A 72089-nucleotide genomic window follows, 5' to 3' on the forward strand; every position below is an offset into this window, starting at 1 on the left:
AACACTTACCTCAGTATGAAAGCTTGGGGCATATCATGTATTTACATGTATGATTGCTTTTAACTCAAACTTTATTACTATGTCTTGGTGAACCTCTAATTCCAGTCCATTGACTCCTGCTTGCTATTCCCTATGTGGGTGGTCTCGCTCTCACTCATCAGTTTGCAGGACTTTTCAGACCTTTTAAAAATGGAATTCACAGAAAGACACAAATTATCTCTTCCTGCCCATGCTAGGCTCTTAGGGAAAGGGAAAATAATTGTGTCTCTTACTGTTGTTATTATTGTAGTCACTACATCCAATAATCTTTTGGGAAGTTTAGCTCTTCAAACACTGAGCAATCTATTACCCCCGTATATTAACTCTCCTTGGTAGCCAAGAGGTATGGTGACAAATTGCAGTGAAACTGTAGAAGTACAAAATATCCAGCAAGTAACCTCTTTACAGACTAGGTTAAACAAAGGACTAATAAAACTTTGTTTAACCGTCCATTATTGAAAGACTTTTTGGTAGACAGCCATCCCTGGTTGGCCTCTTGACTATAAAAAGTAGTATAGAAATGTTCCTTATGGCATCAGTTCACATCAGCTTGTGATGCCAATCTGTACATCAAATAAAAATGCTCCTTTATTGCACTATTTTGCATTTTAAATTGTTTAAGCTTTTAGCACATTCTACTTCTTTTTGCAGTTGCACCCTCTGCCTTTAGTTCAACCAAAATATCAGGTATATTGGTTGGTGTTTCATATATATGTGCAGCCTGGTCCCACAGTGGTGAAATGGAGATCTTTCCTTGGTCCTATATAGGGCTTAGAGGGTTTTGGCCAAGCAGCCTCTTGTTGCCATGCCTGTGTTTCTAATCCTTCACTGACTTGAGTTTGGGAGGTTTCTCCCTGTAATACACTGGTAGTCCCCAGAGGTAAATATTCCATTCTATTTCTTACACCAAGGGCAGACTCAGCCTAAGGTTGAGTCGCTGTCTTATGGAAATATAAAGCAATCTCCCAGACGAGCACTGATCACAAGGTTGTTCTTACGCAAATCTAAACAGGACAGCGTGAAAATGCTTAAAGCAACATCCTATTTAGGGCAATATGTTACAAACTTGTTAGTCTGTGAAATCAGTTTTTGCAGGAGGAGTACACCTTACAGCTTCCAAAGCCAGATCACTACCTGCCTGTTTCTCAGTCTGTGATCCATGTCTCTCCTACCTAAATTTTAATTCCGTTCCCCTTATTTTCCACATATTATGCTGTACAATAGAGCAAAGGCTTTCTTGCTTTCTCTTGCACACTGCAGCCCATGCATTTATATCTCCTTCTCAAGTTGGATGTGTCTAAATGTAACCTTTTGCCTATAGGTAAAAGCAAGAGTTTTTTAGGATTTGGCACCATGTTTTGCATTTCTAGCATGACTGGTAGCTCTTTCTTACAATTGTGCTTTGAGGCCTCTACAGAAATTAGTAGACTCATCCCTGACTCTAAGGGCTTACAAATTAAATGCAGTAACCAGACAGCCTCATCTTGCTCAAGCTAGTCTTGCTTGAAGTCACCTGGAAAAGCAGTGAGTTTGAGGGCCAGGGCGATGCCCCGTATCTCTACAACCATAGTGACCATTGTTGTACACGGGGGCATGATGCTGCTGACTGGTGAGAACTTTCAGTTGCATGTCTGCTTCCAGAATAACACCACATTTGAAAAAAAAAGAGAAAACAGTAGCTGTTTATCCTGGGTAAGCTTGTGTAACAGGTTTTCATAGGATGTTTTTAGTGTTTGAAGTCTTTTTTTTTTCATTAAACTGTTTCAGTATCGAGAAAAAAACATTTCTCTTACTCAGCTTCATTAGTTATAGAAAATCACTGGATTAAAGTAGAGAGCAGATTAGCAAAAATAAACTGTAGTATATCTTGGGCATATGGTGCCGTGTATGAATGGGTTTTAACTACTTAACTGTGTATAACAAAGAGCAGAAGGAGAGATTTGTCTTAGCGTGCAATAATTATAATTTGCAGTAGCTGCATAGCTTAACAGTGGGAAAGCACAAATCCATGGCCTGGTATTCACCTCAGCTGCAGAGCAAATATAAACAGAAGTAATAAATAAAAGAGGCCACAATGCCAGGGTGATTGCTAGGGAGCATCATACTTCAGGGTCTGGGCACAGACAAAGCAATACAGCCAGATTTGAATTCAAATGACTCTGCAGTTTCTAGCTTCCCACTTTTTTTTTTTTGCATAATATCTGTCATTCCCCCTGGTACTTCAACCTGCAAAAGTCAGATTTATGCCTTTTCTAAATAGACCCAGCTCACACTGATATGAACTTCATCCCAAGACAGAAGTCAGTGCAAACACTGTCCCAGTGTGGTGCTCCACCTCTCAGTTCTCAGGAAAACTGTGCTTTTCCATTTGGGTGCTGAGAGGTTTCTGAAAACCAAACAGTGGTGATGACATCATTTCCATGTCTCAAAAAAACTGCTTATAAAGGGATATAAAGAATTGCAAAGCCAATCAAATTGAATTTATAATGTAAATTCAGAAATACCTGGAGAATTACCTGGTCTTTATCTGGGCTCCTTAGTACATTTGCTAGCACGGATTAACCAATAATGTTACACCACATAGCTTGAACATGCATGTCCTTCCCTTTTTTGGGGGGTTGCTTTCCTCTGAGGTTTCCACAATGTGTTTCACATCCACTGTGAATAACATTCTTGGACCTCTGCCCCAGATTAATCAAACATAAATCATTGCCCCATGCAAAAAGAAATCTTTGCCAAAAATTGTGGTGGTCCAGAGAAGAAAAGAGGGCGGGGTTTTTTCCCTCTGTGAACTTTTAACTAATTTTTTTCCCTTTTTCTTTTGATGGGAAATTTAGTGCATTGAAGAATTCAGTGACAAGGCGCTGATCATCTTGCGATTTCAGTTATTATTACAAAAAATTAAATCCCCAGCTGCTCAGGAGAATATTCTTACTTTCTCCTAGATTAGTTTTATAGTGGTGAGGCCTGCGAAACTTGCAGCTTTGTGTTTAGCTTGTCAATAACTCAGCATTGCTTCTATTGCAGAGTTCCCTGAAGAGAAGAGGCAGCAGAGAAATGCACAAAGAAAAAAAGGCATTTCCCCAGGTATGGTTTTCATGAACATGCGATTTTAAGAAAAATCACGTGATAAAACTCAAAATTTCTTTTTACGGGTGTTGACAGGGCCATCAGGCACATTAACTAGAGTGCAATTAGGCCTTAATCTACTGAGACCTCCCAGAGATAATGTAGAAGCAATTTAGGACACAAGCGTGATCTCTAAACCATGCAGTTTCTCGGGCTCGTTGTGCTTGTATCCATAGATTCAGGCTGCAGGTTTTCTACAAGAAAAGAAAATCACCTTGCCTCACAAAGTAATTGGATCACAGCTTAGGGACTAACTAAATTTATATGCCCTGCCAAAGATTTTGTGCTAATGAGCATCTTGGCCGGGAATGCAGTTCACACACTGCAACGACACCTCACGAGCTCTCGTGTCGCAGCCCGAGGCTTGATCTCTCTGGTGTCAGGGGGCAGCACATGAACTTGTGCTCCCCCAAGCTAGGACACAACACAGAGCCTAAGCTACCCACTCAGCCTCACTTTGCACACCCATTTTATTGAAATCCTGAGGCTGATCCTTCTCAGGAAAGTGGTCTGCCCAGTTTCCTCTGCTTTTTGTGCTGACTGTAGGAGTTAAAGCTTTTCCCAGCACCCCTATGGTTACTGTTTATATACGGAGAGATGGGGATAGTGTTTCTTCTTGCTGGGAAAGGAGCCAAGAGTGACATTGTGTCTTCCTTAGAGCAAGGTTCCACCTCCCCTGCTGTCCCTCGGCAGGCTGAGTGTACACAGCCGAGACCTGCGGGCTGTCTCTGAGTCAATGGAGTCTTCAAATCCATTGATTTGTAATAATAACCATAATAAATAATTACAATAGGTTGCACTTGAGTGGGTAGGACGGGCAGCTGAATGGACAGAGATGGGGCTTATGGTGACAGGAGGCTGCAGGTTGCTTTCCTGGGACACAGCAGACCGAGCTTCCCCACCCAGCTGATAGAAGCACGTCTTAATCAGACCTTAAAATGGAGCACTGGGCAGCATTTCCTGCAGCACCTGCAATGGCAAATTATTTAAGTCATCACTCAGGTCAGAGAGTTTATTTTTCTGCAAGTCTGTAAAATAGATGGATGAAATACATATATATATGCCCACACACATGCAGATTACAGATGAATCTACATGAAGGCATGGTTGTGTCCACTGGGGTTTGTGGGCGGCACTGTCCTTCCTTTACTCATTCCTGGAAATACAGAGTGGTGCAGAGGGAATGGATTCCTTGTGCTTGCTTCCTCCGCCCAAATCCAGGCATTAAAAGCAGCTCTAGTTTGCCGTGGAAAGCCTTAAAAAAATGACTCCACAAAATTAGCCAAGTAGCCATGGGTCAGCTCTGCAGCATTTACAACATGGGGAAGTGGTCCTGGAAACCACCTGGGAGAAAAAAAACCAACCACCTTGATGCTGGATACGCACATTCTAAGGATGGATTTGGGCTTGAAAATGAAAACCATTGCAACAGCACTGTGCAAGGTAGCCATTTTCTTCAGCAATTCTTTAGGGTAGGGAAGTCTGAGAAACAATCCTATATATTGACATGGCCCAGCCTTTAGGTGCATGTCCTGACTATCTCCCAACTCTCAGGTGTTACTCAGAGCTCTCTCCAAACCCAGGTACCCAGTTAGAGGTTATGTACTGGTTGAGACCAGAGTGCACCATGGCAAGTGCCCAACCTGGTCAAACAGCTGCTGGGTCCTGGGGCATGGCCTAAAAGGATAGGTACAGACACAGCCTGGGAGGTTCAAAATGCTGCTCTTCAGGAACAGCCACTCTAAGTACCTAACATAAGTTCAGGTATCCATTACATGTTTTGTGAGAAGCAACCACAAACTTAGGTTCTGTGCATCCTCATGCTCACACATACGTACAGCATAGGGCAAGGCTGGTGTTTTTACTTACTGAGCACTTATCATGAAAATTAGCTGGAACATCACACCCACTGCAGGGCACACCAAGTGAAAAATACCTGTGAAATCGATTGTCTTGAAGTCATGTAAAAGCAGAATTCATAGTAGCGCTTACCCACCTCTAGCAGTACTGAAGGAAAAAAGTTTTTATTCAGCAGAATTGCAAAACGGAGCTTCTTGGAAAGTACCAGGCACCAGCCAAAACACAAAGAAAAGTGGTTCTCCAGCGCAAGGTAGGAGTGCTGGCACTCAGCCAGATGCTTGGGTGCTGGTCATACTGCCCTGTCGTCAGACTTGCAACCCCAAAACCGCTTACCCATCTTCTGCCTGGCAGCTCCTTTGAGCCGGTGGTGGTGGTAGAGGAGATGGCGTTGGTCTCTATCTATCTTTGTGTCTCCTTGCCAGAAAAGAAATATCATATTTGGGAATTTTTGATCAGCTCTTCATTCTCATCACATCATTTACATTGCAGAATCACTTTACATTCTTTTCTTTAAGTTTCATTTCTTTATCTCCATGTTCTACGTTTGTCTAAATTAGACTGCAGGCTCTGCAGGGAGGGATCTGGGTTTTTTCTTTTTGTTTTTTTTTTTTTATCCCCATTAACATCCCTCCTAGGTGCCATGCAGAGCTATGGTGCTATTGCATGCAAATAATCACTATCAGTAGTCATTAATTCCCATTTATCCTTAACAGTCTCTTAAAGCCCATGACAAGCACCATGACTGACAGAACATTTTTGCACTGTCATTCTTTCTTTTCTTTCTATACTGTCTGCCCTACGTATGGTTTTTAGGAAAGCATCCACATACTGGGTGTGTAATACAGTCAGGCTGCCATAGCCCGTATTTAACCCCTAAGATCTGAGCCTCTTGTTCCTCCAAAAAGACAGAAAGACTATTCTTCTCTTCCCTCTCCCCCTCCCCCCCCCCCACTTTCTTTTCATTTTTTATTTCACTAATAATGAACTATTCTTATTTTTGGTGATTTGGCCTCTCCTTAGTTTGCCTAATATGTCAAAACTCTACTTGCCTGTGTGGGTGTCTCGCTTTCTTGCTGTTTCTGCTTTGTTTTAACTGATCAAGAAATCACTGATATTTCTGTACACAAAGTTTCAGAGGGACAGATGCATGAAGGTTGGAGTCCTACCCTTCTGGCATGCTTAGATCTGGCTGATAAATCTCTCCTGACCATTCTTTTCCTTTGGAAAAAAAGCTGTCCAGGGAATGGGATTTTCAGTAGTCATGTTCCCTGGCAGAGAAGCAGGGAAGATCTCAAGCTTTCTCACCTTTCCAGATGGGATCCATATTTAGTAGGCGAGATTAACCTCCATCAGCTCTGTTGTTTTGTATGAGGCTTGTGTTTGTTTGATGAAAAAAATCTCGTTTGTTTCAGCTCTTGCAAAAAACAAAACCGACAAATGTGGTCCTTTTTTTTTTTTTTCAATAGATGAAACCTAGCAATAAAGTAATGCTGTTATAAGAAGTTAACAGTGGTTTTGTCCTGCCCTAATAACATGCCAATTCTGCAGATGCATTGAGTCGTGCAGTGATGCTGAGCAAAAACATTGGGGCTCTGAGTCCAAACCCTTTCCCTTTTCTTCAAAGCTTCAAAATGCTGAGTCCCAAATGCAACTGGGTGACTGTTGTTTATACTGTTTAAATGCAGTGGGTGTCAGGCTGGACCCCTCCCTGACCCCAGGGAGGAGCTGGCCCCTAATGCTCCCAGCTGGGGGAGAGGTCTGCGGGCAGGCTGGCCCTTCCCCGTGGGCAGTGGTCCAGCCAGGGAGCTGCAAGCTGCCAGCTAGTACCACTGATGGCTGGGTGTTTGCAGCCAGAGAAGCATGGGGAAGAATGCTGGATTACAAAGATAGAATAAGGAAAATGTCAGATATCATTATTGCCAAGCTATAAATAAACCAGAGTAATCACCCCACCTGTGAGCTCTGACATGCAGCACTGGTCTGACTGTAACTTTCCTTGTGATCTTTGTATTTCCTTAAAAGAAAAACCTACAGCTGGGGATAAACTGATTCTCAGTGATAGGAAAAACAGAGCCCATGTGTTGTGCAACCCTGACCAAAGATGATGCTTTAATCATACAGCCTTATCCAACCAGAGCAACCAAGATTCAGAGTGACTCCAGTGGAGGCTGCATGGTGTTTTGCCAAGTTTTAATCTGATACTTAATTTGCAGTTTCAAGTCATAAAGAGAAAAGCAATTTGCAAATGTATGTGTGAAAAAGAGGTATATGTATGTGAGCAGACAATAAAGAGCAAAGAATGCCCATCTTCTAGAGGCTCTGCTTCTAATTGATTATATGCACCGTGATGATATTCATAGAAAACTCACATTTCTGGTGGCAGAAACAAGGCGACCAGAATTTTAGTCAGTCAGCTGATCAACTGATTGCAGTTGTGTTTGACTCCTGAAACCCATATATGAACAGACACTTTGAATATTGTTTACCTCAATCATGTTATTAACGTTTAAGATACTTATTTTACTATTTAGTATGTTAAAGTCCCACCCTGTGCCAAGCAGAATCAGTAAGAAAGCTGATGGAGTTCAGAAGTATACAACTGATTTCTTTTGTGGCTGTTTAGTTATTAATAGCTGAAATTAAAATATAAGTATATATCTAAGTAGAATGGAGCAAAGTAAATCTAGGTAACATAAAAGACACTGTCCCAATGTGCTTTAGAAATCGAATCATTGCCTCAGATTGCTGAGCCATAATTAGTTTTGTAAATTTTTAATTTTTTTTTTTTTTAATAGCCTGATCTGGGTGAACAATTAAAGTTGGTCATGTTTTCTTCTGGATTTGTTTGCCATTATTAGGAATTATAACAAAACAGTGCTTGTGAAAGATAGCAGTGCTCCAGAGACTGAAATGAAGTTTCCATAGATACTTGCACATATGTCCACATGGCCTACCAACAATGATAAAATCTGCTGTCTCAAGAGATCATCTTTCAAAGCCTGCCTTCCATTATACTGCTAATGCTGATAAATGTGTCTGTCTCTTACAGGCCAAGTGGCTGTATCTCCATGACAATTCACAAAAGTGATTCATGCAAAGAAATTGTTCATCGGCTTAGAATTTGCTTAACCTTGTCTCTTATTTCAGCACAATACACACTGGAGTTTTCATTTGAGTTGAGATGCAGTACTTTGAAATGCCCAGCACACACAAAAAGATCAAACTCTCATTTAATACCCTGGTGCTTCCTGAAAAGTGCAAGTTTTCACATGGGATGGATTTGGATGTTACCATGGTTTAATGATTTTTTTCTTTTCTTTTTCACATGTTTTCACCAATCTCCCTTATGAACAGTTGTCCATACCAGAAACAGTGATCACAATCTCGTCTATCATAATAACAGCAGCAGAGACAACAATGTGCTTCCTATTTGGAAAGCGAGTTAGACATTCTGGCTATTTCATAGCATTATGAGATCAGAGTAATTAAAGTCTTCACTTTGCAAGACATCCATGAAGCTTAGCAAACTTTTTTTAATGCTTTCTAGCTGGAGGAGACTGAGATTTGGGATTAGGATGAGCAAATTCATCTGAGCAGTCTTTGTTTTGTGATGCTAAAAGGGAGCAAATGTATCGTTAACCATAAATGAAACAGAAAGTGTCAACAAATCATAGAGCCTTTCATTTGGGTCATTTTTTCTAGGGGAAGGTGTCCCTGTCCATGGCAGGGGAGTTGGACCTAAATGGTCTTTAAGGTCCTTTCCAACTCAAACCATTCTGTGATTCTGATTGTATAAATCTGTGATTTTTTTCCACAAAATTTGCTCAGTATTTGAGAAAAACTAAACATTGTGCTAGCACTCTTGCATCACTGAACAGTTGCACAGGCACACTTGATTTTTTTTTTTTCCATCTTTAACTCTGATCAAGCTGCTTTGCCATTTTAACCAGGGCCAAGAGACGTGTCTCAGTTGTTGTGGTTTGCGCAGTTCTGTCTGTGTATTGTTTGCATACCTAACAAATACAGCTCAGAGGGTGGGGAGGTGAAGACTTTGCAAAATAAGCTACTCTATTATAATATAATCTTGGGGGGGGCTTGACTATTCTTGGCAGGAGGACAGTGCTGATTTGAAGTGCCAGCTCCAGTTTGCCAAAGAGGAGGCAGCACTGATGCGTAAGAAGATGGCCAAACTGGGGAAGGAGAAGGATGAACTGGAGCAAGAGCTCCAGAAGTATAAGTCCATCTATGGAGATGTGGACAGTCCTCTGCCTACTGGGGAGGCAGGGGGCCCACCCAGCACCAGGGAGGCCGAGCTGAAGCTTCGTTTGAAGCTGGTGGAGGAGGAAGCCAACATACTGGGCAGGAAAATAGTGGAACTGGAGGTGGAGAACAGGGGGATTAAAGCTGAGATGGAGGATATGAGGTGCCAGTATGAAAAAGAGTGCCTCAGCAGGGACCACATTTCAAGCATTCCTACCTCGCCCTATGGTGACTCCGTGGAATCAGCCACGGAGCTGCGCCGGCACCTGCAGTTTGTTGAAGAGGAAGCAGAGCTGCTGAGGCGGTCAATCTCTGAAATTGAGGATCACAACAAGCAGCTAACGAACGAGCTGAACAAATTCAAGTTCGAGCCAGGCCAGGAGCCGGGCTGGTTGGATGACACGGCATCCAAGTGTGGTGGGACTTTGCAAGAGGAGCTGAAGTCAGCCAGGTTGCAAATCAATGAGCTGAGCGGGAAAGTGATGAAGCTCCAGTATGAGAACAGGGTCCTGATGTCCAATGTCCAGCGTTATGATCTTGCGTCACACCTTGGCCTGCGCACTTCCAGCCCCAGGGACAGTGACGCTGATAGCGATGCTGGGAAGAAGGAGAGTGACAGTGAAGAGGGTCGCCCACCCCAGCCGAGGAGAGAGGGGCCCATTGGGGGTGAGAGTGACTCTGAAGAAGTTTATGAGAAGACATCAGGTTTTGGGAGCGGGAAGCCATCAGAAGTCAGTGACCTGTGCTCCACGGAGCTCATGAGAGTGAAAGAGGACACCGAGTCTTTAATTAACATCAAACGTGAGGCTGAGCGGCTGGAAAGGACCGTGGACCGCCTTATCACTGATACAGACAGCTTGATTTATGACGCGAAGGTGCATGTAACCAGCAGCCCATCCACCGAGCAGGATTTCAGAAGTGGTGAGGAAAGGGGAGAAGATAAGCACGAACCAGAGCTTCTGGACACCGTCAACTCCAGGATGAAAGCTTTTCGGAAGGAGCTGCAGACCTTCCTGGAGAAGGTTGATCACATTGGAGAGGGCCTTAAGGAGCAGATGGAGGACCTCTCACCTCTTCCCCATCTCACAGAGTCTTCCAGTTTTCTATCCACAATGACATCCATGTCCCGAGACTCTCCCATTGGTAACCTGGGGAAGGAGTTAATCACTGACTTCCAGGTAGGTTGGCCCCTTGTTTGTCTTCTTCCTGTTTATCGTTTCTCTTTCTTTCTGGCATTGCTACCTTAGAGCTAATTTTCCTCACAGCTGCTTTGTTATGATTTCAGACCTGCAATGTATTTAAGTGTGTAAAGTTAAACAAACACTTTATAGGCTTTTTTCTTTTGTTTGCACAACTTTGATTCAGAGGCGGTTCCTCATGGCAAAAAGGCTAATCCACTGGTACTATAGAGATCTGTCTTCTTTTTGTCTGTAACAGCAGTGTTTTCCCGTGAAAGAGGAGATTAATTAAAAAAAAAAAAATAAATAAATCTGATGAATGTAAATTAGCAGCCTTGCTAAGAAATGTGAGGAGGTCTTTACCATGCTTTCTCATAAAAGGGTCAGGCGTGTTCTCAAAAGCCTTGCCAAAAGAACCCAACCAAATGCAGTTTTCTAAGTGACGTGTTTTGAAAAGCCTGCTTACAGCTCACTCCCCTAACCGAGCAGCGAGTGAGAAGCTCTGTAGCCAGCGAAGGACTGCCTTGCCTAAAGCGTTGCCCATGGGCGCATGTCTAAACTGCCACAACTGCCACACTGGATATGGCTTTTCTGCACAGCACAAGTAAGGAAGGAAGAGCCTTGTGTCCCGTATCCTTCATGACTTGTATGCTTGCTGTTGGTTTGACTCATGCATCCTCATTGCATGCGCCTCATAACCAGTGTTTGCATTCTTTTTTCCTCTCTTTCTCTTTTTTGCTTTTCAGATGTTTCAGCCCATCATTTTGCTCATCCTCATTTTGGTTTTGTTCTCTTCACTTTCTTATGCCACTGTATTTAAGTTGGTTTTTCTGTTCACGCTTTTCTTTGTCTTGTAGTTTTTCAGTCGTCTACCTTACCCATTTTTGTTTTCTTTATTCCCTTCTGTCCTTTTGTTTTTTTGTTATAAACCGCCCATGCACCTAACAGTCCAAACTGAGGGATCACATGGAGTGGCAGCTCAAACAAGACCGTGGAGAGGAGCAAGAGATTCACCACCAGCGAGCCACCACCGACCCACACCGCAGAGCTGATGGAGACATTAAACTCTACAGGCCAGGAGACAAGGGCTGTTTCAGTCTAGAGGTCAGCAAAGCAGCCCGTCTTACTCACTGCCTCCTGCTGCCTTAGGCAGGAGATGAGTAACAGAAGGCAGGGGTTGGGGGAGTAAATTGGACCAAACAGAGCACCCATGTTGTGGCATTTGTGATTGACCTCTTTTCCCCCTTGCAGTTTCAGATAAGCAAATTGGTCCTCACTTTGGACTTATCACCCTGCTCCCAGTAGCTTTGCTAAGTGGGAAAATATGGCTCATGGACCCACTAAATTGAGTATAGAAATGAAAGATCCCTGGAAGAGGTTGTATTCCCTGATGTGAAATCATGCTTCCAGGTTTCACTTTGTTGGATATTTCAAATCTGGACAGCCTATAGATAGAGATCGCTTTACATTTTGCCTGGCAGTAGTCTGCACAGGAGAAGGTTTGATGCTGGTGTTCATGGTGATTCTCGACAAGGAACACAGCACCCTGCAGCTTCCAAAAAAACTTCCTTAAAGCAGAATTCTCCATTGTTTGGGTTGTTGAGTACTTTTCCATTCATCAAAAACATCAATCAGTTTTTATTTAAATCTTCATCCATGCAGAGGCCATATCCGCCTCAGTAAACATCTCCTTAGCTGCTTTCTCATAAACATAGGTTATCCAGACACTACAACCAGTCCTGAAGAAAATAATTTCTAATCTGTCTCCGTAAAGGCAAGCTTGGAGCATTGGAAAACCTTTCTGCTGGCCACTGGGAAGCCAAATCCACCTTGAAACTGGGGTGGTTAGAGTAGCTTCTACTGTAGGATGAGTTTTAATGTGTTTATTACTCTAAAAAGTGCGTGCACAGTCCTTAGTATATCTGAATCCCCTAAATGAGTCTGGGAAAAGGAGAATGCTGGCTGGGACAGCTGGATTTGTAAGCGATAACAACCACTAGAAAGCAGGGTAGGAACAAAAAGCTTCAGGCGGCTGGTAGCCAAGCAGCATGATGCTGTGTTGAATATCAAAGGGAGAGTGGCCCTTCATCTTAACACAGGTAACTCTGCTGGTTTTGTTTTGCTTGTTTTTAATTATCCTAACAGTGCGGAGTTTTGGTAGTATTAGAGTAATTTATTTGTTCAGCTGCTTCTCTTCCAACTTTTCACTTTTACTTAATAAACCTCAGGAGGGATATCTGACAATCCCAGGACACTGTAAGTCTCTCACTGAAAGGTAAAGTCTTTCTTTCTCAGCTGTGAAATGGGCAATGAGTTAGAGAAACCTCGCCGTTCAGCATGGATCCTTTTGCAATTACATCGGTCAATAGTTATGGTAGATTAGGTTAGAAAATGCCCACAGAAAATGTTTACAGTATTTAAGAGTATAAATTCTGCCATCTTTATTAATTCCGCTTTACCTTAGATCAGCCTTGTTATTATATTAAGTCCCGTAGGTATGAGTCCTCTCTTCAGATTAGGGATTTGGGTAATTTTAGCACATCTTTTTTTCCTCTCCCAGCATGGGATGATGGTGTGTAAACTGTGTACAGCAAACTGCATTTAAACAGAGGGTGGATAGTTTCACACGATAGCCTGACAAGGAACAAACCAGTAATTATAATCAAAGGTAGATACTAGCCAGCTTAGATTCAGATGTGCTCAAAAGTTGAGCAAGCCTGCAGCTCAAATGGCCTCACCTGAGAAAATGCTGAAAACTAAGGTCTTTGCTTCAGTCAGGTCTACTTAAGCAACAAAAAATATTATACTGTTCTACACTGAAACTTCCAGTGGGTGGGCAGCCAACTGAAATCTTAGAATCTGTAATAGTCAAACCCAAGTGAAGCAGAAGATTCATCCAGATAATTTTGTATTATATCATTTTTACTCTTTTTTGATGTCATACACCCCACTAGAAAAACCTACCATTTTTTGTGCCAGATGAATGGGCAGGAAAAAAATATTACTCAAATACCAAAGGCGTTGTTTTAATTACCACAGAAAATTCAGGTGGAGACTCAAACTTTTCAATGCCCAGAGCAGAGATGGCCACCCATAAGCTGTTATCTGCTTTACCTAGAAGTGAAAATATATGCACTGGCTACTGGATAACATTGATTGATGATCTTCTTACTGCATATGGACTTTCAGCATGAGAACAACGTATTTCATTTCAGGGAGGCTAATGTTTTCTTTTTAAGCAAGCAAACCCATTTTTCTAAATTTTTTTTTTCAAGCTGAATTTTAAATGAAAAGTTTCCCAAGCAATGCTGAGCAGCTTCCATTTAGCCATTTCTCCCATTTCTAAAAATGAGCACTGTGGGAGCCTAATTGTTTGATTAAATACAAAAAATGCAGATTGACTTGTGCTTGAAACTACCCAGTAGCCTAACTGTAAACATCTGCCTTTGTTTGGGCTTTGCACTGCAGTTGTTAGTGCAACAGTATCATTAGAATGTATTTGCATGTTAAAGAGGTGGGTTAGAGTCACAGTCCAAGGGATATTATATCTCAAAATTGCCTTAAGAGCAGGGCTTTGTTTTCTTGCTGAAACAAGCATTCAGCTGCTGTTGCTGGAGGTTGGAGCCCATCGGAGTGGATGTTGGATCCATTATTCATGATTTTTGCAGAGCCAGGTTATGGTGGGAGGGAGAAATCATTCTTTACCATCCAAAGAAAAAGCAAGTGAACAAGTGAGAATTGCCCTGACTAAAAGACACAGAGGAACTAAAAAAGGGAACACAATGCTTCATGGAACAAATGCCCAGCACAAATCAAAGGATTACTATGGCAACATATTGGAACTAGTGGGAAAAATGGTAAATAATTTTTCATCTGGTGAATTTTACCTATTTTACTAGCGGAATATCCATAAACAAAAGGCAGCCTACTTAAGCAGGCTCCTCCTGTTTATTCAGAAACAAGAAGGCATTCTGGAGAAGAAAAATTTTACTCTTTCATGTTCATATATGACCAAATATAGTCTGTTTGATATATTTGATATATATATTTGATACCTCATGCTCCGAAATGGAGCTGTATCTCCTAGTTCTGTTTGCTCCTTCAAAGGACATCAGTTCTGCCCTTACTTGAGTAAGTACATATCACCAAAGGCAAAAGCACTTATCTTTGCATTTCAGATTTAGATTATTTTTATACACGGCTTTTAAAGACTTACACATTTGTTTCTTTTTTAAAGACTTTCACCTTTTCTAGAAAAGTGCCACAAAACCTCTGACACTCCAGGTTATGGAAAAACAACCACTGAAGTGAATTCACTTACAAGGAACAAGTTGTCACAAGAGAATTAAAGTAAAAGCAGATAGAATCATAGAATGGTTTGGGTTGGAAAGGACCTTAAAGGTCATATAGTTCCGACCACCCTGCCTCAGGCCAGGACACCTTCCACTAGACCAGGTTGCTGAAAGCCCCACCCAATCTGGCCTTGAAAACTTCCAGGGATGGAGCATCCTCACTGAGGTTTAGGGCTACCCCAATTCTTCCGATACAAACAGGAAAGAAGGAACTTAAATGATGTCTGGTGTTGAAAATCTGACAGATAAGTCTGTTCTACATGTTTTGATTGCTAATAAGCAAATATTCAGTGTATTTTTGAATTTTAGGTTTCAATTGTCATATTTCTCTCCAACAGTTAGCTACACTAATATAAATTATAAGGTACTTAAAATCAAGGTGAAATTAAATAGGCTAGAGAAGGTGAGAGCATGTCTTAAAAAGCAAGTCTTCCACAAGGTCTAGTAATAAAGTAGTAATAAAGAGCTCACACTGAAGAATAATTTATTCTAGGCCATTCTTGTTCTGTTTATCCATTTTCCTTAGTTATCATGCCCGTAGGAATTATAAAACATCTCTATTACTCTAAGTTAATACCCGAATTAAGTGTGGACCAGCAAGTTAGGTAAGTCACTTTGCCACCTGCTTTGAATCAATACTTCTGTATGGATCCATTTTGGATATACGGGGAGAATTTCGGTCTGTATTTTGAATGTTCTATTTTTAGCTGGGTTTGGAATATCTGTGTTCCTTCTGTGCAATTTTCATAATTCCTTGTGAGAGCTTTTCAGCTGGATGGCTTTTGCAGCAGCTCCCAGCCATGTGCTGAGAATTTGCACATCCTTTTCTCTTGCCCTGATTTAAAATTTTGTTTTCACAGAAAGAAAGCAGTGAACGTTTTGTACATTGTGACTCTCCTTTCTTTTTGGGACAGAAAACCCCAAAACAAAACAAACAATAAATAAAAAAGAAAAAAACCAAACAAACAAACAAAAAAAAAAAACCCTCAGCAAATGAGGACACATAGAAAGTTGTATGTCTTAGTGTCCGCCGTTCCTCCAATGCAAAGTTGTGGGAAGAAGAAAGACAAACTGGTGCTGACAGTATTCCTTCCCACCAAGATTAGGGGCAGCAAGAATAATTTACTTTGATGAATTGTATTCTTTCTTGCTATGCAAGATTCTCTAAAGGTTGACAATATAATGGCTTAAAAGACCCTTTATGATGTAAATCTGGATATCGCAGTCCTAACTGAACTCGGTGAGACTTTGTGTACTATCCATACAATGAGGTGGATTTTTAAAGACTTAGAGCAAAGTGTTCTCTCTCCATATAAGCACAGACAAATAACTACACAACTGCCTCTTGTAGCAAATGGAATAAATGTAATTTATTTTCAAGGGGTGAGGAGGAGGGTACATCTTGAGAAGCAGCCTCTGAGAATTCAGTTAGATGTGTATTGCATATAAAAAGTAATACAAAATGCACTGGAAGTTCCTTTCTGAGCTGGTTGATTGTATGTATGCAATCTTCAGCCATCACATGTGAAAAAGTAGCAGTTTTTAAACTGCATGGTCAAATGTAAGGTCCAAATATCAAAGCATATAACATAGCATTAGGGAAGCAGCATAGGATGTTTCTCTTTTGGCTTCCTTGGAATTACATAAAAATGCTGGAGAGCATCTTTCTACCCTGCCTCCTTAGGGTATGCTCCTCCTTCAGTTGCTCCTGAAAAAAAAAAAAGAACAAAAAGAAAGATTCCATGAAATTTGATGTTCACAGTTGTTGCATATAAATTGATTGAGTTTGCAGGCAAATTGAGGTTGTAATTAGCTATGGTAAAATGGAGAAAAGGGATGAGTGAAACCCAGCTGTACCTCATGGTGCATGGCAATCACGCAAAAACAAGTTGTGGCAGAAATGTGGGATTGTGTGAGCTGGAACGTAACCTGAAAAGCTGTCAACACGCTGAGAGGGGCGGAAAGGGGTCAGTGCAATAAGGGTGCAATGGTGAAGCCCCCAATGCGTGGATGACTTTTCTCTGCATCCTCTTGAGGTAAAGACATCGGCATGGATTAGCTTGTTCTGGAGTGGTAACAGGTGGGAGAAGAGGATTCAGCAGAAGGATTTGGCACCGCCTGTCTAAGAGGACAGGAATGGAAGTGGATCTGGAAACGCACTTATTGGGATACATGGGAAACTCTCAGTCAGTGTCAAGCTGTGAATGAAGTGTAGCTGTTTCTGTGGTGCTGTGACGGAATAGCACTAGGTCTTAGTTCCAGTTATATTGTGTTGGTATTTCTTGTGGTTTTGTGTCTGTTTCTGTGGTGTGGTGGCCATCTCAGGCTATTTTCTGTTCTTCGTGTAGAGTGTTTGTTAATGAGAACAAAGGAAACAAAGAATGGAAGTTAACAGGTTACCAATTTTTGTGTCCATTTTGTAGCAGTGTTGTTTTCCAAACCAAACCAAAACTACAGTTGTGCCACAGACTAAACCCTGCTGATTATATGATTATATGCGATAGGAGCCTGATTTCCACATGTAAACATACAGACATCCATCAGTGCAATATCAGATACCTGAACTGCATACACAAATATCACATGATGCATTTCTACATATTCTTCATTCACGATCCAGACATTGAGCAGCAAACTATTAGGTGCTTATGCAAGCTTATCTCCCTTGATTTGAGTGGTATGAATCTCAATGCTACTGGTAGAAATGACATTACATGACACTATATATTTTGAAGAGTCTTCAGGTTGCACTGGAAGGAAAAAGTTGTGCAGCTCTGCATTCATGCGTTAAGTGCTTTTCAACATGTTTACCACTTCTGAAAATATATTGTCCTTAAAGAGGCAAAGCAATTGTAAGAAGATTTGCACTGTTTAGTGTACATGTGATAGTCTATCTGCCTTTATTATGTATTTAATCTTTTCTTAGTACTTCCAACAGTTACCACATAATCCCAGCACCCAAGTTTCCTGAAATTTAGCTTTTCATGGATTACATGTTTATCGAAAATTTATATGAGTTTTAGTAATTTTCTTGCTCTAATTTTGCAGACATAAGGTGCTGTCAATATTCACATAACTATGCGATTCCAATTAATTCTAGTCTGAGTTAGAACAAATGATCTTTTAGCAAATTGTTGCTCATTGGAAAACTCAAGTGTGAAATGAATAGAGAAAATACAAACCTTACCTTCTTGGTAAATTTTGCTGCTCTGATTTAGTTTCCAGTTTCAGGAATCCCAAGACCAACAATATTTCTACCTATGTAAATGAGTAATCATATGGCTGCAAGGAGAGGCATACTAAGATCAGTGATTATTGCGACTGAATTTTGGCCTTGTGTAATACAAAATGTCTGCAGACACATTAAGGTGTAAGATAAAATTGGTAAGGCAGATAACATTCTCTTGGTCACTTCATGCGTACCTTTCAGAGGGCTGGAAGTATCTTTTCCTCAGATACAAAACATACTTGCACAAGTCAATAAGTGAATCAAGTCAAGAAGGAACTGATAAGGCCCAGAAAGCGTATGTAAGGGTGAATTTTATTTTCCAGCCAAGTCTCTTCCGGTGGGTGGTTTATGGGATGCTTCCATCTTCTTTTTTCCCTAGAGGAGCAGAGAAGCCTCTGCTCCAGTGACAAATACTTTTTGAATAACCAGAAGTGTCCCAGCAAGGGCTGCCACATCCTGATCAGCAGCAGCAGCTGGCTTTGCTCTCAGGAAGTGGGAAAAGTGCCTGGGGAGAGGAGACGGGTGCCAGGGCTGATGTCAGAGGGAAAATGGCAATGCAGCCCCTGAGAGTGGTCCCACGACCTGCGTTACATCCTTGCAGCTGCTGAGGTTGGAGCGCGCTGGACATCGGCCAGCAGAGAATTTGGGATTATGCTTTGAAGCCTGAACTGATCCCTGCTTTAAACGTGTCTTTACTCTGGGAAGTAGGAGTTTGGTGCTGTAGTGTTTTCTGTGGTCACATATGTGAATGTGAGAGACAGAAAAGAAAGAGTTCTGATCAGGAATGTAAGTGTCACCAGATTAATTAACATAGTATAAATAATGAGGTCTGACTCTGCCTTCTTGGGTCTTTATTTTTGAATTAAGTAACTTTCAGAAGTAAAGTGGATGGGGTGCCAAACCTAAAGATAACATAAAATTGGAAGTATTAAGATTAGAATGGTGTTGGACATGAAAGGGGAGATACTTAAGCATTCTGGTCAGATCTCAGGCTCACACAGCTTATCCCTGTGACATTCGTGGAGTAATTGTTTTGAGTAGAAATCACGCAATGCAGTTGGCTTGTGCAGAGAGCTGTTACGTATCTGAAGAAAAGGACCTTATATGCTTAGTCGGTATATAAATTTTATCCCATTAACTGCCTAATCAGAAATGTTGCAAATGAATAAATAATTCGGTCCAACATGTGTATTAGATGCATCTTCTGCAGAGATGTTAAAATTTTTATAGCTTTGATTATCATAAATAAACATGCCACCAAATATGTAATCCTGTAAATAGGAACTCATCTGGCAAATGTCATTGACGGTGCACTCTCTACTACTCGAGTGCAAACCCAGAGCAGAGGCCTGAAGGGAATATCCAGCATATAACATCAGCATCCCAGCTTTAGTTTTCGGAAGAAGCCACACAGGAAATTCCCACACATATTTAGGGCATTGCTATTTATTTGCACACTGTGCTTTGGTTTTAACTATTGATAACCGTGAGTCGTGCAGATGTTTGTCCTGCAGTTCTTTTCTTTTTTCCTTTTTTTTCCCACCACGGAGATACATTTTCTGCTAAACTTATCCCTTTGTCCTGCTGATCAGCTCAGGGATTCCCATGTTTTACCTGTACAGAATGTATCGATACAGGAGCTTCAGGCTCAGCTTGAGCAGGAGACAAGACTTCACCGAGAAGAGCAAGAAAAGTTTACAGAAAGGATCATCCAGGTAAATACGAAACCCACTGGCTGGGAGAGACATGTGACCATGACATGTGTCATGGACCTTGTTGTCAGGACCATGGGAACTTGTGTCCTGATGGCCACGCCTGCTTGACCTCCTCTGAGTAAATGAAGAATCTGGAAGTTGGGGAAATGTAAACTCAAGCCTGTTTTGCAACTTTGAATCTGGCTTCTCTGCTTGGTGGAGAGAAGTTTTGTCCTCCCCTGAGTGGGGCAAGTCGAGGTAGAGACATGAAATACTGCATGAGGAATTATATCAGCCCCTTCAGCTCTCTGTGAGCTGGGGAAGGGTGTGTTTGATCTCTGGGAGCACAGTTTGGCTCTATGCCTTATTCTGACCCCTCCTAGCGCAAAGAAAATACAACACTTCTCTGAAGTTGGAGGAGTCCTTACAAACTCAACTGAGACACAAATCAGGACTTTTTGGTATTTCTCAGTACCCCGTGCTCCTAACCCTCTTATTCATAACTGGTGAATAAATCCTATTTTGTTACATGGGCTCCCCCTGCTCTTTTGAAGGCTGGAACAGATTAGTCAATAGTTTTGAGATCTCTAACTCCTAGAGCGAAAAAAAATCTGCTGCTTATTCTTGCAGGCTGTTTGGCTCTTAACTGCAGTTTTCTTTTTAAATATACTTCATGGAGTAAATTCAGCACAATTGTTGCATAGTCTAGAGCATTTTTCCTTGTGCCAGCTTATCTCATTATGCCCAAGTGGTGTCTCTCCATTTTTTCACAAGTAGCTTTAATTTCCAGTTGATCTCCATAGGAGCTTTCTCGTGGAGGCTTTTGAAAGCAACCAGTAAATTGATTTCCTTCCTGGTTGCTTTTGCCATGAAAGCTTTTTGGAAGCTATGCCTGCCTCTTCAAGTTCTTTTCTTTTGTAATAACTATCCACTGAAAAAGCATAATACTCTGTGAAGGTACCTCCACCAGGGTCTTCTGCAAGAATTTGTGACTGTGGGGACTTAGATCACAACAGTTTGTAAAAACTGTGAAAAACACAGCAAAATCAAAGCTAGCTATTCATGTTGACAACTAGTAGAAACAGAAGAATAAAAGCATCTTCTGGATTCTTCATTTTTTCCAGATTATGCCCATCCTGTTGATATTTTCCTTTTTTATAATCTTCCAGGATTTCTGGTGGAAATGACTCAGATATTTGCTGTATTTAACCGTAACTTCATTTGGTGGAAGAATCTGCATCAACACAGAATTTGTTTCTCTATGTAAAGACTGAGTTTAAAATAAGCCCCTGTTTTACTATTTCATGTTTAGCAATGTTTAATGATACCAAATTGATGTGTACAATTTCCAGGAGTGTTACTAAGAGTTGCGTGTATGGGTTTTTTGGGCCATTATAGCTAATTTTGTTCCAGACTACTTTAAAGCTGCATTTTAAACCCATGTAAACTAGCAACCACTGTAAATAATTTTTATTTAATCAGACTTTTTAAGGCATAGTAGCATAGATGTTGAAAATTTGCATCATGCCAGAGCACACCATTTAAAGGGCAGAAAAGTCCTTAGTAAACCATCTAGTATGGACCAGCAGCCTGTGTCAGAAGCATCTGAATGTTACCATGAAAATCAAGCATATATTTCTTAGCAGTATTAATTTCTAAGGGGTCCATGCTCCTGAAGAAGAATCTCTGATGTATTCTTCATTCCTGTGTGAATGTTGTCTGTTTCAGGGTATGTTCTTATGGTTTAAGTCGTTGTGGTCATTAGTGTATTGTGGCTTTCATAGATTCCATCTATGGAGCTGGTCAGCAAAGGGAGAGGCTGTTGTTCCACAGAATGGAAAATAACAGAAACTGGCATCTGTAAGCAGTGGCTCTGTACATATTTTCCATTTACCTTTCTTGACCAATGTGAACCACAGCTTGGTTGAAATGAAAACACTATCTATCTCACCCATGCAGAATGTGAGATGTTGTACAGCTAACTTGTACAAGTACTGTTGGGCACAGGTCATGCCATAGTTTGATTTTGACATATTGAGGGAGAAATCGCATTTAAAAAATAATGTTTCAGGTGGCTTTGTGTTGAAACAGATGTAATTCCAAAGAATGAGCTTTTCTTGGTGCTTCTGGTACTGAAACTGAGACATGCCCATGGCAGGCAGGTTGGAACTAGATGATCTTAAGGTCCTTTCCAACCCTAACTATTCTATGATTCTATGGTTCTATGTTGAAAGCCGAGCTGCATCCTTTTTCTGTCTCTTCAGTTCCTGTGTGTGTCCCTGATCTAGTCATATCAGAATGAGAAACTGTTTACTGTGAGTTGTTCAGATGCCTCCAAGTAAGAACTATTGAGAAGTGAGGGACCAGTAGTCACATCTGAGATGCTGGAGGTCGTTCCTTCAGAAGCATTGCCTTTCCAGAAGCAGAGGGAGACAGCCACAGAGAAGAGAATGAGTCTGTGGCTGGGGAGGGAAGAGGCAAGGATAATATTCCAATTTGTCTGAAGGGCAGCTGTGGGCCCACCTTGTAGGAATGGCTGAAAAACCATTTATTAGGTGTGATATGTGCAGCAATGTGGGATGATGGCTGTGCTGGAAACATAGTGCAGGAATACAATCAAGAGAGGGAGGAAAATATGAGTGGTGTAAAATGTTTAAGCAACAGGAGAGGTCTTGTGCATCTTTAAAGTACATGTCCGCTTCCACAGCTGGCTAATTGCATATGGTTGTCTAAGTGAAGCTTTTCGGCTTTCCTCAACAGTTATAATTGCTGAGGAACTTATTGAGCCAAACTCAATAGTTACTCACTACTGATGAAAATTAGAGATTTCAGTTTGTCTCACCCAACAAATTACAAGTCCTGGAAACTGCCCCAGGACACCACCCCATTGACATGGTGTCTGTTGTTCCATTTAAGCTGGAGGAGGAGCATATGCAGACCCTGCGGAGGAAAGACTTGGAAGTGCAGAGCTTGACTTTGCAGAACAAACTGGAAGAGAAGACTTGGAGCCAGGAGAAAAGCCTGCTGCAGCAAGAACTCAGGCATTTCAAGCAGGACACCTTTCTTCTGTATGTCAAACTGAAATGGCTGCTGAAACACTGGCGGCAAGGCAAGCGGATGGAGGAGGAAGGGGAGGACATATTAGAGGTAACTGTCCCTTATTAACCCAAGGAAGTTGTAAGCAGCGGGGTATTAGAATGCGCTTCTTTAAGTGTAGATTTTAAATACGATGTGGTAACAGCAACTTTATAAATACATATAGATTTAAAGGGGATTCAAATTAAACATGAAACCTTTTCTTAAGTTGGCTTTTGCTAAAGTATATTCTGCATATGACTCCTGAAGAATTTTATGAAAGAAAATAACTGTTAGCGAGCTGGTAGAGTCAAATCTGCTTAGATGGGTTGAGTTCTGTCATTTTCTCATCATGTGCACAGTGTGTTCCTTACAAAGCCTTCAGCAATACAGATGGAGGGAAGCTCTGTTTTCATGTTGGCAAGAGAATTATACAGCTTTTTGTGGGAACTTACAGTGATTCATTCTTGTTTGTTCCTCTTCTCCGTACACAAGTCTCTCACCGTCAGCAGCAGTGCACCAGTAGTCATCATGGTGATTTTCCAAGTAGTGACTAAATTAAGATCAGGAATTTCAAAAGTACATAACAACCTGGAATCCCCAAGCTGACACATCTCAGCAGGAGTGTGATTGCCAGCAGACACGCACTGTGAAGAAAGGTGCTGCTAAATTGTGTTGAGTTGCACATCCAGAATTACCATTTCTTTGGAAATCTTACCTAAAAAAAAAAAAGTTAAAAAAAGTGTTTGCCCATTCTGACACTTTATACAAAATTATTGAGAATAATGAATAGATTTATTTTGCAGGTTCATGCAATCCTGAAACCATTTGTTAAGGCAACTAAGTAGTTTTTCTCAGTATTTCTGATTCTTGTGTGCCTAGTGTTTTTCAGTGTTAGCTTCATTTGGCAGTACAAGTAACCTTTCAGGTCTGGTAGGAGTATACTTAAGTTGAATACTCCAATGTTTTGTATTCTTAGATAAAGCGTGGATGAACTTCTTTACCTTCATCTGCTGTGGTAATATGAGTCAGAAACAAGAGATGAGTGGCTATGTACTTTTTAGTACATAGTAGTGGCTTCTACTTTACTTCAACAGTATTAATTTGCTTCTGTGTAAACTAGCTCATCTTCTAATATCAAAATCACTTTCATTTTTTTCACTGTTTGGATTTTTTGACTGGTTAATTTATAATCAATCCACCTCCAGTCATTCTTGGAGTCATGTGTTTTGCTAATGCATTAGAGAGAATAAAGTGCTAGATTTGGATACTTCCTGATCTCCATATCTTCATCAGACAATACACCAGTGCATTGTATGGTTTTTCTTAATGGGTGATGAATTATATGCACTGTGCTACATTACACCCATCTTCTCAGCTGCATAGACCTCATATTTTGCAGACCTGCATGGCGTTGGTTCACATACACAAGATGTCATATATCACCCAAAGATCATTTTCTGAAGCCTACAGGATAGAAGTCAATATATCCCACTGCAGACATGCAGGGGAAGATAGTCCCTTCCCTTAGCCCTTCAATAAATTTCTGTCCCCGAGGTAGATGGCAAAATAACATTGATGTGTCCCATCTCTTACATTTTAGATCGAGCACCCTGAGGCCGTCCCAGGCTTTGGCATTCAGCCTGAGCAGAAGGTGGATTGCACAGAGCGAGAGGAGGAGGAAGAGGATGTTGTGTTTGCACTGACAGATTTCTCCCAGCGTTCCACCACAGAGAACATTGATCATGGACCACAGCTGCAGACTGCAGAGTTACTACAGCAGCAGAAGCAGGTACTATACCATTTGTATATCATAGCCTGGGAATGGAAACTGGATTTTCCAAGGGAATTCATTTTCTTCTGCTGTGTTAAATCACCTAGAATCATACTTGTGAAAATACTTCTAGCTACACAGCAATTACAGTGGATTTCATCCATTATATTTATATTTAATCAGGAACCACGAGATGACTGTTCTTCTGTTCGCAGATACTATCAGTGAAAAATCCTACTTCCTCTCATGGCTGTTTGCCCAGAAACATCTATCAGTATGTGACGGTTTGGAGAACTTACATGCTCCCCTTGCCTGAGCACGTCTCTTTTATTCTGCTGTCAAGATTTTAGCAAGAGCTGATTTTCTTTTCTTTAAATCATTTAAAGAACTATCACATGTATTTAATGTTTCCCTTACAGATGATAGGAAAACAGTGCAAAAGTTCCTTCCTGACACTGGGCTTGTTTTTAAATGCCTAAAAGCAAATCATGCTAACTTTTCCCTGACATCTTCTGTGCCCTGACTGTGTCTGTCAAAGCACTGCCATATATCCTAGTTTTTTCCTTTGTGCATTTAATATACCAGCAGTCGTAACAATAATAATAGCAAACGCTCAAAGGGGACACACTTAAAGCTTCCAACAGTTCTTCAGGAGCATCTTCTGATGATAGTTTTAAAATGGAAAACATTCAGATGAGAGCATCCTGTCACATACTATCATTTGCGATCATAAGTAGAATGGAGCAAGAATTCTCTGTAAAACACAAGTTCAGTGAAAAAGGACTTGAAGCTTTATGCCTTATGCCCCATCTCTATCTGGGCCCTTGACTTGTGAGCCCACTCCACAGCAAGAGCTCTCAGACAAATGCGTACACTCTATGACCACAATACTTTGCTTGCAGCCTGCTTCTCTAGTTCAAGATGTAACTTTAGTTAGAATTTCTGTTTGAATAAAATAGTAGAGATCTGTGGTCTTTATGCTGCTTCACATTCTGCTTTAAGTTTATATAATCTTTTGCTTTCCTTTTTCATAGTGCTAGCTGACAACTCCATTCTCGAGCATTTATTTTCTGTGAAGTGTGCTGCCAAGGTAGTATTCATTTGATCAGTTTGGCATTTGGAAAGGTTCTACCTTGCCAGTCACCCAGACCCATCATTGTCATCCTCTCAGCAAGCTCTTCTCTGTCAGAGACTGAAGGCAGCCATGGAATAGATGCTTATGAGCATGTCGTTTAATGGCATTCCATCTGTAGACTGATTTAATCCAGAATAAGTAAAATAAATATAAACCAACATGCTATCTCAGTACAAACTCTGTCATGTACGAACTTTCCATATAGATCTCTTAAAATGACCAAGAACATTCTAATAAACTATGTCATCTTTAAAATAATGAGTGCTTAGACTTAATCTCAGTTAAGGTGGCAGAAATGGGAAGTAGGATTGCTTATAATTCATTTTTATATAAATTGCATAATGTTCTAATGCAGCAGTTCCAGCTAATCTTGCTTAAACAAACGATCTGTAGGAACAGACCACATCTCAGTACCCCTCTTGATAACGAATAGTGCATGATATCCAAAGGGACTTGTGACGGTAAAATGGGTTTCATCTTTCCCAACCAGGAAAAAAAGTGTTATTTCAACACTGCAAGAATGAGTGAGTTTGCTAAATATTTCTCATTTTAAGCACTATTATTTGTTTTGCCCGCTCACGCTAGTGAATCTTCTAACAAGTGCTGTGTTTATTGACAAGTATGTAAGAAGGGTTTTCAGTGCTACGGGGGTCTGTCAATAGGAAGAAAGGCCTATGATTATTCTCTGGCATAGTAGTAGGAAGCCCTAGTGTAGGTTAATACTGACGCTGTCATAGATACAGAGCATTGGAAGGGTCTTCGGAAGCACTGTGACAGAGGAGTAGCTGCCTGCACACCTGTGCTCTTGAGGCTCTGCCATAGCCTCGCTCTGCCCTCACACGTCTTAATATCAGTTGGGTCTGAATTTTCCATCTCACTGTGGTGGATGGCTTGGCCCTGCAAACCTCCTGCGTGCAGGACCTTCACTGTGCTCATCAACCTCACAGACCCTGGTCCTTGCTCTAAAAACCTTACAGACTTTCACCCATAAACATCACTTCCACTGAAGTTGTACATGATCCCAAAACACATTAACTAAACAAAAAATAGAGCAAGAAAACACTTCGCCTGTGTTGTCCCAGCTTTAAAAGCTCTGAGAGTATCAGCAGACCCAGAGCACATCCTTCCTCTGAAGGGTCAGATCTCAGCAGCACTCACTTCCCAGTATACCACTGACTAATCAGGCTGTACTGAAAAACCCTCAGGGTTTTGGGGGTCTTCTGCAGGTTCCTTAAGCCCACAGCTGAAAAAAAGCACTATTTGTATGGGGAATTTGGAGTAAGTGGTGAAACTGGAAGTCTCCAAGGTTTGCACCTACCCAAGAGAGCCCTAAGTTGCCAGTTCTGCCTGACAATCTCCAAGGTGAAATGCATCAGCACTGGTTTCGCATTAGGAAGGAAATTTTGCAATAGCCTAGGAGTGTCTGAGATAACTAGGTCAGAAAAAAGAAAGGGCTTACAGTAACTTGAAGTAACCCATATTTATTTTTAACATTTAATGTTAATATTTAATGGCTTGTGCTTTCAGCCTGCACTCTTGCTGCTGACTTTCTCACCCTGCTTGGAAAGTGGAATTGTTTTGAGAAAAAAACGGTAAAGCCTGAGGCCTTAATCTCAACAAGCAGCCTTTAATTTTACATTATTATGATTTGAGGTACTCGATGGAAAGTACACATCTCCCTTGTCTGGAATTTTTATGTGGCCAATGTGTGGTGCGATGAAGGCATAGCAGTGGGGAAAGGGCAGAAAAAAGTAGGTTGATGAGAGGCAGAGTAGATGGGGACTCTTAGAAGGGCCAATTCATCTTTCTCTTCATAGTGTTGACCCTTGGCTTCTAGCTGAGGCATGCTGCAGAAAGGCTCAGGAGCCAAGCAGGAAGTCTGGTCATGGGCAGGAGATAAGAGGCTAGTTGGGCTGATGGCACAGTAGGGAAGGGCTTCCTGTAAGTCAGTATTTCTATGTGTGTAGTAAGAGATCAGGGAGAATAGCCTGTGGAAAAAGGAACAGCTTGTGTTAAGTTGAGTAGAAAGGTTAGATACCTGTTGGATGGTGTAAGATGAAAGTGAGTAAGGAGAGAGTTTACACGTCTATGGTCCAATGGAAAAAACATAAAAAAACTATACACTCATGGAACAATGAAAACCCCCAATTAGAAGTTTTTTTGCTCATACAGTATTTGTTTTCAATACTTAGCTATTTGGAAAGCCCAAAGCAATAGTAATTAAGACCTAAATACACTAAAATGATTTGCACCAAGATACAGCTTCACTTTTGCCTAGATCTGTGATTAGACAGAGGAAATGCACAGTTCTTGTTCCTGTTTAGACTCTTGACCTTGTGGTTTTAATTGACTCTCTACTAAACTGCTTGCAATCCCAGACTGTGGCTAAATTCTTAAGTGAAATTCTCAGAGAAAAAAGAATGATGATTAAAAGCAGAACCAAGCTTCAAACAACTGCCCTGGTCCCAAACTTTTCTGGAGCTGGAGGTTTCCATCTGTGGGCTGACTCATCTTAGTAAGACTCCAAAGTCCTGGAATTTAATTGAGGTTTACTACATTAAGTTTTTATTTATTGTTAGCTGTTGTTTCCTTTATCTATAAATCCTGAGCTGTGGATACAAGAAGACTTCAAACTGCTTTTGTAATTCTCCTGTCTTAGATCAGTTGTGAATCTGTCACATTCCTCCATGCTGTAAATTTCGGTAACTGGTAAGATACTAAAGAGTCAGCTCATTGCATGAGAGACTGTCCAGGGCATCACAGCCATGCCCTGTTTCTTTTGCCTGTACAACATCCCTGGGAGGAAGGGGAAGACCATAACAATCCTTGTTATGTATCTACAAGACTTATGCAGAAGCTGTTTGGCAGTTTTACAAGCAGGAATCTAAAGCATGTCTAGAGGTAAATGTCATATTTCAGAGCACATTGTCTCAAAAGCACTTTGTCTGTTCTCCAAAAACGGTTTGGCAACACAGAAAAAATAATCTCACAGATCTCTCCAGCTTCACACTGTAAATACAAAGTAATGAAAAACAGATTTCTCTGCAGGAATTAAAAGTATGTAACCAAAATTGGATTTATATTGGCAAGTTAATTAAAATCCCAGCAAGCCCAGGGGGCACCTGGGGTACTTGTCTCAGAAGAGTGACATTTATATAATGCCTCTAGAAATAAGACATGCCCTCACCCCAGTAGGCTACAAACCTGCAGTGAGTCTCTTTTGGCTCCTCTATGCACTAGTCCATCACTTCTTTCTTTGCAAATTTAATTTTTATAGGACTCTAAAGCTATCAAATGTATGCATGGGAATGTGGGATGTAGTTCGCTTTAGTGTTATTTGGTTTTATTTTTCTTCTGCCTCATTTCCCTCATGAAGCCTTTAGACTACTTTGCCAGAGAAAGGTTTATGCAGCATATCAGAAAACACAGAATGTGGCTCCTGAATGAAAGCACTTCATAGACATTTAGGGTTAGGGTTTTCAAAGAGGATGAGGCCAGATTTTAATGTGCTCAATACGCAGCAGCTCCTATTGTGACACTAAAGACAAATCTTCAAAAGAGCTCTTATTCTGATTACTACACAAGAGGCTTGAGATGTTTGGAGAATTTAGCCTTAATTGGGTATCAGCACAAAAATTCATGGTGGAAACATAAAATCTCATTGCATATTGAAAAGTAGGTGATCTTACATGCATGATAGAGACTGCTGCTGTATAGTAGGAAAATGCTAATTGGCATTAAATGTTAATGCAATTAATTCTGCTTCTGTGGGTGCATTTCTTATAAAACCCCATGTTGTACACCATCACATTTCATTAGTCCAAACAGATTATAGGTCAGCCAGTGAGCACCTGCAGTCATTTTCTACACCTAGCTATTTGATGAATCAAATAGCTTGGAAAAAGTAGACCACATTTGTTTGTTTTTTAAAGAAAAAAGGCACCATGTTGTGTCTGATTAGTGATTATGAAAGTGAGTAAGGTGGGTTCAGTGGTGCCAAAAATCTGATGAGCATATGAAATCAGATTAGTTGTCTGCATAAAATTTTATATGTATTGTCATTGAAAAAAAGCACATGAAAATTACTTAGATTTTTGCATACATCTGTTTACTTGACTTGTCTACAAAGAAGTCCCCAGGTAGTCCATTCTTGGCTCCTGGCTAGCACTAGAGCACAGACATTTCAGTGTGACCATGACATTCTCAACAAGACGGGGATGGGGATGCACTCTTTGATCCCATCTGCAAGAGGGAAGGTGGCCTACCTGACATTCGTGCCTTTGGTACCAAACAAAGTGCTGCTGCAAAGCTAACCTGTGTGCAGCTGCCTGGGGCTGAGCAGAAATGTGAAGTACAGACTAGTGAAACACCTTAGCAGGGATACCCAGCTCAAAACCTCACTTTTTTTTTCCCGAAGTAATTTTATCTGACTATACAAAAACTTTGAAAATTAATCCTTTTTCTTTATACGTAGTTTACAAATATTTGATGCTTGATGCTGAGCAATGACTGTATGTATAAGATATCCAGCTACCAAACGAACCCCAGGAATGATACTCTAGCTTTGATTTACAGTATTAAAATAGAAGTTATTACAGATGTCCTCAATCCAAAAAGATGCTTAGTGCCTTTTTCAGGGTGACTTAAGGATCTTTGGCTTTCAGAGGTGCTTCAGGACTAGAGCTAAAAAGAAGTAGAGTCATAGAATCACAGAATCATAGGATCATTTAGGTTGGAAAAGACCCTTAAGATCACCAAGTCTAACCATAAAGCTAGCACTGCTAAGTCCACCTCTAAACCATGTCCCTAAGCACCACATCTGCACATCTTTTTAATACCTCCAGGAATGATGACTCAATCGCTTCCCTGGGCAGCCTGTAGCCACAGAAGGCATTGCTATTCTTAGTTTTCTCCTGCAAAAGTTAGCCCAGGCACTTTCTTTTCCATGCAGTAGTTGTGTAGGCATTTTTCATCCTAAAAATGAAACTGGAGGCTACAGCCATCCAATGACAGGATTTCGTTTGCTGTGTTTCTGCAGGCAAGTGAAAGTCGGAAGCTCCTGAACGCTCTGAAGGGTCTGCTGGATGACTTCCGCTCAGAGCTGCGGGACGAGGAGCGTGAACGCCAGGGGCTCCAGCAGCAGTACGCCCTGCACAAGGCAGCCTGGGAGGTGGAAATGACTGAACTGAAGTGTCACCTTGAAGAGGTAACGTCCCTTTTGTCTCACACCAGTAAAGAATGGCTGAGGTTCTTAATGAAACAGGAAATCTGTGGCAGTAGGAAAGGGACTACATTTATTCATTTTATCCCGGTGCCTGAAAGCCCTGCTGAAGCCTGAGAAACCTTTGCCTCTTGAGTTGTCTCTTGGATTCCAGTTGTCCCAGTATGAGGGCTCACGTAGTAGGTACTGTGTAGCATAGGTGAGGACAAAGGAACTGAACCTCTTCTTGCTGAACACTTCTCAGAAGTGTTGGCTGGTAATGTATCAGCTGCGTAAAGAGACATGCTGGTGTCTGAATTTATTGTCATTTATAGTAGAGAAAAATGTCTTGAAGTTTGCATGCTCACAATTAGCTCATCACTGTGCCTTGGCACATAACAACTGTGGTATTTGATGCATAAGAGAGAAAGAGTGGTTTAATAATACTGAAGTGATAAATCAATATGTTAATATTAAACCAGCTATTCAAAGCTACTGGTTAGTGATGGATGGTACCCCACTGAAGAGAGAGCTCTAGCTACCTGCCATGGAACATCATTAAAAGTAAGCGTATAAAATGTGATGCCAGGTGCTTCGGTGTCATGTACGGCTGTTCACAGAAGATGTACTGTTTCTGAAGCGATATGAAAACAAGTCAGCAAAAAACCCACAAGGATTAATTTCCAAAACTGATGGCATAAAAGCTCTAATTTTCCACACTGAAGAGGGGAGGGGTGGGAGAATTAGTGCATTCAGGTCTTGAGAAAAAGATTTGCAATTGTAGAGCCTCTCTGCAGAAGACAAATACAATAAAAATGTTCACTGCCAAGAGTGGTACATTTAGGAGATTTACTGAACGTCATAGACTCACTCTGATGCACAGAGCTGAGACGCGAGCTCTGCTTTTCCTGCCCAGGTACTGTAGGCTGCTTTCCCAGAATGAAGAAAGAAGCTTTCATTTTAGCAGTTTTCTCTGAACAGATTCAGTTTCTCAGTTCAGCTGCTGCTTAGTGCACACACATTTCCAGACAACAGATCACTTGAAAAAGGAAACAACATCAACTCCCACTTTTGCTCCTCCCAGAATAAAACCTCAGTGGCAGATTTACCTTAAACTTGAGATAGCAACAAAGAACAAAACTTAGGGAAAGTTAGTCTGACAATAAACTGCCAATCTAGACTTTCATGCTTTGCCTTTTCATCGGCAATAAACTCCCAGACTGCCACTTTGGCTGGTGTTTCGCACTAGGAAGGTGCTGCCATTCCAGCTCAGGGAGAAGAAAGATTTGTACCCTTCCTTCTGGGGGATTTATCAAGTTCTTTGCTGCCTCCAGTGCTCCACTGGTAATAATATATAACATATGGTAATTACTAAGCCATAGGTGTTAATTTTTACATTTTTTCAAGCAAATGAAAAGAAAGAAACTGGTCAATATTTAAGACACAAAACTGTCTTCTTTAGCCCATTCCCCACAACATTTCTGTTTCACAGTAAAAACAGGTCCCTAATGCAGTAGCAAAAAGATAACGCATCAGTCATCAGAATGTCAATTAGGATAGGGCAAACAGTGTAAGTGTCCCGCTGAGATCTGGTGTATGTGCTCACAATTACAAGGAGGCAATTAAAAAACTGAATATAAAAGTAACATAATAAGCCTGAAATGGAAATGATATAAGCATACATTTAACTCAAACTAACGATAAAGATTCAAAATATGGCGTGTTTTCACTATAGATTCAATTTCAGAATCAAAATGGGAGGAGCTAGTGAACAATGTGTAAAATATCAGCATTAGATATAGTCATGTTAACATATTTTGCTATTCTGTGCCCAACACATGGCATAGCAATGGCTTTAACTAAATAGCCAAGTCTGTTAGGTTGGTGTGGGTAGCAGGACCTCTCATGATATCATTTTGTGATTTCGGTTGGTAATGATGAAGTTGTGGGCTGTACAACACTCCCACCATAGGTTTCGTATAGACCTGCCAGCCCTGACAAGCCCACAGAGAATCAAGGCTTTTCTAGTCCCCACTGTTGTCCTCACCACTGCTGTTTTCCACTTCTTTTGTGAAGCAGTAGGTCAATTAACAAGAGTATTTTCCTCAAGAGAGTCAAGTCCTAATTCGTAGTCACTGGCAATGGTTTTGCATTTTGATGCTTCAACTCTCTGTGTAGGAAAGAAAGAAAAAAAGAAAAGAAAACACTTTTGATACAAAAGCACTGTATCTCAAAGGTGCCAATGTACTATTGCTTGCTGCTTTAGAGCTTTAGCACTGTATATATCATTAAAAAGAAGTCTTGGCTGTCAGAAATGCATATACATCTTATGTGGCAGAAGGATCCTTAGGCATTGTGTTTAAGATAAGAAATAATGAAGTTGCTCCCAAGTATGGGATTGTGATAATGCTGAGCCAATAAGGAGTCCCTGTAATTCTCAGCCTCCAGCTGGGTAAGTGAAAAATCCCAGTTTTCTGGGAACTGGGAACTAAGAAAAGCTTGGAAGAAGGAGGGAGTTAGTATGAGGGGCCAAACTCTGCGTATGCTTTGAGAATTTGCATGTAAGGACATGGGCCCTCACTGGGACTCTGACCAATGGTCCAGCTGCAGGATGCCTGGGGGAAATATAAGCTGTGGTGTACTTGGAGAGACATCTGGCGACCCTTAGCAGTTAGCAGGTTTAGGAAAGTCACATCTAGACTTTCATGCTAAGGAGCCACCAATGCACCTTTTCTTCATGACTGGAGCTGTTTTGTCAAAACAGAGGCAGAAGGACTCCTTGCCAGGAACATTGTTCTGACTTCCATAGGCACCAAGAACTGTCTTATGAGTCTAAAAACACTGCCTCTGACTGAAGAAGGTTTTAGGTCCCATATCACTGAACACCAGGAAATTATTCTGAAGGTGCCTTTGTTTTGAAGTCATCTTCATAGTCAGAGACTTCCTGTATTCTTCTCAAGTGGTGCAAGAGCCAGGTCACTGGCCTGGGTGAGCCCATGATCTGGCACAGGATGACTTACTGTGTTTTGGGAGCTTGGCATTGCACTCTAATGCCAGCCATACATTCTTGGGATACTGGTCTCCCGGAGTACTTTCTTTCTCCCCACTGCCTCTCAGTTTTCCTGCCCTTCACAGGCTCCACTGCCTGTCTTGTTTGCTAGCAGAAAGGCTGAGAATTTGCCCAGTGGTGGTGGAGAAATCAGTGATATAAGGGGAGAGAGAGAATGAGCCTTGCGGAGGTTCAACATTTTCCTAATTTTTTGAGATTAAAAAAATTGGAAGAAGGAATTTGCTTTATAGGATAATCATACAAACTGTATTTACTGCAGCTGAACATTTGTTTACTTTATAGGTGGCTTTTAGCATTTTCATGCTTCATAGCAGCTCAACAATCTATCATAGGCATTGGTGGGTCTTTGCAACTTAGCATGCTACTCATAGCTACTGCTAAGGCAGCAGAATTGTAAAGTTGAGTCTGCACACCAGCAAAGTTTGATTTGCCCCAGACACTCCAGCAACCTCCCGTAAGAGCTCCTCTTGCAAGATGAGAAGTCTGCAGGGCATAAAAGGTCATCAAAAGATGACTTAAATATATCCTAAAGGAGAAGTCCTAAATAGCCTTCTTTCAGACTCAGGTGTAAAGAAACTGCATGGGATTTACTTCATTAGTCCCTTGTTATTTTCTCTGCTCTCAGCTCTAAAATGACACTCCTGAAATTCATTATTATTTAGTGTCACAGCTATTTAGTTAACCCAGCAGGAACTTGTAAGAGTAACCCAGCAGGAACTTGTAAGAGTGACCCAGCATGGGGGGGGTGTCACAGAATAGTAAAATTAAAGCAAACTAACCTAAAAGAATGGGTGCCAACATTGCTGACCTTGGCTCCAGCACCAACGTTGACTCCCACAGCACCATGACATGGAGTTGGTGACTTCTGGATGGACAGAGGAAGGATATAGCAAGGGGCAAGAGGCCATTACCTGAAGTTAGCGGCGAGTTTGGAAACTGGAAGTGATTCATATTGCTGAACTAACATGTGGGCAGTCAGCATGCTGGCGTAGTGGGTAGGAAAGCAGCAAAGCTTTCTGGCTTTTTGAGGAGCCACGCTGCCCAGGAGGGTGTCTCCCATCATGGATCTGCAGCACAGAGGTGTCTGTCCTGGGATGTTCTGCATTCCTGCCCCAGAGCACCTCCAGTCTGCTACCAAGCCATGCAGTTGTGTGCAGGACAGCTTCTTACACATGGTTGTGGGTCCCACAGATTTGCACTGCAGAAATAGCATAAGCATGAGAAAGATAGTGTTGTGTCAGCTTTGTTAAAATAGGATGCTGCTGGTTTATAATTGATTTTTTTGGTTGGTTGGTCAGTTGGTTGGCCATGCGAAAACTACTGAACTTTGGAAATTAGTAGTAGAGGACACAGGTGTTTTACAGTTTCCCTGTCAATGCTAGTGGCTGTAACAGGATGTTCTCTGCAACTCAGTACTATTTTAAATGACTCAAGCAATGACCTCTCAGCCATTTGTTTGGGGAAGCTGTTCCAGAGACAAGAAAGCTTCACTCCTGAATACAGTCTGAATCCCTTTGCTCAGAAAGTTTGGGCTTATTTTCCACACATGGCAAGGTGAAAGTGGTGTCCTTCCCTCTTGCTGAAGGAGTATGTTTCCCAGCAGACCTGCTGCCTCTCCTTTTTGAGGACAAGTTTAACTTCAGAGGCAGAAATGAGCTTTCACTGTTTTTCACTCCAGTTCACCTGTGGAGCCAGGGGACAGAGATATATCCCATTCTGAGTTACTCACACATCTACTGAGTTGTCAACAAAAGGTCAGGCTTCAGAGTTAAATTCTTCACTAGCTTGAACTTGCACAAAACCATTGAGCACTTTTTTCACTCTGACAACAGTCCAGCAGTGGCCCAGGTTGGCCAGAAAGGTTGTGCAGTCCCTGCCCATCGAGGTTTGTTAGGATCCAACTGAACAAAGTCACGCACAACCTAATCTGATTTCAGAGCCAACCCTGCTAGAAGCAGGGGATTGGACTAGAGACCTCCTGACACTCCATCAAGCCTGCATTTTCCTGTGGATCCATGACCTTGGGCCAGCAATTCTGATCCAATTGAGCTGACCTCTCAGCATGAAGTGAAGGAGAAGGGAGGGAAGGTACATGAGTTAACTGCTCTAGAAATCAGTTCAGACACCAAAACCTGCAGACATGGGAGGATGACCTTGGTACATCTCCTTTTGCTGCTAACACACTTGTTGGAAGGTGTGAGGAGCTGTACAATAAGACCATTCCTGAGGATTCTTCTGGGAAAAATGTCTTCAGAAGATGAATGCACTGTCTTTAGGTTTTGGTTGCACCGAGAGAGAACACAAAAGCAGAGCAATAGCTGAGGATTTTGTCCTGGTAATTGTCTCAGAGATGATGATGAGGCTGGAATTTACCTCCATGTTTCCTTTATTGCTGGTACCCATATTCCCATCAGAAAGATCATAACTGATGTCTTAATAGCATGATATGGTAGAGCTTGAAAAATTACTCACTATGGTTTTCACTGTCTTGGTTTTAAAACCTTTTTCAAATTGAATATATTTGATCATTTATTGAGATCCTAAGATCTAAGAATTTTCATAATTTTGCCATTATCTTTCTGGAGTTAGATCTTAAACTCATTGTCAGACACAGGCTTTTACCACAGAAAGTTTAATGTCCTAGTAATGTTTTACTTTAATGCCAGCTGGAAGGGAAGAGTGAGAACACCTCAGGAGAAACAGGCCTCACTTCTGATGCAAAGGGAGCCTTTAAAAGGGAAAGAGAGGAGCACAAGAAGCTTCTGGCTGAGAGTCATGGTGTGGTGATGGACCTCCGCTGGCAAATCCAACACAGTGAGAAGAACTGGAACAGGGAAAAGGTGGAGCTCCTGGACAGGCTTGATAGAGACCGGCGAGAATGGGAACGTCAGAAGAAGGAGCTGCTCAGGCGGATAGAGCAGGTAAGGGCTCATCTCGGAGTGAGGAATGGCTGGCTCCAAGCACTTGGCATTGCACCATTACTACACTCAGGCCAAGGTCAGGAGACTATATTAAGAAGCAGCACAGGAACAATTTTGGTTCCTTGGCTACATCAGTGTTTCTCGTGGTACAAAACAATTTACATACACAAGGGAGTAAAAGGGAAATGCTCATAATCCCTATACAAGACCACTTACGAGAAATCAACTCCAGGTTAAAGCCCATTTCCTGCCTCATTTCAATTACCCTAGACAGGCATGGTCACATCGATTTATTCTGTTTGAAAGCTTTTATGCATCTCTTTGTGCTAGAACACTCAATTCCACATTCAGGGTTATTCAAGGTTTGATATACTGCTTCCTGCCAAAAAAGTCTGTCCATCTGTGAATTAGCCACCAAAGATGCAACTGCTGTAACTGTTCAGTCACAACTGAATTCTTTTTCTCTAGCAAAGGAACCCAGGAGTTAACATGAAGCCCTGACTGATCACAAGTGAATAGCTATCAATACTAAATATTCAGAAACACATTTGACCTTGGTTACATGAACGTTGTGCGCACCTTTGCTATCATTTGCAAATCCGATAACTGCATACGTGTCCCCTTGCTTTTTGTGCTTATCCAACTTTCATCTGCTTAGTATTAGAGACAAATTATACCTAATGAAAGTATTATCTAGCTGGAAGCCAGACAAAAAAAAAAACAAAGAGTTTAATGAGGGAGAGTTAATACATCATTTCTGACTGAACATTGTTCAGCTCTGAGTCATGCATTCCAGGAAAAGTAAGAAAAACAACTGAAATCGTGGGTCCTCAATTAACTGAATACTTTCTGTCCTCAGGACCTCAGAAGTGGAACGGCACCAGATTTGTGCATGCTCTCTAGGGAGCACTACACTTGGATGAAGCACAAAGTAGTTTCACAGGTTAAGTTGATGAAAGCTCAGTGTAATTTCATGATGAATTTTTTAAAAGGGTTCATTATCTGTGTCTCATGTTCCCATGCCTAGGCTGCAACAAGAAGGTAAAGAAAAGACACCAGGCTGTAAACATGAGTGCAAGACTTAGCCTCGGTTTAAGCTATGGCTGTTAAACCCACAAAGAAGCACTTAGGAAAAACCTGTACTCTACAGATATTTCTAAAATCACTGCTAAAAGTGTAGGTCTGAATGGGCAGTGACAAATATTAAGGTTTTACAGGTGAAGGTGATTTTGATCTCCCAGATTTAAAAATATCAATAAACAATATACTGGTTCTTTTAATCTCCCATTTATCTGAAGGGTTTCATGTATATTCCATGCAGCTTTTTGAGCTAGCCCTTATAATGCAGCCCAATAGTTTGTCCACAAAGATAAAACAACATATGAGCTAGAAAGTTTTGTAGCAGAGCTCTTCATGCAAATTACCTGGTTTCCAGGGTTAAGTGGCAGAAGGTGCTGAGTTCTCCATGGCTTGAGTGGGCTGGTTTCTAACCGTTGAGTTTCAGTGCAACTGGAATTAAATAATCCTCAGAAAATTTCCCAGTATACGAAGAATGTGGACACAAACTTTCCTCCGGAGAGTCACTGGTACCTCTTTGGATGTTTATGCTGCTGTCCCTATTAATTATGTTTTTTAGATTACCTCTTCAGTGTATTCTCAATAGCTTGAGGGACTTAACCTGGTTAAAGACTGCTTTTTCTATTCCCTGGGAATGGGGCACATTGAAGGAAGCAACAGAGAAATCCCTGTTAATGTTACCTAGTCTTTAGTCCTCTTTAAAGCCTACATAATGTCTCAGTGTCATCTTGGGAGAGCCTACAAAATAGCTCTTAACTAGTCCTGGATTTGATTTCTTTTGTTACTATTCTGAAACCTCTAGGCTTCAACTATGTATTTACTGTACAACAGAGTTGCACACAGAATTAGCAATAGATAGGGGAAATAAAAAATATTACATCAAGCTAATTTCAGAGGAATAGATGATCAGAAATAGCATTTGAAAGCTTGGCTACCTGCCTGCAAAACTTCATAACTCCATCTTTGCTTATAATCAAACATTTCCCTGTGTGACAGGAACCTTCCAAATATTTGCAGGCTTTCAGTTGAATATCCTCTCAGATTGCAGTCATGCCCTGCTTTATATGGAAACAAATAGTATATCTCTGAAGTCCTTCTCCCCAGGGTTTTTCTGTGTGTATTCCATGTATGGCAGTACGTAGAGGATGAGGAGACTACACCAGTGTGTATGTTTGAAAAACAGAATCTAAGAGATAGCAGAAGTGTGTGTGCCAAATTTTATGCTAATGGTTTATGCCTGTCTGCTTTCACACAGCCCCTGAATAATACATGTATGATAAGAGGGAAGCTCACACCAATGTATAAAATATATAAAATACTTTACTACTTTAGTCTGGATGGTTATGGGAATACTGCTCGCATATAAAAAACATGATAGCCTACTTTTTTCGGAGCTCAAAGTTGTAGGGTTTTTTCTTTTTAAATACACTTTTTTTTCCCTTAGAGAATCTCCCTCCATTGTGCTCCTGAAGCTAATTCTGCACAGAGTGCACTTGCAAATATTTGAAACCACAAAATCACCCGTATGAAAAGTTCTGTGTTTAAAGGCACAAACACACAGGGACTCAAAATCATTATTACTCTTGAAATGTTAGGCCAGTATTTTTCTCTTCAATTCTCCTGTCATCTGTCTGAGATTCAGAGAACAAGCCAGTATCTGTACTGTTTTCTTATAAAGGTTTCCAGGTGCTTATCCTTATAGAATCTCTGAAAATCTGGAAGGGCTTGCAATTAGAACTATGTATACAGAAAATCTGGGATTACCATTTCTCCTTGCTTTGACTCTTGCCCATATGCTGGGGAATGGACTACAGGACCTCTTGAGATATACTTTCCAGCCCCTACTTGATTGATCAGGTATTATAAGATACCTTAAATTAGCTCCTTTTAAAAAAACTGTTTCAGATTTTTGTATATCATCAGCAAAGCACTGAAGATGCATTCCCCTTTTTTGTAGACCTGAATCAAGCAAAAATCTCACTGATTTCAGCCCAAATGCAAGTTGAATCATTTGGGACCTAAAATGTTTTGATCTACGTTAGGCAATACAATGTCTGTTTATTTTTCCAAACACATGCAACAAGATTAAAATAATATGCTTTGTAGGTTCTCAGTCTCCAGGGTCTTAGGGAATGACTTGCATTTGCAGGTTATTGTCATTAATCTTAGCATGCTGCTCTAGCAAAACATCACAGTTACTTATCAGATTCCTGCTGTCATTCATCTATCCTGTTGTATTTACAATTAAAGGAGAAGTTGACTGCATAATCTAATTTTAAGATTGGCAATTTCACTAGTGGTTCACCCTCTCTTCACCCAGCTTTTGCAAAGTGTAGATTTAATAGGTTTGATGGCCCTTCTATAAATATGCATTTTCTTCGAGCATACTTTGCATGCCTAATTCATCCTTTCGACAATGCTGTTCTGTACAAATAGTCAACTTTCCAGCCATGCATTAGGATTAGACCATTTATTAAAAAAAGACTTTGTCTTTTGTTAAGCAGAATTTTCCACCTCTGGAAACAAGTGATGTACGTAAAAGTGCAACCTATGTATTGCTGACCAGAAGAAAAATGTATTTGTTTCAATGAGATTCCAAGTCATTCACCCTCCTTGAGCTTCTACTTTGTATTGCTTTAGGATCTCATATCAAGATTGCTTTTAAATAACAATCAGTGTTGATTTGTTTTCTTAAAAATCAGATTACAGACACATGCATTGCTTTGTGTATATATAGACAGAGTGTATATATGTATACATATATATGTAAACAAGCAAAACTATACATACACACATTTAATCACTCAAAATCCCATGAGTAGTAACATCAAAGCCCTAGAGACCTCTTCCTTTGCAGAAGGACCAGTACATCAAAGCCAGCATCCTTGGAGCCAGGCAGTGATCTCGTGATGCCTCCCCAGGGCACGAGTGCCTTGCTCCTGGAGAAGGATGAGTTCTGCAGAATGCCATACACTACCTAAGTAATTGCTATTCTTTTCAATTTGCCTTGTCTCCAGCTTCAGAAAGAAGTGAGCCCACGAAGAGGAGGTGGTCTTCTGTGTGACCAAAAGGAGAGTAACCTTCGTCCATTTACGACCCAGGGGAACCTTCACGTGCCTCGAACAATGGGGTCAAGATCCTACTCTGATTCAGATGCCATTCAGTTTGATGATCGGTCTCTGTCTAAGCTGAAGGAAAGCGATCGGTGCAGCGCCACAGAAAACCTCTTTCTGGAATCGCTGTCTCTCGATTCCCCCGATGCGTCTGATGAGCCCCGGTCTCGGCAGCTGGAGCGGGAGAAATTCTTGACCGGATTAACGGAAGTATGTGCTCTTCTATCTTTTATCAAGCCAGTGTATTCTCTCTCTCTCTCTCTTATGTCAGAATTGGTACAGGATGAGGAAGTGAGATGCTGTGTCACAGGCAGCGCTTACAGTTACCCAGTAGTGAATTTGGTATGGACAAGATTTCATTCCTTGTTATGAGCTGATGAGACCAGTGTCAATCATTCGAAAAACTGGAAGCCAACCTAAAGGTCCCAAAGATTATCTCACCTTCTGGCCATACATACTATGTATAACTAAATTTGGCACGACATACTGGTTTAGAAGGTCTTAAACCTCTTCCACATATAAGTAGATACATCTACATGGAGAAACATAGGCTATATTTTGCTAGTAAAGCAGTAAATGCTGTAGAGAGGCACTTCTGGTTGTTCTGTTGTGGTTGCCTTCTAAATAGATTAGCATGAGCAAGTGAGATGAGACGTTAAATAAATAAAGCTATTCTTCATCAGCAAAGTACCTACCCTGAGATCACACCAGAAAGCTGTAAAGATGTAAAACATATTGCTAAAAGATGCCATTGGGACATAGTGAATGTAGTCTGTGTCCTGCTAAAATCTGCACCACCACAGGCTTGCTTTCACCAGTTTCAGGTCTTCACAGTTTTGTTCGTATTGTTGCTGAATGAAGCCCAGGGTCCCCATCTCCATATGCTGGGACAAAGTAGCCTGTGAACTGGCATATGATATTAGTGGCACTGACAATGTTCACAATAATCACAACTATACACTTTTATGGTTCCTGTGAAATGTAAAACACGTTAGAACTTAAAAACAATGATATCTCACTTATTATCTATTGTTCCTTGAATGCGAGGAGCTGTTACAGAACAAGAAACATTTGGAGGCACACAGGAGTTAAAATTAGCAAGAAGGCAGCAGGTTGCTTGATGCAGGTTTTGAGTATTTTCTTTTTTCTTGAAAATTCGGATTTGTGCACATGGGTTAGACTTGTGCTCTGAGCATGTGAATACTGGTTGAGTGTACACTTTATAGCAAGTAGGAAAGCCAAAGCTTCCCAGTCAAAGATGTACCTGTGTATTCTAGCTTAAAAGTTTGACCAGTCTGGAAAAGAGTTTGTCAACAAGTCAGATCTCAAGCTCCCTGCAGGACCAGGTTCACTGGTGTACCTTGACCTAAACTTGTGTGCCCATGAAAATTTGACCCAAACATTTCTTTGAGGTGTTACTTAACATTGTTACTCAACAAAAGGTTTGGGAAATCAAGTTTTCTGGAGAGAAAGAAGAGAAAAAAAGTTTAAGAGAAGCAAGAAATGTGAACCCTTCTTACATTTTAAGTAGCTGTAGGTTCCTGTGTGTTCCAGTTAGATTTTCCTCCCTCAGTGCCATAAATGTGCAGCTGGCAGTGTGGGATCCTATATTTCTTATTTCTTAGCTTTTATTTCATACATGTCCAAATGCTCAGTGAAGAATGTTGGTACCAGTGTCAGGGATATATGTTTTGTGTTTAACTTTGGTTGCTGTTTTCTGTCCTTCGAATTCAGTCTGATACTTAAGAAGGGAGATATCTCTTCCCTTTTCTGTTTTTCAGACATTACCACCATTACAAAAGTGTTGGCAGCAAATTTTGGTCCTTGGTGATATTTACATAGCTTCATTCCTTCAAAGCATGCTTTAATCAAACCTGGGCAAAGTCATTTTCCCTCAGAGGGTTTGCTCAAGCGAGACTGATTGGAGTTTAATGAATAGCTTAACTGAGGATACACAGGAGCAACTGCAGCCTACTGACTGTTCTTCTCTGAAGTATTTTCTTCATGGTACTAACTGCAGTAGAAGCAATCCAGCCTTCAGCCTGATTCTCTATTAAGTCAGATCAGATTTACTCTGTAGTAACTCCACTGAAGCCACCAACATTATTCCAGACTTACACCAGAGTGAATGCAAGGAGGATTGGTTTATTCCTATTTTTACCCCTGACTCTGAAGAAATACCAGAAAAGTGTTTGCCGAGTTAAGCAGTGCACATTTTGAATAGTCACAATTTGAAATAGAATTGTGTGTATTTGGTAATGTTCCTGATTTCATGAGTACTAACACTCATTTTTCCTGATCATATTTTGTATTCCCTTATAGTTTCTTAGAAACATAAGCAAACGGTTAAATGATAACTGTAGAGCAATTGCTTCACAAGTATGTATTAGAAAAACCCCAACTCATTATGGGAATTGTCACAGGGAAATAATTGCTGTAAAAACATCTTAATGTCGTTAACAAGCTGTAGGTATTCCCCCTCTGAAACAAGTAACAGTCTTCCTGCACATTTAATATAGCTAGCTTAATGAGTTTTGACTGGTGCCATTTGTTACTTCCTAGAGAATATATAATGAAATCTTATGTCAAAGGACCCTGGTTTATCTCTTATTTCAGAACAGTCTCTGATGTAAAGCAAATCACCTTCAGAGAACAAATTCACTCACAAATATATGGTCCAAACCAGTGTATTGTACATGGAAAAAAGCCAAATATTTGCAGCTTACCTCCATTTGTGATTGCACAGGACTATAACAGCTCAAAGCTGTTGTAGATTTGGGATACAGGCTTTCCTGTGCAGTCCATTGTTGTGATGGGATTGTCCATTCCTATGTACAAAGAGAATAATACTCCCACTAGCAATTTAAGATTCCTTATCAGAGGGAAAATCAGGCACTTTTTAGAGACAAACATCTCTGGGAAGTGAATGACAAAATACCCACAAGCTGATGCCACCAACAGGTTCAGAAATAACTTATCCTGTTTGTTTCTGGTTTTCTTCAGGAGGAAGAAACACACAAAGGAAATCTTCAAAGGTGAGTAAAACTTAAGGGAAAAACCCAGCAAATATTCAGCTCCCACAGCTGTAGCTCTCTGGTGTCCAAACTACAGACCTGGGACATAGCCATGCCACCTCCTAAGCAGCTTGTGAGCCAGATGAATGGATTTGCCCAGGGATTAATTTGTCTCAATATGCTTCTGTTCTACTCTGGTTAACTTGGGCTACATTCAGTTGTGTTGCACAACGATCAAACTGTATGAAAGCACATAAAAGTGCAGCTTACACTGAAGGCTACACCTACCTTAGCAAATAGTGCAGACCTGCAGACATCAATATATAGAGCAAAATAGCTGGCGCTGGGGACCTGACATACCCCTGCATGTCAGGGATATTTTCTTTGGACTAGTTCTGGTATGATCCTATGGGCTGAATACCCACCTAACTCTTGAGTGCATTAGTTGTGCTTCCGGAGAGCATCTTTCAGCTCACTTTCATCCCAAAGGAACCGAGCCCATACTCTCTGAATTACCTTCTGATGCAAACCAGAGCATCCGAACAGGAGATCCACTTCAAAACTGGAATCCTGGTCTCACCTACGTCCTTCACACTGATGCACCCTGACTGCAGCTGGTGCTTTTTATTAAAAACTCAGCATTGTTTTACTGTATCCTGTGGATCAGTGATATGTTAAAACCACTGCTTGCTGAAACCTCACCCAGCTGGAGTTACCTCATTGAGCTGAATCTGATAACTACACTCATTAGCATTTATAAGTAGTCTCATTCAGAAAGCTGCTTTTTTGTTATTTTTGCTTAAAACAAAGCAGTAGGACAGCTCAGTTGGATGCTTGTGATTTGTACAAACTAGCAAAATGCAGGAAAGCCAAAAATCCAGGGTTATCACACAGCGATTCTCTTTGGTTGAATTTTAGCACAAGTGCAGCTCACCAAGCCAGTTCAATGTAACAGCATCTAGGCTGGATGTCCCACATCGCTATGCACCAGCTGTGCAGCTTGGGCAGTCTCCGAAGTCAGAAAGACTTCACACTTGCTTTGAAAAGCATTCCACGTATTGTCACAAATGCTCATTTTCTGTGAATGGTGTATTTCTGAAATGCATCCTACTGCTCCCATATTTCAGACATGTGCCAAGCAGTAATCCATGAGAAAGCAGTAAATTAAGAGCTATTAATAAACCGTTTGGTACTCCTAATGACACATCAGGAATGCTTGAATTTCACAGCTATTTTAAGGGTAATAAAAGGAAACTTTAATGAAAGTGACAGCTAACGTGGTTTTATATATAAGCAGATAGTGAAAGTTGGGTTTTCTGAGTTAGTTTACTGCTGAAAATAAATCACTCTGTGAGTTTCCAGGCCTACGAATGACCGTCTCATGTTCCCCTCTCCAGGGCGATGTCTGTTTCTTCCATGTCAGAATTTCAGCGCCTGATGGATATTTCTCCATTCCTACCAGACAAAAACTTGCCTTCTTCCAGCAGCAAAGATGACCTAACCCCTCCCTTGTCTCCTGATGATTTGAAATACATCGAGGAGTTCAACAAAAACTGGGATTACAGTAACACTAGGACCCATGGTGGGGCCACTGAGAAGCCTGCAGATGGCTGGGCAGAAAGGACGGAAATTGGGAAAGCTGGGAATGATCCTGCTTCAGATCCCTTCCAGGCATCATCATGGTACCTCACCACCAGTGTCACTATGACAACTAACACCATGACCAGCACGGAGCACTGCCAGAAGCAGCCAACAAGGAGTCACGGTGTAACTGAAAAAATGGGAGTTCGGGTCTTTCACAGCCCACCAGTTGTCCGTAGGTTTGATAACTCAGTGATAACTGGCAGTGAAGGGAAAAACCAGGTTGAGCCAGACTTCCTGTTTTCTGTGACCAAAGCTATGGGGAATGTAGCTGAGACAAAAGGTGCTTCCTCGGATATGTTTGGAAGATGGTCTTGTGACCTGGCCAAACATCATAAGGATTTTCTGGAGAGTGGTCTTCATCCCATTGAACGTCCTATTTGCACTACCGTGGGCTTTGCCTCACCCTTGCACAACTTGGAGATGTCCAAAAACATGAGCGATGACATGAAGGAGGTCGCTTTCTCTGTCCGAAACGCAATACGCTCTAATTCAACAGAGCCTCAGTTTAAGGACACTGCATGTCAAACCAATGGTATGAGAACGACAGGGACGCAGACCACCCAGACCATCAGTGTTGGCTTGCAGACAGAAACCCTGCGCAGTATCACCAGCAGTCCACACAAGTGTCTGACACCAAAGGGGGGGTCCACGCCTGTCTCTTCACCATCCAGAAGCCTAAGAAGCAGGCAAGTGACCCCCGTCATTGAAAAGGTCCAGGCTAAGTTTGAACGCACATGCTGCTCCCCCAAATATGGCTCTCCAAAGCTGCAAAGAAAAATCCTTCCCAAATCAGACCAGCCAAATAACCGGACTTTGCCTGGCACACCTCAGAAAGGATTCAGTGAGTCCGCTTGGGCTAGATCAACTACTACAAGGGAGAGTCCTGTCCACACCACTATCAATGATGGCCTCTCCAGTTTGTTCAACATTATTGACCATAGCCCCATCTTTCATGAGACCTTCCAAAAATGCCCCAGGTCTAGCAGCCGGTCCAGGTCAGCAGAACCTAGACCAGAACTGGGCCCAGTGCAGGAGCCATGTACAAATGCCCGTGGCAGATCACCCAGTCCTCTCCGGTTGGGGACAGAGACGCAAAAGGAAGAAGGGACTGAGGTGACAAGTATCAGGCAGGACTTATCTGCTCCTCCAGGGTACACACTTACAGAAAATGCTGCCAGGATCTTGAATAAGAAACTTTTGGAGCATGCCTTAAAGGAAGAGAGAAGGCTACCTTCACACAGCCCTCCAAATCTTAGCAATGACAACAGCACAGGAGAAATTGTCAAAGTAGATCCAGGGTCCATAGAGGTAATGAGTTTGTTTGTTTTTCCTCCTATAGCTAAATGCACTCTTCTTTGAACAAATGCACTATGAGATCTGTTGCAGTTCTAGTAAGTATTTACAATGAATATCCTAGTCCTGTCATGGTGCTACCAGCAAGTTCCAGTCGTGAAACTATCGGATTAGTCACTGAAGAACTCATTAAAGAATTGAGTTTCTATCTTGACAGCTTATCGGGTTTGAAAGCATCAGAAGAGCTTTATCCTTTATAGGATAAAGATGCCTTTACAGGATAGAAATGATTCTACCCTGAATGACTGGGATGAGAGGTTTCTGTCACACCAAGTTACAGATGCTCTAGGGACTATAGGTTTGAGTAAATTTCTCTTTTATGGAAAGGTAGACTCTTCCTTCTGCACAAGAATGGGTGTTAACAAGTGTGTGTGAAAAAGTTTCTTCAGTACCCTGAAGGGCTTTCAGCATACCTTTTCTGGATATATCTGATGAAGTTTGGCTTGGGTCCGTGAATGTGATTAAATGGCATGGTGTTTGGTACTGACTGTTGCTGCCTCACAAAAAGAAGAAAAAAAAATATATAATCAACTAGTCTAAACACATACCTACTTAGTGTTTAAGAACTCTTTATTGATATTTTGCTGCCAAGGGTGCAGCAGTCGTCACCTGTCTCAGCAAGTATGCGCAGGTAGTGGGAGTCAGTCTCAGGTACAGTAATGTGCTAGAGCAATCAGCAAAAAAGAGGGTGTAATGATGGACAAAAGCTTTCAGTTATCAGTGTCTAAGCCTCCTGTTTCTGGCGAATCTTTGTGCCCATGAGGGTGTTGCCCTGAGGAGGCCCAGAGAAGCATAATTCAATGCCCAACTCTTACCAGTGTGTGTCACCTTTCTGGTACAGCACTGCAGTGGCATGTGCCCAGCTAGTCAGCGATACTCTCCAGGGCAGGGCCAGGAGCCCATCATCCTTTCTGCTCCATGCTGCCCTTTTAGCATCCTGATGGTTTGGTGGGCCCTGGCTACAGGGCAGCAGCTCCTTCTTGGCCCCTGAACACCCCAGACATCCCTCCTTGGCCTCACTGGGCTGACTCCTACCACTTCTGCCTCTGATAGCCTTAAGGGAAGGTTCAAACGCGTTTCTAACTCAACGTTTGGCTTGAAGGACCTTGTGGGCACCTGAGTACTAAGACTTTTGGTCTGCAGTTTGCCTTGCACTAGTGTGGGGTTCGTAATGAACAATCAGTTCCACTTTTGTAGGCTCTCGTCAGAGGACCTGATCTTTTTTGCCTAACAGAGAATCCAAAGCTGAAGATATATTCCTTATATGCAGTTTAAACAGATATAAATAGGGGAGTTTGTACATAAAAAAGGAAACCACATGCACATTATAAATAACAGCGGATGAAAGTGGTCTTTATGCACAAGCCTCAGTGAATAAAAGTGAAAAGCAGCCTCATTTGTTTGACTCTTTCTAGCTATCTCTTCATTTTGTCCTTGTTTTAAATACTGGGAATGCACTACTGGTCCTTGTTAGAGTGTGTTGTACTCTTATATGTTCAAATCAGCTTTGCCTTCAAGGCATCCCTGAAAACTCTTGATTTCCTCCTGCATCTTTTAAACATCTCAGCAGATTTCAAGTGCAAGTAAAGAGATGTCATCCCACATCATCACAAGTCACTGTTGGCAAAGTACAACTACCATCAGTACCTGAGTTTGATGCATGGAGAGATATGGGTCAATGCTGTTTAGCTAAAACTCATTGACCATCAACCTGGCAGAAAATTGCTCCGCTATGAATTATCAATATCTTTTGCCTAATTTTGTGAGTTCCGAGCCTCAGAGCTAAGACTTGCTTTTTCCTTGCAACTCGGACTTAGTGGTTATGATCTTTGGATGGTACTGTCGTTTTTCAGGAATGCACATTGAAAAGGAAGCTGGTGGGCATTCACAGGAGTTTAGCTTTCCCTAGGTGAGGTGATGCTCTGCAAGATGTACTTAATGGAGCATGGGTTTGCTGCTGAAAACAAAACCACAAATAAGTCTCAACTCTGCAGATGCCTGGGGTTATTTATGGATTACACTGACCACGCAAATTACGCTTTGTACAAATTCCACTTAGCACATTTTGTACGAAGCCCGGCGCAACAGTTCAGCAAATGATGATCTTGGAGGAGGCAGGCTGTGTTTGGGGCAGCCTCATGTCAGCGCTGCCCCTGCCACCCTCCTATAGATCCGTGCTCCGCTCCCCCCTCACCTGTTGGTTTCTGACCAGGACAAGCACCTTCTTACCACCGAACGCCTTCTTGTTTTTGCACGGCATGGAATATTAATGACTTTTAGACTTGCATGGAGCACCTGTTGGTGGCTTTTCTTTAATTTGACCTTCTGAGTAGTTTAGTTACATAATTTCCTCTTATATTCCGCTGCAAATAAGAAATCTAGTTCATATATATATTTATATGCTTACATACATCTATATGCTTGTGCAAGTGAATGTATATGCATACATGGTAGTAATAACTTTGTATTTTCTAACTTGCCCAGAGCTGTTTACAAGCAAATTCATATCCACCCAGTGTAGCCTACTAGTGTCTTATCCTACTAATTCACTAAACTACTACCTTACTTGCACATCATGGGAGTAATAAATATTACTATTAAAGATGCAGCTTAGCATTACCTAACTAATGGCATAAGAGCTGTAAAGACATTTTTTCTCCCATGACTATCAAGGGTGTAAATCGTGGAGGTTACACAACATCCTGGACTGGGGGTCAGACCCACTTCTAGAGACAGCACTGTGAAAGGACCGTCCACACAGACCCACATTGGAGAGGGCAGCTGCTGCGTCCTCTTCTCGCTGGGGCAGAGCAATTGCCTCACGCTTGCCACTGAACCGTTCAGCGTGGGAGGGGGAATGTTAAAAAGAAGGGAAGGTGTTGCCAGAGTTAAAGGGCTTTTCCTTTAGTTTGAGTATTCCATCCAGCATTGCTGTTAAATAGGAGCAAGTGAGAAGGGTGAGGCAAAGGGCTTTCATGAAACCTGAGCAACATAAGCATGAGCAACACGAGTAACATGAGCAACATAAAATATCGGTCACCTTTTCACTTGTTAAAGATTTCCAAAACAGAAATTCTCTCTTGAAATCAAACAAAGGTAAAAAAAAAAAAAAAAAAAAGCTTTATTCCTCCTTCATAGTAGTGTGGTTTTTCCCTAGCCCTACCAAGGTTGGCAAAATATATCAGATGTGTTTCTCTGCTGAATAGAGATGTTTGGTTTGTTTGATGCTATGTCCACTTCTGAGACTGTGCTAGGATTGTAAAAGGTTGGTTTGTTTGCTTCTTCCCTTTCTAAATCTTTTTGTGCTAGTGGCTTGTCTTTTATTTTTGATTAGTAGTTTCCCTGTGATAACAGCGGTAACATGATCTGAATGGGGAATAACATCTGGAGACTTCTTCCTTGCTGACATGAAATCTTCACTTTAAAAACATAATTGATTAAACCAGTTCTTTCCAACCTACTTGCTTTCTTTCTCTTTTCTGTCTGTTCTGTCCAGAACCAAACTGTCTTATTAACTGCCCCCTGGGGACTCTAACCCTGCCTGCCTCACTGCTGTAAGTCCTTTCTACCTTGTTTCCAGAGCTTTCCAAAAGCGGTCTTTTTTGAACGTGTGTGTTAATGAAGGGAAATAAATGACCACAGTTCCAGAGGTATCAGCATGCACCCAACATCTCTGTGGGGTCCTTCGGATGCAAGGATCAGGAAGTGCTCAGGATAGGAGCCCGTCTGCTGTCTCCTGTAGCAGCACAGGTTATGAAAAGGTCACAATTCAGTCAAACTTTGTGCTGTTGGGGTTTTTTCTTAAACTTCAAAAGATCAGCAAAACTTAAGACCAACATAAAGGTATGTAGAAACATTGGGGAGGGATTCAGATTTCAGATTTCTAGGAAACTTCACAGAATCACAGAATAGTTTGGGCTGGAAGGGACCTTCAAAGGTCATTTAGTGCAACCCCCCCTGCAAGGGGCAGGGCTATCTTCAACTAGATCAGGTTGCCCAGAACCACATCCAGCCTGGCCTTGAATGTCTTCAGGAATGGCAAGTTATATTACTGTTTTGTTTACAAATATATAGCACTACTCAGTGCTCCTGACTGCCCTAGGGAGCATTCCCTCTGGCCATGGCTACAGCAGCAGGTGGAGAGGGCTGAGGAGGGGACTCCAGCACCAGCCCATGGCTGAAGGTCACCTTTGCTCATTAAGCTGTTCCTGGCCTAGTTTTGGTCATTGGCTGGGGATGCCGCAGCAGAGGGAGGGAAGAAGCTGTGCAGACATGAGCTGTGACCATCCACTCCACCTCAGAGCCAGAAAACGGTTTTATTTATCTATTAATATAGGCATAGCTGCAGCTGCTGACAGCCTGGCTCGGGAAATAGCTAGAAACTAAAGCGGAAATCATCTTTCCCGTTTTCAGTGGCCAGGCTAGGAAGTGCTGCCTGTCCACACACACTTCCCAGCAACCACCAAAATAAATTACTCACAGGACATTAATGTTTTTTAAAAAAACATTTGTAGCTATGACAGCTACCTGTGGTAAGTGAGGACGAGCTTTCACAGACCATTCCGGACATTTTCCTTCTCCTGGGTGGGTTTCCTTAGCTGAGGAAGCCATGCTGAAGGTGGGGGTGACTGACTCGGCAGCCAGCACATTATAAGAATTATGCTGCCAGTCACTTGTTGGCCCTGGAGCAACATCTTTCACCAGCACAGCCTTGCATTGTGCTGGGCATGTGTACACCACAGATAAGATGAGCTTAACCCTGCCATTCAGTAAATGCTGACCAACATCTGCAGGCGTGCTGAGGAGAGGCTTTTGAACTGAGAGGCAGCAATGGAAATAAATTTTGTTATCTCCATGCTAACTCTCAATTACTGCTATGAAACTAGGATAAAGCAGCCAAAAGCAAGCAGGGCTATAGAGATATCATTTTAAGCCACTGTTTAGAAAGAGGCTAAGACAAAACCCATAAATCCCATAGCCTCAATTCACCATGTTGCACTGCCCGTGAGTGTTGCTGTGCATACAAATCTGTATGCACAAATACAGACTCTTAACAAATCTGAGTCTAGTGGCAGCTTTCACAGACCATATGTTGCCCCAGGCGCAATGGGATAAGGTGAAGTAAGGACACAGAGTCGATGTTCTTGTTAGTACAGATTTATATTTCAGCCTTACTGTTGTTTTAGCAAGGGTTGTTGTGAAGTTTATGGTGCAGAGATGGGGCAGTGCAGGCCTAGGCTCTATAGCTCCTTGACCAGCTTTTGCGGTGGCTGGCTGGTCTTGTTCTCTGCAAGCACCAAGGGCAGATGAGCACAGCTCTGGCTCAAGCAGTCATGTGGGACTGTAGATCACCCTATTGGCTGCGTATTGCCCAAAGACACTGAGGTTCAACCTTCACAGAGGCTTCCACAAGTCTGACGATACACTCTCTCCGAAAACTGTGCACGCACAAGCTCCATTTCCCATACCTCAGCTCTGTGTCTTCAAAACTGATCTTTCCATCATGTAACATTCATGTTTGGCTCTCCCACTGCAACAGGAAGGTTCAACGGCATATCACCTTGTTTGTTCACTGCCAATCACATCATGTTACCTACTCCAATATTCTCCATCCCTAGTCACATTTCTCCTTCTCTGTGGGAAACAGTGCACCCAATCCTTTCCTTCCTATTGTACTGTTCTACTGCTGCCTCGGTTTCCCTGTGCTTTAACTGTGCCAGCGCTTTTCCTTTGCATTGTATTGTTTCTGGTCTCTGTCTTCGTCTATCACTAGTTTGCTTTCTGACTTTGAGACTGTTTTTTATTGAACTCTCCTGTCCTTCCAATGCCTGCTTCTCAGTGTACGCATTTCTATACATTGACAAACTCCTCTGATTTGCTTTTATAAATTACAAAATATGCACAGAAATTCAGAAGTTTGGCTTTGGCACTACAAGACAGACTTGCTCCCACAATCACTCATCTTGATGTAAGGAGCGTTCTGAGCGAGGCAGGAAGCCTAGCTGTGTTATGAGCAAAGTCCATAAATACGAGAGGCAATTACTGACTTAGTGCAAGAGTGAAAAATGTCAACTGCAGATTACTTCTAATCACAAAGACAAGCTAACCGAGCCTGAGCAGTCGAAAGTTGTTGTAGGAATAAAATTTCCATTTTCTTCCATTTCTATGAATGTCATCTTTAACGTACAGTATGACTGAATCCTGTAATTCAGGCTTCAGCAGCTGGCAGTAACAAGTAATGTTCCAGGAGATGTAATCTGTAGGTAAACCTCATCTTTAATCCATCTGGAGGTCGTAAGAACTCCTGTTGTTGTCATTATTCTGCCGGTAAGAACTCTTTCCTGCACGTCAGTCTGAACTCTGAAGCAGACAAAAGGAGTCAGTGGTTGATTTTCAACCCACTTGCAAATGCCAAACCTGGCCCTTTCATGCCAGGTCAACACTTAGAGTGTGATGAACAGTGGATTTTCCTGAATTATCATGCAAATGTGCTTTTCAGCTCTTCTCTTTCTAACACAAGGAGAATTAGCAAATGGAAGTTTGTCAGCTCTCCAGCTCATCCCAGACCTCTTTCTTTCATTCTCTCGTTACCTGTTCCATAAATCACGGACATACATGCAGACACCTGGAACCCACACACAGCCAGATGTTCGCTGCTTGCTTTTGTCCCACAACATGACAGATGCTTAGCTTTAGTTTTAATTTCTCATTTCTTAATTCTTTGCGCATCCAGATGGCCTCTAATGCAAGTCACTAACCACTGTTTTGCTCTCTTGGCTGCCAAGGAACTACCTTGTTCTGCACTAGCCCCGTCCCTCCAACCCTGCTTCTCCCGGCCAGAGAGACCAGCGAACCGGCGCCCACCATCACGATGGGCTTCACATTCCCCTACTGCCTCACAGTCGCAGTCCACCGGAGACCTGACTTCCTCGGAGGAGAACGGAAGCAAGGAGCTCCTGGCAGAGACCCCCAGCCAGGGAGGCGAGCCGGCCTGACTCCATACGGGAATAGGGCGGCTGCAGCTCGCCTCCGCCAGGTCACCCGCCAGCCGTCTCTGCCGCCAAGGAGAGAGGTCCGCTTGGAGAGGTCAAAGAATGTTCTCAGATGCAGCTGCTGAATGTCCGACCTGGGAAACAGAGGTGTTTCTAGAATGAAACAGTTAATGTGCCTGTAAAACTTAATTTTTTTCATAGCCGAGAAAACTATTTTTGTCTCCATCTTTTCTACATACAGTATATTAACAAAAAAAAAAGAAAAAAAGGGGGGGTTAAAAATGATTTAAAGTAAGATTTAAAATAAAATGTAAATTAAGTTTTAAGGGAATTTGAATACCTGCTCGCGCTCTCTCCAAATACTGACTGCCTTTTGGTTATATTTGCACTGTTGCGTTTTCAGTTTTGGTTTGGGATTCTTTGGGTTTGTTTTTTTATTATTATTATTATTTTTTCATGTAAAACTAGGGTCTTAAGTTAATTTTATTCTATTTTAATGTCAGTGTTATTGTTTTTTAAAAGTAAGGTTCTTCAACTCTCTGAAGTGATACCTTTTAATTAGTGAAGAAAGCCATTAAGGTCGTTCACTAGACTTGTATTAATTGAGATGGAGGGGAATACAGGTAAACACAAGAAAAAGTGTAAAAAGAGAAAAAAAAAAAGAATGCCTCAGAAAGTCTTATGGAGTTAGCTGTAAAATACACCTACAATACTTGACTTGCATGCCTCCGGGTCCTCGCACTTTAGTGCATGTACATACTGCTACTGTACCATCACATAAATGTGAGTCAACCTGTTTCACTGTAATATTGTTGTGAATTTACCCGTACTGTACTTTTATTGTTGGTATTCTTGCATTGACTATACAAAAAGAGTTTTTAAATTATTGTTAGCAGTTCAACTGGCTATGTACAGTGTTTACTGAGAACTTCCTTCATTTGGGGAAAACCATGGAGATCTCTGGGCATACTAAATTGTGACTTGTCTTATTTAGGAGTCTGTTGGAGACCATGTGAAGTGGAAATAAAACCCTCAGCATTTACAAGCTGCTCGAGTGCTTCGTGATGGTTTTTTATGATGGTATTTCCCAGGTTCATTTAACTGGGGCAGGAGAGCCCCCAGACTCCTCCTTTAAAGGAAGAAAAATTATTCTTTATATGAAATAAATCATGGCAAAGCCAAGTATTGTGCTATGCTCCACACACTCCTGTGAGCACTGGATGAGGCCACGGGAAGGTTTCTAAATTCCCTCATTGAGCTCTGCAAAACAGATGCTCACACAGATACTGGGACCCATCTTCTCAGTTCCTCTGAGGCTGTTGCTTTCAGCCATTCACAGGAGTGAAAACCAGCCAGCTAAACACAATACCAAAAGTATGACATTTCCAGTGTTGATTCAACATTATGTCTCATCTGTATTACACACAGAGACCAATAAAACCAGGGCTTTTGTGGAACAGGTGGCTAACACTGAGAAGTAGATGCGGCTGAGAATTCATGCACTTCCGAGAGGTGGAAGTCTCTCAAGCTACTTTGCCTGGGACCATCTGTTTGGCCACATGCTTTCTCTGGGAGCCCCAGAACTGCTCTGACTAGTTATCCCATCACTGAATTGGCTCACTCCTGTTCAATTTCCTTTGCTGAGGCTTTCTGAGGCTTTTCTGTTGAAGAGCACCATCTGGGATCCCCAGAATCCTTCCTGGTTAGCTCTGTCAAGCGATAAGCCCCTCATATCCTGTCCTGCTGTGTTGTGGCCAGCTTTCTAGGAACTTTAATTCAGCTGTCGGATGAGAACAAACCCCCTAGCTCCCAAATAACAGCCAGTTGGGGTGTGATTTCTCTTGTATCAGTTAGGACCTTGGCTATTAACCCATTGTCAAAATGTTCACCTGTGGGTGACACATTGCCCAGAGAAGCTGTGGCTGCCCCATCCCTGGCAGTGTTCAAGGCCAGGTTGGACGGGGCTTTGAGCAACCTTGTCTAGTGGAAGGTGTCCCTGCCCATGACAGAGGGTTGGAACTGGATGATCTGTAAGGTCCTTTCTAACCCAAACCATTCTGTAATTCTACGATTATGAAAAATTGCCCCTTACCAAGATAGGCAGTGACTGAAAAGTACTGTTGTCTAATGGCTCTCTGGTCCCCCAGCCAAAACAAAGGGTGTCCAGTGCTGGTATTGAGCAGCAACAGTCATATTAGTGATAATCGCATTTCCAAATGTCTCAAAGCCTCTCTGAGAGCAAGTTTTGTGAGCATCAAATTCAACCCCCCAAGTGTTTTCTTAAAATTGCCCACGGCAGCCACGCTACTTGCTTGAAAATCTTGCTGCATCACTTTGCTGAATTGTTGCAATAATTTCAGTATGGGAAGGAATGGAAGGAGGAGCATGTGCAAGAAGTGTTTAGAAGGTCAAAGAGTCGTCACAGTGGCTATTGAAGAAGACTTGAGCCACAACTGAAAGATCCTTGTTTGTTTTCAAAATCTCAATTAGCAGAAGCAGCTTTGTAGGGACAAGGGGAGGGGTTGCTGCTTCCGTAAAAGCTCTTTCTCCCAGATGAAGTCAAGTTAAAGTTGCAAATGAGAGAGCAGAGTTGGCTACCAGCAAGTAAAAATGCTTTTCTGTTTCTTGTGACAGCTGGTTTTGGGGGTTTTTTTTAATGATGCAAAGAAAATGCAGGCAACTGATTTGTAGCTTTGATGCCAGGAAATGGTATTTGCCTTTCAAATCAAGGATACAGCAGCCTGCAGAATTAGCTGCTGGCCATCCTGTGAGGATAAGCAGCTGCCTGTGGCTTGACAGGTAAAGTGCTTATGGAACAGCAGGAATTGCTGAAACAAAAGCTAAACAGCAAGCAATAGCAAGAAGAAGGTTAAGTACAAGTATAAATTCTGTGGACCATCTTAAAAATACTTACATTATGAATTAAAAAGAATTGTGATAATTAAACATAATTTTTCTAGTCTAATTAGCAAACACAGTGACATTGAGAAATACCACATTTCTACTGGCTCTTTGGAAACACCAGGGCTTTTATCTTCCAGTATTGCTGCTGGTGGGGTTGGGGGATTCCCTCCTGCCCCCCATTATTCCAGCATGCTCCATAAATAATTAAAGAAATCATAAAACAAATTACAGGTCTGTAGTCAATCTAAGGTTATTTTAAAAGCTTCTAAGAGAAAAAGAAAAGCCTTTTAACAAGGTCTGCATCTCAGTGTCTGTGGGGTATCTGAATTATTGCCTCATGAGTAATCAGGGCAGGAGAAGCTTCACAGATTGCCACACAAATTAGTGTAAGGGGATATGAATATGTCTGTCATAGCTTTGCCTGATGAGGCTGAAATAGATAGCTGGATTTCAGTGTGGGGTTTGTAGTGCCTTAGATGATGGCCTTGGGATATCACCCAGTCCTGCAACACAGCAGGGATCAGGAGCAGGACTATGATCCATGGCATCCTTCCCAGCACAGCTGGCTTTCAGGAGGATGCTGCAACACCCCAGGGTGTTGGGGTATCCCTCCTTCCACAACACTGCAGTGTCCATGTGGGCACCATGAGGGGGAAAAGTCACCCTTTTTTCCTGCTTTACTTCATGCCTCTCTTCAGTCAGATGCCCCCCAACATGCTGCCCTCTCCTTTAGCAGACCACTCGTAATGGTATACATCCCCTTAACTCACCCACCCCAGCCCACAAGAAAAGACCCAAAATGGGACAACATGGCAACATCCCATCTGTGCTGTACCTCAGTGTCTGGACAAGGACTGGGCTTGGACCATCCTTCCCCACCACCCTTTTCCCCTTACATCCACCTCTGCACAGAGGAAATCTCTGTACATATAGAGTACCCCGAGGTATGTATCTTCCCCTCGACACCTCCTTTCCAGAGCACCTGGAGCCATCATGCTCCCTCCTGCTCTCTTTGGAGGTATCACGTCTCTTGCTTTCTCCCTGTTTCCCTGGTTTGACTTACTTTTATGTAAATCACTGCAACCTGCTAGAGTATTATTAAGCTTCTGAGTACATATAATTTTCATATGAAATGACAGTTAATGTTTTCAGTCTCCACATAGCCCAGCCTGCTTTCTGGAGAGGCTTAATGGCTTTAAGCAAAGTCTGCTTCCCTTCCCTGTTTATTATCTTCTTATCCATCTTGCAGGGGTATGAGACATTCTGCCTTCAGGTTTGGGTGAGAGAGATTACTACCCTGCTATAGATGTCTCTAGAATAAAAACCTACCATCTGTTGCTGAAAAATACCATATTTTTTTTTGTAACAGAGCAGATTTAGGACTTCCCTCATTCTTTTTTCTTCTTTGGTGGGGAGGGGATATTTACAGACACCCTCTGGAGGCCAATCTCAGCATCCTCTGAAAAAAATGTGAGAAATCCTGAGAGCACTTGGCAGGATTTTGCACCTGAGGGAGGGCTCCACAGGCAGCTCAGCAAAGCCGTTGCAGCCTCTCATCCTGGAGCTGGCCTGAAGAAAGACAGTGCTCCCTATGGAGTAACTGGAAGCAAAGGTGGGGCTGGAGCTGCACAGACCCAAAGCAGCTCCTCAGAAGTAACTGCCTGGTTTGGCAACCATCAGTTGCAGGTTAGAGCTGCAGGAGGTCAAGAGATGGGTGGCAGAAACTCTTCCCTGCTGGGGACAGGGCACCCACTTGCCTGAGTTAGTCTGGCCCAGCATGATGGGCCGAGATCTGAGGAGAGAAGGTCATGGAACAATAAAATAATAAAATTCCAGTGCACTTGGCAGCTGCAGGCAGATGGAGATCTGAATGAGAAGAAGAAAGAAGGTAGTCTGGATATTGAGTTTTATATGTCTTTTGATGGTGACAAGCCTGGCTGAGCTATGAAAGTGGATACTGCACTAAAAGTGAAGAGCGCTGGCTAGGCTATGGAATGTGAATCATATTAAATGCTAACAATAGCAATTTCGTTTTGTCCTTTTAAATCCCTAGATAATTTTTTTTAATATACGTGAAATGGATCTTTTAATCCCTACAGTAAGGCTTTAGAATAGGTTTACACAGAAAAATGCCATGGACCCAGGTACTCTCCTCATCCTCCTCCTGCTTCTCTACCTTGCTGTGATCCCTCTGGAATAGGCTGCAGAAGAGTGAGCTGAGGGCAAGTGGACAGGCTCATCCCACAGGCATTGCTCAGCAGGCACCTCTTTCTCACTAAGCTGCATGGAACCAACTTGACTCCAAAATACTAAGCCCTGCAGCAATAGGCAATGGAGCACAATTTTGGGGTGATGGAAAAGTTCCCACTTTACCTAGGAGAGGAGTGGTCCATATATTTTAGCTACTAAGAATTCCAATGCTAAAAGTGCTTAGCAATGAAGAACATAAATCTCATTTGGTTTCTGCCCAGGGAAGAGACTTAAGTAACTAAGAAACTTTGGGAACTTTCATCACAAGTCTCTTACTACAGTGTGTTTGTCTTTAAAATACAGCCTTGATTCCTGATGTTGTCGGAGAGAAGACATGCATTGTGTTGTTCCTCACTCGACTTTCTTCACACTGCATTGGCACAAGAGAAAAAAATACACTTTGCATATATGAATGAGAGGAAGAGCAATAAAGGCCATGATTTTGTCACAGCTATTTCCATGACAAAACCAAAGACTTTTGAGAGGGTATTTTCTTAGTACAATGTCACTGTGTTTTTCATGGAAATCACATCTTAGACAAAAAATCAAAGCCCTGGCTTCACAAATTATCTATGTTCCCCTCAGCCCATGATGCCTCTGACAACACCACAGCTCCACTATGTACATATGAAATGCAAGTTAAATATATTGTACAAGCAACTTCAATGTTTCACAAATGGGAATTTATGTGTAGTCAAATTAAAAAAAGCATATTAAATGTATTGTTTTATAAATAGTAGGACCATGAAATAGCTGGGAGAAAAACAGCAGTAAGAAGTCGGGGAAGACAAAAATAGCCTCTGGAAACCAGCACCCTGAACTGTGTTTGGCAAATAACGGGCCTGATTCTGATTTCCCATGGAGCAGCCCTGGGCCCGTGGCTTGACTGTAGCAAATTTTGAGTTGTACTACTGCACGAGAGGCCACGCCAACCTTGCCCGTATAGAACACTGACAGCATCTCCCAAAATCAGTCTACATTTGACTGACAGGGAAACCCCAAGTTGATGGAGCTGCAGCTGTTCTATGTTACGGTTTTCCAACGAGCCCCCAAGTCTTCAGCAGGACAGTCAGACCTGCCAAGCGGTGACATCCTGAAGAACACAGTGACATCCGATGGAGGAGAAACAGTGGGATGCTATTTCCTGAAATATGCAACCTTTCTCACATCAAGGACAGAAGCAAATTTATTTATTCAGAAACTGCAGCACTGAGAATAACACCTCCTCATGCACATGGGCTACTTTTACTTGGAAAATAATTAGTGCATTTAGTTATTGCAATTAGTTCCTAGCACAGAGCTAAATAATTTAATAAAAATATTTCCTTGCTTAGAAGAATTTGCCTGAGCTCTTGGTCGGCAGGTCTGTGTTAGGAGCCCTCCTGATGTGCATCAATCCTTCCTAAAGAACTGGGAGAACCTCAGTTCACTGCAGACCCTGTCCCACAAGCACTGCTTAGCCACCACTGGCTCCCAGATCCAGAACTGGTCCCACTACCAGGGTTTCTGGTTTCTCCTCCTGGAGTGAGTTACCCTGAAATCACCCCAACACCAACGCAGAAGATCCCTCCAGTGCTGGTTCTTCAGGTTAAGCAGAGGCAACTCTGAAATCCAAATAGAGGCAGGATGGAGAACAGAGTAAGGAACTAGCCCATCGTTACCTGAGGCCACTCCTGACCTGAATGGAAAAAAAACAACCACCCTACACCAAAATTAAATTACCGTTTGAGCTACTTAGCAAGTTAACTAAATTTACCATGACCTACATACCAGAAAGCATTGGATATGTGGAAATACTTCCTTCTGTGGGAGTCAGATCGCTTGGTAAAATCTAATTTAAAAATCCAAACGCACTTTCCTGAAGCCTCCATCGGTCTTACAGCAAAGAACAGCTAATCTGAAGCAGCAGTGAAACATTTTTAACCTTGACATCTATTAGGTCCAGCCTGCAATGATTTTAGCCTCTTGTCAGGGTATCAGACAATGCTGACAGATGAACTTATTAGGCTGGGTGCATATTGCAGTGCAGACACAGTAATTACAGCCTAGAAACAATCATTTAAATAGAAAATAATGCATTACATGCAGGAAGTTCATTGCCAGCTGCCTAGAGGCAGCACCTCCCTAGCTACTCTGCAGAAATAAAATGCATCAGGCACCACACTGGGTATTAAAACATTCTAAAAGTACATCAGCTGAAGAGCAACCACTTACAAACAGCAGGTACAATTGGAGAAGATGAAACAATTAAATGCATATATCGAAAAGAGTCTCCTAAAGAAAGATGAAGATGCATCTGTCTATCTATCTACCTATCTATCTATCATCTATCTATCTATCTTTAAAACAGAAAGTCTGTTTTATCTTTTTATACCTAGTTATGTATATGTATATATACAGGGGTAAAACCAGACCCCTAATAATAGTTACCTTGCATAGTCTATAAAATGGCCTTTTCCAAAACAAAGTGGAGGACGTGTCCCTCAGACCACCACTGAACCTGATCAGCTGGACCTTTCGACACCTCTTAGCATCTTTTTCTACCTCATGTCAGCATCACTCAATTTTTAACCACATACTGCCGCAAGGCTGGTCTTTGGAAATAAATGAGCTGAGTCACCACGTAGTATTTGCTCTACTGTTTTTAAACAGTATTTGTGTATAAAAGATCAGCTCAGATTAAGAAGATAAAGACAATACAGAGCTTTAGAGATAAGTTAAATGGACAGTGAAAACTGGCTTTTAACCTACTTAGGAAGTCTTTGTGATTGAAGTCTGGCATTTTTTCTGTGCTAATGAAGGACTGGGCTACGGCCCATTCTGTTGTTGCTTTTCATTCTAAATCATTTACACGGGTAAATTTTGATTTCCTTTACGCACCAGTGTGATCAGATGAAGCATACAGACACTATCAAAAGATGCATACATTGCCTTTCAACCTCCATCACAGCGAGTTTCCTTTTTCCAGCAGGCATCTGAGTGTGCTATCCTGTATGTAAACCTCCTTTTGATGTATGTTTTATGCAAATAAGCTTTAGAGAGCAGCAGGCCATGAGTTGGCACATACATCAAACAGCATGCAAATCCTTCCCCACTGAAGACGTGGTTGATAGTGTGCCACCAGATTGTAAAAATGTAAAACATCTGTCAAATACTGTAGCGGTATGGCATGGGGGCTCTTAAAAACAGCCATGCATCGGATTAACAGAGCATATGCTTTGCAAAACCGTCTCTGAGATACCTATACTCTCAGTGGTATATTGAAAAGCCATAAGAAACAGCAATTAGTCCACCTGATGCTTTAAACTGGATTAGAAAGCAGAGGAAACAGGCATGGATTTCAGTTTAAACCAAGTTAACCAGAGTTCAGTTTATTGACTGGATTTGCTAGGAATTAATTTTAGCAGCAAGATCAAAAGGACATTAAAAAGGTGCTAGTGTTCACTGAGAGGTATTGGAAAGCCCAAGGGCAACCTGATTTGAACTGCATTGCACACGGAGGTATCACTTGAGGTAGGGCTGCCCTTAGTTAACCCACTGTTTTCTAAAGGAGAAATGGAAATGAAGCATTATGTCACAGATGAAATTAAAGAGGCTTTGTGTGCTCACCCCCTCTGAAAATGTGGTTATAAGAAACAGACACCTAAGAATAATTTTCTTTCTTCTATTTAGTCCTGCCACACTTACCACTTCAGTATTTGAATGCTGCCATGCCATGGTTTAATAAGCAGCATGACTAACATCTGTCCCATAATTTATTTACTCATCCTCTCCCTCAGGAAAGACCCGTGTGCAGTGGAGACTGCTTTTATTATGTATACACACAAAAAAATACTTAATTAGACAAGCACACACATGTCCACCTAATTTTGTCAGAGAGAGCAAGATGAAAGCAAAGGTGCCTCATACCTAGGGCAGGGAGTGCTGAGGTTTGTGCATGGGAACAGGGGGGCCAGGGCTAAAAGGGGCCCCAAGAAGGTGCTGCCCAGACACTCCTTGCCCTTCTCCTGGACAAAGCATGGCTGTGCTCTTGATGTAGCACTGCTGTGGCACATCATCTTTAGCAGCATAAATGACCTGGTGACCTGCGTGACTGACTGGTTATGGAAAATTTGGAGTCTTACATGAGTTTTAGCTGTAGCTGCTACATATAGTGCCCAATAACATGGAGCCAAGGAGCTTGACCAGTAATGATGTACCAGGGTTTCTTCAGACAGTTTTAAAAAGTCTATATTACAGCACTGTATTTTACCAAGAACTTGTTTTTATATTAGTGACAGTATCTCTGTGCAATACTGTTACGCTGGAGTGACCTGCAGAAGAAGCAGCTATTTATTTCCTTAGTAGAGGAAGAAATTGTGGTACTAATTAAATTCGAGCAAGTAAAGGCAGGTGAAAGGAATTTCTTTGTCTTTCTGTTTCTGGCAGTGAGAGAAATAGATTTACAAGGAGTTTTTTGGAACTTGGCCTCTTTGAATAGGGAAAATCCACAGCATTCAGGAAATATATTAATGTAGTAGCAGTGCTATGCAAGAAAAGATCCACTTCTAGTCATTTTCACAGTGCATGCTGGATGATGCCCTTTAGTTGGTTGTGTCCTGTGACTGAGGACAGGAGTGCTCTTGCCCATTTTTCTAGTGACGCGTGGTCTCTGTGAAGATGTATTTGTATTTTTTTAACCTGGATGGCACATCCAATAGTGGAAAAGAACTAATCCAGAAAGCTTGGCAGGTTTCAGCAGGAGAGGTCAGGCAGCATCACAGCAAAAAGTGACAGCTAATATAAGAAACTACAACTTCTCATTCAATTTCCAGGAGCCAAGATGAAGGGCCCAAGCCGCTAGTGCTCAGCAGCACTGTGTCTGACTTTCAGCCTCTTTTCAAAGTACCCATCTGAACGTGATAGTGTTTTCCCTGCTCAGATCCTATATGAGCCCAGACAATGCTTACACAGCCATTTGCTTCTTGGGAACATATAGCAGTTTGCTTTCTCTCCTGTGACAGTTGCTGTTTTGCCAGCTGGGAAACTGAGGCATTTAGAAGTTAAATGATTTATATAATGAAGTGCAGTGGGGCTTGGAAAACACCCCATTCCTGTCCCTTCCTGGGCTGAGGTGAGTTCAGTAGGCTGCCTTTGCATGTGCAGCGGATCAATGGCAAGGTTTAATAAAATCTTCCAGATCCTGTGCATTTTTCCATGAAATAAAAGAAGGGGCCATCAGACTAGAGAACATGAGCTGCAAGAGGAGAGCATCCCTCTGGTGTTAAGGATCAGGTCTCTTAATGCTGCCAAGCATTTTAGTTGATAAGTGACTTAAGAAAGTTACTGAGACACGTCTTATACTGCCTAAAGCTTTACCAGCAAGAGCAGACAAGGCATTACGGCCATGAGCATGACCTCCAGCCACAGTAAGGGAACTGTAGCCCTGGACTGGGTTCCTCCAGGCTGCACTAGGGAGGGTGAAACTGCCCAAACAGAGACCAGCTCTGGGAGCTGTTGGGCACACTCCATAAAGAGAGCAGCTCTGGCTGCAAGGATCCTAGCCATGGGCTTTCTGCTGGCTGTCTCACTCGTAGCTCGCCAGGGTCCAGAGGATGATCTGCTTCACACCAGGCTGCTGCACCATGGTTAGCACACAAGGGAGAGTGGAGCAAGATGAGAAGGGCAGCTGGGGTGGGCATATCCATGGGTCTGCCTGCATTTCCTGCTTTTTCCAAGAATGACAGCACAAAATAACAGCATCATAAATGCCACGTTTCTGCTGATTTCCAACCTGCGAGTGTGAAATGTGCATGTGCCTGAGCTGCTACTGTGGAAAACACCTTTCAGTTCAAGCCAGCACCTTTGAGGATTTCCTGAGAGTTGCAAGTGGCACTCTGCCATATTTAGGGATTTAAACACGAATAAGAACTGGTCTCACTGGTGAATGAGGAGCATGGATCCTTATGAAAATAACGTTGCTTGCAGGCATGTCACAGGCTGGCAGTGACATCAGTCTCAAAGGTGGTGCTGGCCTCCTGCCATTACCCAGCACAACTAAAGGCCAACTTGGCAAGCAGCAGGGACATTGTGTGGATCTGTTTGTACAGCAAGTATGGTGCTGCAGATTGGGAAAACAAAATCTAGCACCATCTCAATCCATTTCCTTACACTTCCTGCATTGAGGGTGGGACTGGGCCTGGATTTAAAACAAAAAGGAGGAAAAAGTTAAAGGTCAGTTGTGTTTAATGTCACATTTAACTCTGTGGGTGGCACCATGTTTTGGTCTGTGCCTACTTGTCTGTGCCCACTTGTCTGTGCCCAGAAGCTGTGCATATATTCTTTTGCAATGGGAACCAGTATAGCAAAGCAGCTGGGACAGGCTTTTATTGTGGTGCTGAAAGAGACCCCAGCACTTACAGAGCAGTCTTTCTTCCCAGTCCCATACTTACTCAGCTCACTAGGGCCTGGCATGGAAAAGGAGGGTTCATGTAGTGCCCGTTGTCTGATGAACACTGTGAAACCACGCCAGGTTTGACTGTCTGGGCACTGGATTCCTCCAGAGAGAAATGGTAGAAATCTAGTGCTGTTCCAGGAAATGAGGAAAGTTTGCTGTAGCAATATCAAAGCATCAAATGATTCCTTCAGACGTTCTTAATAAGGTCAGGTTTGAAAGTCAGGGTATAACTTCAATTTTAAACGATAAAGCTTTCTAAATAATCCTGATATGTTTATGACCGAGCAGTTATGCCATTGCAACCATATTCTCCTTTAAAATTAACAACAGGAGCCTGCATGCTGCCTTGAAGGATGAGGAGGGCAGGAAGGCCACAGTTTTAAAGCGCTATTCATTATTACATCTAATTTTGCTCAGTTTATTAATATTGATTTTTCCCCATCCTCTCAAATGTCACCTTCATGTTTTGTCATAATTCTTTGAAGTTTTAAATATTCAAATTACAGATAGAAACAAAGGCAGACAGGGAGTATTACAGACTGCCTCGTCTTCTCTTCATGCTTCAGTAACTTTGGCCAATTACACTGCTTGGGCTCTAGAAGTACTGGTAATTCTGTAATTTCTTCACAGTAGTAGGTTCCCCTATCTTCCCTGGTCTTGGGCACCAGTTCTCAGTCCTGCATGTACCTGAAACACCCAGGGATTTAGCAAGGAAGAGGATATGGGATCAAGCTCTGGTGGTTTACAGAGGATAAATCTTCTCCTGCTGGGCCCCCAGCTGGCAGCATTTATGGCAGCTCTCCAGCTCTTATGGCAAATCAATTGCTGTACCAGAAACAAAACCCAGTTCCTGCTCAGGGCAAGCCACATTGCAAGGCAGGACACAAAGCTGCTCAGGCATGAAGGACAGCACTTCATGGTGCCTTCGAGATTTGCATCCAGACTATTCATCAAAGGTGTCATACTCCATTTTACATTACATTTGAAAAGAAAAAAGACTATGTAAGCTCTGCTATGTGTCTGGATAAACAAATTTAACCGTTCTATGTACAGGTGCATCTGACACCTGTAGCTCAACTGGCATTGTGTGATAAAGATGAGTAGCATCAGGAAAACAGTGGTGGAGGACTAACTTTTGCCTTCATCGGCTGTGCAAACAGCTGACAACGCTAAGAGCCTAGCAGATACCTTTATCTGCACCCGTTCTTCCTCTCGGATGCCCTCCTCTGCCCATCCGTGGGTGCATCCATCTCTCACGCTGGCAAAAGCTCCACAACTTTCATCCTAAGCAGTTTCTTATTTCCAGCCAAAGTTTCAGCCTCTGCTCTAGTTCATGGAGAACCTGCATCAGCAGCTGAAATCCTGAGTTCTGCCCTTTATGTTAACCTGGGGCAAGGAGGTACCTAATATTAACTGTCATCGTACCTTTACATCAGTAATGCAAAGCCACAGGGTGAGGGCCAGACGTGCCATTTTCAGAGTCCACATTTAGCACTAGGATTTCATTTAAACTTAGCCTTAATTCCATCATGAGCCAAAGCCAGAAACTCAGGATACACATAATCAAAATCAAATGCTCATCCACACCTCATTTTTTACCAGAATACAAATGTTTCAGATACAGACCAGGACCCTGCGTCATGCCAGACGTTTTTTACTGATTTTAAAACTTTGGCAAACAAATATATTGCAAGACTTGATTCTCTAGTGACTTCTGAAGCCATTTACATCTATGTAAAAAGCCCATGGGTGAAAATCTTTGCCACAATTACTCTGCTAGTTCCACTGAGAATCACCAAAGTGACTCAGGAAGAGTCCAACTCAGATACTTTGACTTGGTAACATTTCTGTGCTCTCTGCACACGGGGAAAATAAAGGGGCAGAGACTGGGACACTGCCAGCCGCATCTGCAGGAGCCCCCTTACGGACACAGAGAGAGCAGGAGTTGTCCAGGGGTCTCTTCCTTTCTGCTCCATTTCAAAACATACCCAGAGGTACAATTCTTCCCCTGATTTCCATTGCATTTAAAATGTTAGATTTTGCTAAGAGGTAGAGTCAGAGACCAAGTTTTCTGACTTGTAAGGATTTTGTTCCAGGAGCTGTCTTCTAGGTTGTTCACTGCCTAGCAGCCTTGCATTATTTCAGCCATCTTCTTCTAAAGTTAACAATAAAAATTAAGATAACAATAAAACTCTATGATGCTACAGTCTGAAAAGAATGGGTTTTCTATGGTTGGGCCATTAGCCTAGTAAATATTTTGGTGCCTAGTAAATATTGGGGATGGCAGGTACACAATTTTCCTTTCTTTTTTTTTTTTCCAGTAGTAAAAAGTGTGATGAATTTTAACTTGCACTAAAAAAAAAAAGTTCAAACTGTTCTTGCAGTCATGGAAATGTCAAGAAAATTATTTGAAGAGCATTATCGGCTTTAAACCTCTAAAGCAGCCTTAAATAGCAATCCTGGTTTTGCAATCAGCTTTTCCAAGGAACGGTTTTCATGCGCACCCACTCATACTGATTCTGTTATGGCACTGTGGTTTCAAAGCAAGAGAAATAGGGCAGAATTACAGAGGAAAATCCTGTTGAAAACAAAAATGTTTTGATTTTTGTTAACACTTGCTAGGAGTCAATATTCTATCAGTTTCCTGCTGCAAACAGAAAAGATTGGATTTCTTAAATATTAAGATGTCACAGAGGCTCTATGCGCTGAGAATATCAAATCCATCAATTAGCATCATATCAGAAATAATACATCTAGCTATCATAGGAGCTTTTCCCTGTGAACCAGAGAGAAGAGAGTGTTTAGTCCCACAGAGGTTAACATCTGGGAGAGAATTCAAGTTACAAAATCCACAAATGACTGACAGCCCACATTAAATTTGTTGTCTTGAATCAATTGAAAGTAGTGTGGGGGATTCCACAAGGGATATTATCTTGTTTGGCCTTAAGCCACTCACTGGAAAATGTGTATATTGGAAGTGAAATTGAATTACATAGATTTGTCTTCTAAATATTCACCATATGTTCTCATAAAACTAAGTGACAGCCCTATCTATAAAATGAATTGTTCATTGTGTAGCTGTTTTCTTTAGGCTTTGCTTCAAATCCTTCGTAGACAACATGAGATCTGTAAACATTTGAGTCATATACAAGATGTTGAAGGTGAAGGAGTTTATTTCAAATTTTTAGAAAGAAAGCCTTTACAGTCTGAATGTTTTCACATCAGTTGCTCTTCTTTATGTAATTACAATCACGCTCCAGTCTTCTTCTCCAGTTTCAGCTTCTCTCTTTCTATCCTAAAACAATTTGTGCTGTCTCAGCTATTGTGGAAAAGGCAGGTACCATCCCAGAAGGGACTTCATCTCAGTTACCATTCATAAACTTGTAACACACAAAACTAACACAACCAATTCTGTAGTTAATAACACCTTGTGTGGTCTATAGAAAGCTGACAAAACCAACTGAGAATTAGAGCTGTATAGAATATATTCACAAAAGTTATCTAGTAAAATAATAGGAATGTTTTAGTAGTTCCAGCTGGACTGAGTAGCAACACAAAGAAAATAACTATAATGACCTTAACACCTTAGCTATATAAAGCTAAAAGATGCTGTAGGGCCACTGAGGGAGGGACATCAAAAAAAGCTAGGAAGAATTTCTATTGTGAATAGGCTTGGGTTATGTCTAACACCTATTTCACTTGTAACCTGGTCTCCAGGTCCTGTTAAATGAAGTTTTGCTTTGTTTGCACAGGACGTCTTGTGTGAGGGGAGAGATAAATGAGAAGGAAGCTCAGTGGACTTAACAGTGCAGTGCCTTCCCAAAGCAGCCACCCGGAGTGCTCTAGTATGTCTGGGCAGAAGTGAGGAATTGGCATCCCGGGATATGGACAAAGATGATAGAGGCTGGACAGAAAAGGAGCATGGGGACTTGTGCTGCCAGGTAAGAGGTATTCATGTAAATGAGCAGGTACCTCAGCCATTCTTGCAAGTAACAGCTGGTAGAGATACTGTACAGCTCTGCACAAAACCCCAGAATGCCAAAGCATTCCCTTCTGAAGCACTCCTAAAAGGCATTTATGAAGACTGGCGAGACTCTAAATCCAAAATACAGGCTCTGGTGAAAATGAAAGGCAAATTTCTCTGTTAGATGCCAAACCACTGGGTATGACATCTGCAATCTCTGAGCTGTCTGAAAGCAAAGAGGACTGGCACTCTCTGAAGATAGCCCTCACTAGACCCTAAGGAAGTTTAAGACATGTCTTGGGTAAAGCATGGGCAAGAGCCACCAATGGGGGAAAGAAACACTGTTCCTTCCCTACTACCTCCTGGTTTAAGTATAAGTAACAAAGACCAAGACCTCACAAGTCCCTCCGCATGAGCTCAGTGTAGGGATGCTTCCATACTTTGAGGGAAACCTTTTGTTTACAGGACTCGTAACCAACCTCTCAGCCAAGTTTACTTACTTCTCAGATCAAAGACCTGAATGCAATATGTTGTACCTTTAGCTTGGCAATTTTTGCAGTTGTACTTTTTGTATTGCATGACTTCAGGCACTGTTCTTGGGATCTGTTTCTCTTCCAAGACCAAATAAGAGTTCTCAAGTGGAGGAAAGGTTTTTAAATAAAGGAGGTTTTTTACCCCTTAAAGGCACATTTTGCCTTCTTGCTCACTCTGCAACCTACTTGCTGATTTTTTTTTTTCTCTTGTTCACAACATCACTGAGAAAATTCCCAGAAAAACAACACGAGGCTCACTAAGAATGATGGCTTGTTGAGAACATTATCTCAAGAAGTAAATGATTGCCTGTATTTCTGCTCTTTTCTTTAGCAAAGCTCAAGAGTTTCAAGGCATCACAAATCCCTATTTGTTCTTTCCTGTACTGTGTGTTTAGATTCCTATGATGAATGCACACAACTCCACCAGGACCCACACTGTTCTTCCTTCTCATAATGTGTTTGTCATATAATGCCAGAGTGGCCCGAGGCCACATAGCTAGCAAGCAGGAAGGTCAAGTTCCTTCTTCCAACTCTCAAAAGAATCACAAACGTTTTTTGTGTTTGATTGAAGAATATGTGTTGTTATAGGACCTACCTAAAATATAGTTTTGTTCTTTCTCTGACAAAAAAGATACTGTTGATCTCACTTTACATGGATAGGATCCACGTTTGCTTTTGGCATATTGTTGCTATAATGTTTTACTCAGTAACCTCCTAAGAAAGTAGTCCCCCAGAGCTTACATCTTTACAATAGTTTTGGGGTTTTTTTATAGAAAAAAACCCAAACAACAAACAAGCTTTCATTGCAGAGTAACATTTTCAGTAGAGATGAGATGATTTACCTTGGGACAACTTAAATCTAGCATTATTTCTGCCATTTTCTAAGCAAAACATGTCTTAATAGTGCAGACATGAGATGTCTTCATTGGTGTCCACATTATATAGGGAATTCATAATTTAACAAAGTCCTAAAGGCAAAGACCTGAAGTTAAAATAGCTGTATCCGTATGGCCGAAATCCATTTTAAATTACACAATTCACGTTTTTTAAAGAATGAGAGGAAAAGATGTCCCAGCTCACCAGGCAGATATCAGCTCTGTGCAGCTGTTAATTAACTGCTGGAGCCCTGCCTTTCATTCCTTGATTACTCCTGCACTGTCCACCAAGATTGTCCTGCAAAGTCTTTCCCAGATGTGTTTTTAATAGCTTTCTGCTTACAGCTACAATAGAAGAAGCTGTCGCTTTTTATGGAGTTTAGTAGGACCTTCCTAAGGTCCTTTCTTCCACACACAGGAAGTTAGAACCAAAGAAAATGATGCCACACTATCAGAAGAGGTGAGCGTGTGGTACACATGTAGTAGATACATAGTATGGTTGTAAATTCTGCTGCTAAAGAAGTCTATCATGGTCCCTCTGCCATGTCTCTTCAAGCCCAGGAACCTGCACAAAGAAATCTGCCACTGCCTGATTTTCACTTCAAGTCTCCATCTTCTGATTCTCTTCTTAAGAGTTATCACAGAGAGTATGATGCAGCATTCCCTATGGTGCCATTATCAAAGGCTCTGATACAGTAAGTACTTTCTGATCATCTGTGTTCAATGAATGGGTAAAACAACAAAAATATAAGAGTTACATGAATATCAAAATGCTGGTGAAAACAGCTAAGTAAACAAATTCTCCAGAGGGAAGGCTCATTTAGCTAAAGGAAATATCAAAATCTTGAGCAGAAAGCCAGGAATAAGCAGCCCAGTAAACTTACGAAGCTGCTGCATGGACTTCAAGGCATGCTTTTTTCAAGCCTTAGGCTGTGTTAAGCAGAAGTTTGTCTCCAAAAGATGCTATGTCAGGTCACTTGTTTTCCCAAGTTAGTTATCACTATTGAGCCCCACAATT

General features: G+C 41.8%; 1 protein-coding gene across 2 annotated transcripts; it reads left to right on the forward strand.

Annotated features, from left to right (window-relative positions):
* The first annotated feature begins 3090 nt into the window (after positions 1-3090).
* Positions 3091-55158, forward strand: LOC115614371 (microtubule cross-linking factor 1). 2 transcript variants are annotated; one of them, XM_030501184.1, is made up of 13 exons: positions 3105-3126; positions 5204-5278; positions 9141-10466; positions 11415-11570; positions 19670-19762; positions 22658-22888; positions 24420-24608; positions 30764-30931; positions 36662-36916; positions 41011-41316; positions 44110-44141; positions 45518-47072; positions 53903-55158. In XM_030501184.1, the coding sequence occupies exons 3-13, from the start codon at positions 9198-9200 to the stop codon at positions 54110-54112; spliced, it is 4464 nt and encodes a 1487-aa protein (XP_030357044.1). In that variant the 5' UTR covers positions 3105-3126; positions 5204-5278; positions 9141-9197; the 3' UTR covers positions 54113-55158. The 2 variants fall into 2 exon arrangements, with proteins under 2 accessions (XP_030357036.1, XP_030357044.1); XM_030501176.1 differs by lacking the exon at positions 5204-5278 and having other exon boundaries at positions 3091-3126.
* The last annotated feature ends 16931 nt before the right edge of the window (positions 55159-72089 follow it).

Source organism: Strigops habroptila, chromosome 1, assembly GCF_004027225.2.
Source record: "Strigops habroptila isolate Jane chromosome 1, bStrHab1.2.pri, whole genome shotgun sequence".
NCBI lineage: Eukaryota > Metazoa > Chordata > Aves > Psittaciformes > Psittacidae > Strigops > Strigops habroptila.

Excerpts from the sequence above, each read along its gene's own strand:
- LOC115614371 (XM_030501176.1), top strand. The coding sequence starts at position 3,097 with ATGCACAAAGAAAAAAAGGCATTTCCCCAG. Across the intron at positions 3,127-9,140 it reads AAAAAAAGGCATTTCCCCAG|GAGGACAGTGCTGATTTGAA; the intron begins GTATGGTTTTCA and ends TATTCTTGGCAG. Across the intron at positions 11,571-19,669 it reads AGGGCTGTTTCAGTCTAGAG|AATGTATCGATACAGGAGCT; the intron begins GTCAGCAAAGCA and ends TTACCTGTACAG.